The sequence below is a fragment of the Cyclopterus lumpus genome, chromosome 6 (assembly GCF_009769545.1).
Source record: "Cyclopterus lumpus isolate fCycLum1 chromosome 6, fCycLum1.pri, whole genome shotgun sequence".
Classification (NCBI taxonomy): Eukaryota; Metazoa; Chordata; class Actinopteri; order Perciformes; family Cyclopteridae; genus Cyclopterus; species Cyclopterus lumpus.
The window spans coordinates 1,504,888-1,576,152 of record NC_046971.1 but is presented as its reverse complement, the minus strand read 5'-3'; the positions used below and the strand labels follow the sequence as shown (position 1 = coordinate 1,576,152).

Genomic DNA, 71,265 nt, shown 5'->3' with positions numbered 1-71,265 from the left:
AGTGTTTCAACGTGTTTCAACGTGTTTCAAAGTGTTACAAAGTGTTTTAACGTGTTTCAAAGTGTTACAAAGTGTTTCAAAGTGTTAAAGTGTTTCAAAGTGTTCCAAAGTGTTTCAACGTGTTTCAAAGTGTTCCAAAGTGTTTTAACGTGTTTCAAAGTGTTACAAAGTGTTACAAAGTGTTACAAAGTGTTTTAACGTGTTACAAAGTGTTTTAACGTGTTACAAAGTGTTTCAAAGTGTTTCGAAGTGTTAAAGTGTTTTAACATGTTTCAAAGTGTTACAAAGTGTTTCAAAGTGTTAAAGTGTTTCAAAGTGTTACAAAGTGTTCCAAAGTGTTTCAACGTGTTTCCAAGTGTTCCAAAGTGTTTTAACGTGTTTCAAAGTGTTACAAAGTGTTTTAACATGTTACAAAGTGTTCCAAAGTGTTTCAAAGTGTTTTAACGTGTTTTAACGTGTTACAAAGTGTTTTAACGTGTTTCAAAGTGTTCGAAAGTGTTTCAAAGTGTTCCAAAGTGTTTCAACGTGTTTCAACGTGTTTCAAAGTGTTACAAAGTGTTACAAAGTGTTTTAACGTGTTACAAAGTGTTTTAACGTGTTACAAAGTGTTTCAAAGTGTTTCGAAGTGTTAAAGTGTTTTAACATGTTTCAAAGTGTTACAAAGTGTTTCAAAGTGTTAAAGTGTTTCAAAGTGTTACAAAGTGTTCCAAAGTGTTTCAACGTGTTTCCAAGTGTTCCAAAGTGTTTTAACGTGTTTCAAAGTGTTACAAAGTGTTTTAACATGTTACAAAGTGTTCCAAAGTGTTTCAAAGTGTTACAAAGTGTTTTAACGTGTTTTAACGTGTTACAAAGTGTTTTAACGTGTTTCAAAGTGTTCGAAAGTGTTTCAAAGTGTTCCAAAGTGTTTCAACGTGTTTCAACGTGTTTCAAAGTGTTACAAAGTGTTACAAAGTGTTACAAAGTGTTTTAACGTGTTACAAAGTGTTACAAAGTGTTTCAAAGTGTTAAAGTGTTTCAAAGTGTTACAAAGTGTTCCAAAGTGTTTTAACGTGTTTCAAAGTGTTCCAAAGTGTTTTAACGTGTTTCAAAGTGTTACAAAGTGTTACAAAGTGTTTTAACGTGTTACAAAGTGTTTCAAAGTGTTTCGAAGTGTTTCAAAGTGTTTCAAAGTGTTTCAAAGTGTTACAAAGTGTTTCAACGTGTTTCAAAGTGTTACAAAGTGTTTTAACGTGTTCCAAAGTGTTACAACGTGTTTCAAAGTGTTCCAAAGTGTTTCAACGTGTTTCAAAGTGTTCCAAAGTGTTTTAACGTGTTTCAAAGTGTTCCAAAGTGTTTTAACGTGTTTCAAAGTGTTACAAAGTGTTACAAAGTGTTACAAAGTGTTTTAACGTGTTACAAAGTGTTTCAAAGTGTTTCGAAGTGTTAAAGTGTTTTAACGTGTTTTAACGTGTTACAAAGTGTTTTAACGTGTTTCAAAGTGTTACAAAGTGTTACAAAGTGTTTCAAAGTGTTAAATTGTTACAAAGTGTTACAAAGTGTTACAAAGTGTTTCAACGTGTTAAAGTGTTTCATTTTAAGTGTAATTAAAACATTTAACATTTAAAATGACAAACAAATGAATAATAATACATTTAAAAAGTGTTTAAATGAATAACAGATCATTTGAAAGACTCCATGTCTGTACTTGTACTTCAGGACTCGGCCTACCTGGATCCCGGGGAAGGGCGTGACCTCTGACCCCGTGGCGAGGAGGATGTTCTTGCTGTTGATGATCTGCTCGCTGCCGTCCGCGGCAACGGCCGTCACCTGATTCTTACCGCTCACCCGCCCGTGCCCGCTGATGTGGGTCACCTGAGGGGGAGGGGCCAGAGGGTCAGACAGACAGGCAAACAGAAACACAGACAGGCAGACTGAGAGAGACAGGCAGACAGACAGACAGAAACACAGACAGGCAGACAGACCTTGTTCTGCTTGAAGAGGTGAGCGATTCCTCCCGTCAGAGCCTTCACCGCTCCGCTCTTCTGAGCCATCATCTTCTCCAAGTTCAACGAGAGGCCTGAAACTGAGAGAGAACAACAACAACAACATATTAGCTCACAAACAACAACAGAGTTACGGATGAGCCGCTTCATCTCAAACCTATTTAAAAATACAGAAATATTACGTAATAATTAGCAAAAAAAGAGAAAAGATGGTGCAGATATTCCATCAATATTTTAATACTCAGTTAATTGTTTTAGATAATTCATACGACTCAAGCGAGAGGATCATCTGCTCCTATTATAGAATGCGCTGAGTAATTAAAGTTCATTAAAAGTTCAATAAATGGTCATTTAAAGGTTCATTAAAATAAACGTAAAGGTCATTTAAAAAGGTCATTTGAAGGCGGTCTTCTTACTTTCGATGCCTCTGCTTTCGAAGTCCTTGCCGTGCGCCATGTGGTAGAAGTAGGAGTTGTTGAGCAGCGCCTGCAGACACAAAACATCCATCAAATGTTGCTTTTATGATTTTTTTTGCATCATATTCCTGAAGGATTTCACGGCGTCTCTTGTTCAGATTCTGCCGTTCAGTTGTTTAACTAACGGCTCCGGTCACCTTGGAGGGGATGCAGCCCACGTTCAGGCAGGTGCCCCCCAGCGTGGCGTTCTTCTCCACGCACACCACCTGTCAGAGGAAAGGTGTTTAACATTTAAGGATGTCAAACGGTTTTATTATAAGACCAATAAACTACAATAAGTTCAACTTCTGCTGCTTTGTATTCTCATTAGAAGAAACTTCCAGGAATAAACACTCAATGAATTATTCATTCATGTTAACGGGGTTGAAATAACTTTTAGCACTATTCAGAATTTGTAAAGCAATAAATGAAATTATAAACATCAATGTTTTATAATAATATGCATTGTCTTTTCCTTCTTTTTAAAGGATGAACTACAGAAAAGAGATTCTATTGTTAACCTCTTCTTTCCACACAGCTCATGATTATTCATCATAAAGTCTCATTGTGTAAACATTCAGTTAACTCTATAAATATTAAATAAAAGATATTTGGTAAAATAATAATTGTAAAAAGCCGTAACACGACCATTAACTGTAGCTAATTTGTTCAAATGTTGGTTTTAGAGATTTTTATATCTAGTTTTAGTGATAAAAGTTTTTTAAAATAAGAAATATGAAAATGTAAACAAACAAATTAAAAGCCCGTTAAAATAAATCTGTTATTAAATGAGCAGGCGGGTCGTTTCCCTCCACAGCTGCAAAGACATGAAGGGATCTTAATATCGCTTAAATGAGTATTTATCCCTTTAACATCTCTGGTTTATTCTCGCTTTAAAATCAATAACTTAAATAATAATAATAATAATAATAATAATAATAACTACATTGAAGCCGAGCTGCGCCGCTTTGATGGCAGCGACGTAGCCGCCGGGGCCGGAGCCGACGACGGTGACGTCGGCATCGACTACGGAGAGAAGAACAGAATTCACTCATAACCACAACTTCAACAGGGCTTTTATTGTGAAGGAAACAGGAAACAGTCACAGGTAAGTAGGCAGGCAGACAGGTAGGTAAGTAGACAGACAGGTAGGCAGGTAGACAGGTAGTTAAGTAGAAAGACAGGTAGGTAGGCAGGCAGACAGGTAAGCAAGCAGGCAGACAGGTAGTTAAGTAGAAAGACAGGTAGGCAGGCAGGCAGACAGGTAGGTAAGTAGAAAGACAGGTAGGCAGGCAGGCAGACAGGTAGGTAAGTAGAAAGACAGGTAGGCAGGCAGGCAGACAGGTAGTTAAGTAGACAGACAGGTAGGCAGGCAGACAGGTAGGTAAGTAGACAGACAGGTAGGCAGGTAGACAGGTAGGTAAGTAGAAAGACAGGTAGACAGGCAGGCAGACAGGTAGTTAAGTAGACAGACAGGTAGGCAGGCAGACAGGTAGGTAAACAGACAGACAGGTAGGCAGGCAGACAGGTAGTTAAGTAGACAGACAGGTAGGCAGGCAGACAGGTAGGTAAACAGACAGGTAGTCTACGGGACGATTCTTTTCGTTCGTCGGATGTAAAGATAATAAATGTTTCTGAAAACATTACAGCTTCAAGTTCTGGACTTTGTTTGATATGAATAATTTGGTATGAAACGTATTTGGAAGACAAACAGAAATAAAAGCAACACTTGAATAATGTTTTTGCTTTAAGCATAAATACCATTTCAGTCCTTTATGGAGACTCTGAATCCCTTTAATTTCAGCACGATGATGATTATTAATTATAAACTGTGTTTCTTGAGCTTCTGTTGTATTCTGACTACGACTAAAAGACTTCTGAGTGAAAACTTACTGGCTGCTCTGTCGGCGAAGCTTCTGACGGACAGCGCCGAGGGAAGATGGTGGCTCCGCTGGGGGGGGGGGGGGGGGGGGGGGCAGGGGCAGGGGCAGAGGTTAGACAGGAATGACCTCAAAGCAACCAACACATGACCAAACCACAAGTAATCAAGTTACTCAACAACACGCGGCTCGTTTCCTTGTTCAGACGTTATGAAGGTTATACTCTGATTTAGAGTTATTAATGCTGCAAGGGGAATGTTTTGCTATAGGAGCATATATATTATATATATATATATACACATAAAATGCATAATATATTTTTAAAAAATAGAAGAAAAATCCACAATATATACAAAATATAACATTAATATGTACTAACAAAGCAATGATGTAAACAAACACCAAACAGTGTAACGTTGTTATAGTTGAGTGATTTATTATATAGTCTTATTTAAGAGACGTGTATTTATCCAGAGATGATAAACTAATTGTAAAAACTAATATTAATATTATCAATAACAACAATGTAAACAAATGGTTACAGTTAAAAGATCATAAAAACAAACGATGATTTCCGGGTGGAGGGAAGTCACGTGACGGAAACAGGGACATGACGCACCTTCACGTAGTGTTGTACAATACGTTTATTTTAAGGTTCGGGGTTCAATGCTTTGCTCAAGGGCACGTCAACAGCCCGGAAGTGGAGCCCCGCAGAGCATCGCTGTGTGAACGTTGGTTAACATTCACGCCATTTAAAACATTTAAAATAAGTCATTTCACAAATGTAATGACGTCACACCACCAGAAGACGTATTTAACGACGTGCACGACACCGGCTGAATGTCCCGTGTCTCCGGTGGAGTCCCGGCGGGGCTACGTCGTCCCCGCACCGGGCCAGAGCGGCTAGCTGACCCGGGCTAAGTGAGCCAGGAGGACCGCCGCCCGCCGGGGCCGCGAGCCCCCCTCAAACACCGGGACAACGACAGCCTACGGGCCGCTGCGGGACTCCACGTCCCGGTTGGACCGGGTGCATGAAAGCCGTTCCTACCGTGGCCAGAGACCGGTAAACCTGCGTCCAGCTCTGCATGGTGTCTGTGTGTCGCCGCACCGGATCCGTAACCTACAGCAGGCCGATCAGCCAAGGACTAGCGTCATTGCGCCTGCGCAGTACCGGAGCATTACAACAACAAAAAACGCGCCCGTGTCGGTCGCCTGTATATGACGTCACTCTTCTGGTTGGGGGGACTACTAGTAAAACTATAATGTTTGTCCCCCGTGAGACATCCAGAAGTATTCAGATACTTCTGTCAAAGTACTAATAAACACTTTGAAAATACTCACGTTAAAGTATTGATCACATGTTTCCTTTTATATCTGTTTCTGGATTAATATTCCTGCTGCACTAATGTGTCTGTTGCACGTTTTAAAATCCTTCATGTCGTGTTTAGTTTGATCTACATTAATGCATCATATTCCATAAGGTCATCATGTTCATGTCATATTCTATAAGGTCATCATGTTTATATCATATTCCATAAGGTCATCATGTTTATATCATATTCCATAAGGTCATCATATTTATATCATATTCCATAAGGTCATCATGTTCATGTCATATTCTATAAGGTCATCATGTTTATATCATATTCCATAAGGTCATCATGTTTATATCATATTCCATAAGGTCATCATGTTTATATCATATTCTATAAGGTCATCATGTTTATATCATATTCCATAAGGTCATCATATTTATATCATATTCCATAAGGTCATCATGTTTATATCATATTCCATAAGGTCATCATGTTTATATCATATTCCATAAGGTCATCATGTTTATATCATATTCCATAAGGTCATCATGTTTATATCATATTCCATAAGGTCATCATGTTTATGTCATATTCCATAAGGTCATCATGTTTATATCATATTCTATAAGGTCATCATGTTTATATCATATTCTATAAGGTCATCATGTTTATATCATATTCTATAAGGTCATCATGTTTATATCATATTCCATAAGGTCATCATGTTTATATCATATTCCATAAGGTCATCATGTTTATATCATATTCCATCATGTTTATATCATATTCCATAAGGTCATCATGTTTATATCATATTCTATAAGGTCATCATGTTTATATCATATTCCATAAGGTCATCATGTTTATATCATATTCCATAAGGTCATCATGTTTATATCATATTCCATAAGGTCATCATGTTTATATCATATTCTATAAGGTCATCATGTTTATATCATATTCCATAAGGTCATCATGTTTATGTCATATTCCATAAGGTCATCATATTTATATCATATTCCATAAGGTCATCATGTTTATGTCATATTCTATAAGGTCATCATATTTATATCATATTCTATAAGGTCATCATGTTTATGTCATATTCTATAAGGTCATCATGTTTATGTCATATTCTATAAGGTCATCATATTTATATCATATTCTATAAGGTCATCATATTTATATCATATTCTATAAGGTCATCATGTTTATATCATATTCTATAAGGTCATCATGTTTATATCATATTCTATAAGGTCATCATATTTATATCATATTCTATAAGGTCATCATATTTATATCATATTCCATAAGGTCATCATGTTTATGTCATATTCCATAAGGTCATCATGTTTATGTCATATTCTATAAGGTCATCATGTTTATATCATATTCTATAAGGTCATCATGTTTATGTCATATTCCATAAGGTCATCATGTTTATATCATATTCCATAAGGTCATCATGTTTATATCATATTCCATAAGGTCATCATGTTTATATCATATTCCATAAGGTCATCATGTTTATGTCATATTCCATAAGGTCATCATGTTTATGTCATATTCCATAAGGTCATCATGTTTATGTCATATTCTATAAGGTCATCATGTTTATATCATATTCCATAAGGTCATCATGTTTATATCATATTCCATAAGGTCATCATGTTTATATCATATTCTATAAGGTCATCATGTTTATATCATATTCCATAAGGTCATCATGTTTATATCATATTCTATAAGGTCATCATGTTTATGTCATATTCTATAAGGTCATCATGTTTATATCATATTCCATAAGGTCATCATGTTTATATCATATTCTATAAGGTCATCATGTTTATATCATATTCCATAAGGTCATCATGTTTATATCATATTCTATAAGGTCATCATGTTTATATCATATTCCATAAGGTCATCATGTTTATATCATATTCTATAAGGTCATCATGTTTATATCATATTCTATAAGGTCATCATGTTTATATCATATTCCATAAGGTCATCATGTTTATATCATATTCCATAAGGTCATCATGTTTATATCATATTCTATAAGGTCATCATGTTTATGTCATATTCTATAAGGTCATCATGTTTATATCATATTCCATAAGGTCATCATGTTTATATCATATTCTATAAGGTCATCATGTTTATATCATATTCTATAAGGTCATCATGTTTATATCATATTCCATAAGGTCATCATGTTTATATCATATTCCATAAGGTCATCATGTTTATATCATATTCTATAAGGTCATCATGTTTATATCATATTCCATAAGGTCATCATGTTTATATCATATTCTATAAGGTCATCATGTTTATGTCATATTCTATAAGGTCATCATATTTATATCATATTCTATAAGGTCATCATGTTTATATCATATTCCATAAGGTCATCATGTTTATGTCATATTCTATAAGGTCATCATATTTATATCATATTCCATAAGGTCATCATATTTATATCATATTCTATAAGGTCATCATGTTTATATCATATTCCATAAGGTCATCATGTTTATATCATATTCTATAAGGTCATCATGTTTATATCATATTCCATAAGGTCATCATGTTTATGTCATATTCTATAAGGTCATCATGTTTATGTCATATTCCATAAGGTCATCATGTTTATATCATATTCCATAAGGTCATCATGTTTATATCATATTCTATAAGGTCATCATGTTTATATCATATTCCATAAGGTCATCATGTTTATGTCATATTCCATAAGGTCATCATGTTTATATCATATTCTATAAGGTCATCATGTTTATATCATATTCCATAAGGTCATCATGTTTATATCATATTCTATAAGGTCATCATGTTTATGTCATATTCCATAAGGTCATCATGTTTATATCATATTCTATAAGGTCATCATGTTTATGTCATATTCCATAAGGTCATCATGTTTATGTCATATTCCATAAGGTCATCATGTTTATGTCATATTCCATAAGGTCATCATGTTTATGTCATATTCCATAAGGTCATCATGTTTATATCATATTCCATAAGGTCATCATGTTTATATCATATTCCATAAGGTCATCATGTTTATATCATATTCCATAAGGTCATCATGTTTATATCATATTCCATAAGGTCATCATGTTTATATCATATTCCATAAGGTCATCATGTTTATATCATATTCTATAAGGTCATCATGTTTATATCATATTCCATAAGGTCATCATGTTTATATCATATTCCATAAGGTCATCATGTTTATATCATATTCTATAAGGTCATCATGTTTATGTCATATTCCATAAGGTCATCATGTTTATATCATATTCTATAAGGTCATCATGTTTATGTCATATTCCATAAGGTCATCATGTTTATGTCATATTCCATAAGGTCATCATGTTTATGTCATATTCCATAAGGTCATCATGTTTATATCATATTCCATAAGGTCATCATGTTTATGTCATATTCTATAAGGTCATCATGTTTATATCATATTCCATAAGGTCATCATGTTTATATCATATTCTATAAGGTCATCATGTTTATGTCATATTCCATAAGGTCATCATGTTTATGTCATATTCCATAAGGTCATCATGTTTATGTCAGAGGGGGGTAGAGGGGGGGGCAGCTGGTTGTGAATTGGGATGATTTTGTCGTTGAAAGGAGTTGCATTTGCTGGTGGTGAAGGAGGTGGAGATGGTGTCTATGGGCTTGGGGGGTCTGTTGATGGTGGACAAAGGGTTTGGGGTAGTTGGAGGCTGGAGGAGTCGTGAGAGGAGCGAGGGGTGTTGAGGGCATCTCCATAGTGTTGTTGGTGGAGTTTGAAGGCATCAAGGTGAACAGTGAGTCCACTTCTATTGGCCAGACGTTCCAGTGAGAAGCTGGTCAGTGTACCGGGGGCAGAGTGGGTGAAGGAGACGCCGACCTCAAGACAGGAGGAGAGGGCATCATTATACTAATTTACCAAGGCCAAGAAACCATGAATAAAAAGGAAAAGACACGTTGATCAGAATCAGAAAAAAACCCAACTATGTGATAACTGCATAATAACTCTACATGTGTCCTGGTCTTCTCACACGATGGAGCAGAACAACAGCTTTGTTTATCTGATGCTCTCCAGCATGTTATTGTTATTGTTATTGTCCGAGTTTTTTACCCGTTTTGTAGTTGTGACAGAATGTCTTTATCTCTATGACATCATCTCTTTTGTTAAAACAGATGGATGGAAGTCAGGTTCTGGTTTTACTTCAATGTTGACCAACGATTGACTCAGTACATGTTGTCTCTGTGGAACAGTGTACTCAGCAGAGACTCTGTTGTTGTTGTTGTTGTTGTTGTTGTTGTTGTTGTTGTTGTTAACTAAATATAACTAAATAGCATCTTACACTACCAACTATCTAAGATGTGATGTTCTACTGGAGCTCGTCAGCTCAAGATGATTTTAATCATTTGCATTAGAAACACAATCAATATTTATTTTAACTTGATATTAATCAACAACAAAGCACCTTCATCAGACAACGTGAACACTTTATTTTGCTTCTGTTCATTTAGAAAGAAAATCAAATTACTTTTATCTTAATCATAAACAGGTCTTTAGTCATTTGTGCCAGGATGCAAACCTTCTTATAAACAATGATCAATAATAATCAATTTCTGTTGAAAGTCCAGTGGTTGTTCTACTCAGTGTGATTGACAGGAGAGATGATCAGAGGAGCAGAGTTTGTACCACCATCATTAAGACCTGGACTAAAGAATGGGAAGAGTTTCTCAGTGAAGCAGCAGCCAGTAAAGGAGTAGATAAGAGCTGCAGCATCAACGTCATAAAAGGAGACCAGACCCTCCTCATAATCCACCAACACCCCCACCTTCTGAGGCTGAGACTTCAGAGAGAGACGGACTGAAGGGTCAGCACAAGCTGAGTACTCATTCTCATTCCTCAAGCATATCATCCAGAAACCTTTCTGAGGAGACGCTGTGATTCTTCCCTTCCTGTTGATGGACTCTCTCATCACTCCTAAATCCCACTCAGTCTTTCCTTCAACCTGAACCTCGTAGTAAAATCTTCCTGAAGAGAAACTCTGCTTTGCTAAGCCAATAACACAAGAATCAAATCTCTGTGGATTGTCTGGAAGATTCTTCTTTACATCACCATGTGTAACTTGTTTTCCATCATCAGACAGGATGAGGTTGGGATGTGCTGAATCAGGATCAAGTGTCAGATCCACTGCAGACTGCTGGATCCTCTTCAGCTCGACCTCAAACAGCTTCTTCATCTGTTTACTGAGCGTCTCCTCCAGCTGGTTCACAGCTCTCATCACAGTCCCCTCATATGAAGGTGGACTGACTCTGACTCCAGCCCAGTTCTTGGTGGGTGGAGCAGCCTTCAGGGTCCTGAGGCTCTGGAGGAGGTGGAGGTGGTCTTCAGAGGGTGACAGCTGCTCCACCTCAGTGCTTCTCTTCTTCAGCTCACAGATTTCCTGTTCCAGCTCTTTGATGAAGCCTTCAGCCTGTTTCTCTGTCTTTCTCTGCTTCTCTTTGATCGTGTCGATGAGCTCGGCCTGGCTTCTCTCAACAGACTCCTTCAGAGCGGTGAAGACCTGAACACCACCTGCTATCTCTCTGTCTGCATCTTCCTCACTGAGCTCCACCGAGAGTTTGATCTCCTGAATCTTCAGTTGTCTCTTCTGGATCATCTGCTGGGTTTCAGCCTCAGTCTTCTCCATCTCGGCCTTCTTTCCTTCATATTCTTCTTCCAGAGAAACAACATCATGGTTCTTGTGGTCTGAATAAGTGCAGAGCATGCAGACACACGTCTGGTCGGTCTTACAGAACAGCTCCAGCAGTTTATTGTGCTTCGTACACATCCTGCCTTCCAGGTTCTCCACGGGGTCGATCAGCTGATGTCTCTTCAGACCTGGTCTTGTCAGATGAGGCTCCAGGTGAGTCTCACAGTAGGACTCCAGACACACCTGGCAGGACTTCAGGGCCTTCAGTTTGGTTCCAGTGCAGACGTCACAGGGAACTTCTCCTGGTTTGGCAGCTTGTTGCTCTGAGCTGCTGCTGCTGGCTTTCTGTTGAGCTGACTGTCTGAACTGAGCAGCCATCTCAGAGATGAAGGTGTTGACCTGCAGCTCAGGTCTGGTGTAGAAAGACTTCTTACAGTTGGGACAGTGATAGGGGACATTGATGTTCCAGTGTTGAGTGATGCAGGCTTTACAGAAGTTGTGTCCACATGGTATGGCGACTGGATCAGTGAACACATCCAGACAGATGGAGCACAGAAACTGATCCTCAGTCAGCTGACAGCTGGCAGCAGACATGTCTACAGTCTGAGGACAACAAGAGTGAGAAAAATGAAACTTTTATTATGTATTAACTAACAGCAAAACTATTAATACCGCACAGTAAAGGTCCTGCATTCAAATGAAGTAAAGACTGAAAGAGAAGCATCATCAGCACAATGTACCTACATTTACTTTAGGTACAGATTTGAATTCTAATCAGATGTTGGATAGTTAAATTAAATATTAATGCATTATAATTTAATTGTTATATTTTTATATAATATATCTATAATAAACCTGATCGATAGAGGCACACGGACTATAGCCATCTCGCCCAGACCAGGGAAACCGGGGCACCAACCGGATCCAGAGCCAGGATGGAAGCTCACCGGCGAGCGTCTGGTGGCCGGGTCTTCGCCCACAGGGCGTGGTCGGGCTCAGCCCAAAAAAACAACTGAGTCCCCAGTACTGACCTGTACTGGGGACTCAGTTGTGTGGTAGTAAGCGCACTTTGAGGAACTCTTAATCCGGGCCAACATGTACCCTGGAGAAGAGGCAGAGCCTGACGAGCAGTGCAGATTTCGTCCTGGCTGTGAACTTAGAGAAGGCTTTCAACCAAGTCCCTCTGGGGTTTATTTGGGGGGTGCTGCAGGAGTATGGGGTGCCAGACTCGTTGCAACGGGCTATCCGGTCTTTGTACGCCTGCAGTAGGAGCTGTGTTAGTATTTTCGACATTAAGTCAGACACATTCCCGGTGGGTGTTGGCCTCCGCCAGGTCCGTTATTTATCACCCGTACTGTTCGTGACTTTTACGGACAGGATATCTAGGCACAGTGGAGTACGTCATGTTTGGAGTCTCTAGGTTGGCTCTCTGCTGTTTGCAGACAATGTGGTCCTGTTGGCCTCCTCGGACCGTGACCTCTAGCATTCACTGGGGCCGTTTCCAGCTGAGTGTGAAGTGGCGGAGCTGAGAGTCAGCACCTCCAAATCTGAGGGCATGGTGCTCTGCCGGAAACCGGTGGCTTGATTCCTCCAGATCGGGACAGAGTGCCTCCACCAAGCGAAGGAGTTCAAGTATCTCAGGGTCTTGTTCACAAATGAGGGTAAGAAGGAGTGGAAGATCTACAGGTGGATCGGTGCGGCTCCAGCACTAAAAACAGGCGCTGCACCGGACCAACTTGGGGAAGAGGGAGCTGAGACGGAAGGCTAAACTCTCAATTTACTGGTCGGTCTACGTTCCGACCCTCACCGATGGTCACGAACTCTGGGTCATGACCAAAAGAACGAGGTTGCAGATACAAGCAGCCAAAATGTGTTTCCTCCGTTGGGTGGCTGGGCTCAGCCTTAGAGATAGGATAAGAAGATGAGTTTCCTCTGCTGGGTGGCCGGGCTCAGCCTTAGAGATAGGGTAAGGAGATGAGTTTCCTCTGCTGGGTGGCCGGGCTCAGCCTTAGAGATAGGGTAAGGAGATGAGTTTCCTCTGCTGGGTGGCCGGGCTCAGCCTTAGAGATAGGGTAAGGAGATGAGTTCCCTCTGTAGGGTGGCCGGGCTCAGCCTTAGAGATAGGGTAAGGAGATGAGTGTCCTCCATAGGGTGGCCGGGCTCAGCCTTACAGTAGGGTAAGGAGCTTTTGACATCAGGAGGGAACTTGGGGTTGAGCTCCTACTCCGTTGAGTCGGCTGAGGTGGTTTGGGCATCTAATCCGGCTCCCCGTAAGTGCACCCTGTTTAGATGCCTCCCACTGGAGGTTTTCTCGGCACGTCCAACTGGGAGGAGACCCCGGGGAAGACCCAGAACATGCTGGAGGGGTTATATCTCCCAGCTGGCCTCAAATCTGAATCTGCCGTGTAACCAGTACTACGCATTCCTCTCAAGTAGAAGTACACAGTAAGTAGTATACAGGTGATAGTGTACATGAGGAAGAGGTGGTGCAGAGAGATGATGATCTTAAGGAGCTTGTAGTACCATATTGCTCCACTAGAGAGCTGCGCTCACTAAATGCGGGGCTACTTGTGGTTCCTAGAGTCCTAAAAAGTAGGATGGGAGCCAGAGCCTTCAGTTATCAAGCTCCTTTTTTATGGAACCAGCTTCCACTTTCAGTCCTGGAGGCAGACACAGTCACCTCATTCAAGAATAGACTTAAGACTTTCCTCTTTAATAGTGCTTATAGTTAGGGCTGAATCAGGTTTGCCCTGGTCCAGCCCCTTGATGTGCTGCTATAGTTTTGATGAAACAGACAAAATAAACTTGCAGAAGACAAGATGGAAGCCTCTGTTTGGGGGTCTCGTTTATAAACTGTTGCATCAGCACTAAACGTTCGTCACTTCCCACGCAGGAGTTCTGATCAATAAAAACAAACTTAATGGGAGAATGTGAACAACTGAGGATCTGACCCAAGGTGGGGAATGGAAGTCCGATTGTAGGAATTAAATGTGATGTAATGACGCCTTAATTTCACTTCATATCACACGTGACTTTTAAATCCTCCTCATCATAAACCTTCAAAGGAGTGTTTTATTTGTGCTGATGAGTCACAACTATCATTGTATGTACAGTTGGTGGTTGAGTGGGCGTGTAGAGGCTGGGACACCAGGCTCATCCGGTTTTACAAGTCAAATCTGATTCTTTTCATATTGCCCGTGGGCCGATATGGTGGATATATCGAGTGCACCTTCCTGTCCGAGATCTGAGGTTTTGTGTTAACACCTGAACCGCCCACAAAGACAAACAGCAGTAACTACCGAGACTGTGAAGTTGAGAAAAAAGGGTTTGAAGTTCAAGGATATTCACCAAATATCATAAAGATAATAAAAGCTTGTTGATATATGCGTCACATTTCTGCCTTCACGGGTAAAACAAGTCATCAGATACAATCAGGTATTGTACATTGAAGCTACAGTGGTTAGCTTGATCTGCTGGTACTTTCTGACTACATTTGAGTGCATTTAGTAGCACAGTGGACTCACCGGTGTTGGTCAGAGACTTTGTTGTGTTGTTGTTGTTGTTGTTGTTGTTGATTCAGGTGAATGTTTCTCACACAGAAACAGAGAGAGTGTCTGACTGCAGCTCTGCTCTCTCAGACTAACTTCACTTTCGTTTCAGGTGAAGTGACTCTGAGGCCCCTCCTCTTTCAGAGAGGCCCCTCCTCTTTCAGAGAGGCCCCTCCTCCTTTCAGAGCTCCTTGCAGCTGTTAAATATGGAGCTCATTTAAATTATTAAATGCTGCAGAAATCCACAGACGGATCAATAAAGTTTGATCTCAAATTATGATTCACTTTTATTTTATGAATTTCTTTGTTTTTTATCGGATTTTTCCATTATTTCTGATTTTATTTCTAAATATTGTTTGTTTGGTTTTGGGGTTTTCTTTCTTTTCTTTTCTTATGTTAGTATTATATTTCTTGACATATCTGTTTTTAATCAAAATCAAATTAAGTTAAGTCATCAAATAAAGATGAAAAACGAACAACACGTCCTCTAAAACCTGTGTTGTGTTGTGTTGTGTTGTGTTGTGTTGTGGTGTTGTGTTGTGTTGTGTTGTGTTGTGTTGTGTTGTGTTGTGTTGTGTTGTGTTGTGTTGTGTTGTGTTGTGTTGTGTGGTGTGGTGTTGTGTTGTGTTGTGTTGTGTTGTGTGGTGTGGTGTTGTGTTGTGTTGTGTTGTGTTGTACTGTGTTGTGTTGTGTTGTACTGTGTTGTGTTGTGTTGTACTGTGTTGTGTTGTACTGTGTTGTGTTGTGTTGTACTGTGTTGTGTTGTGTTGTACTTTGTTGTGTTGTGTTGTACTGTGTTGTGTTGTACTGTGTTGTGTTGTGTTGTGTTGTGTTGTGTGGTGTTGTGTTGTGTTGTGTTGTGTTGTGTGGTGTTGTGTTGTGTGGTGTTGTACTTTGTTGTGTTGTGTTGTACTGTGTTGTGTTGTACTGTGTTGTGTTGTGTTGTACTGTGTTGTGTTGTGTTGTACTGTGTTGTGTTGTACTGTGTTGTGTTGTGTTGTACTGTGTTGTGTTGTGTTGTGTTGTGTTGTGTTGTGTTGTACTGTGTTGTACTGTGTTGTGTTGTGTTGTGTGGTGTTGTGTTGTGTTGTACTGTGTTGTGTTGTGTTGTGTTGTGTGGTGTTGTGTTGTACTGTGTTGTGTTGTGTTGTACTGTATTGTGTTGTACTGTGTTGTGTTGTGTTGTGTTGTGTTGTGTGGTGTTGTGTTGTGTTGTACTGTGTTGTGTTGTGTTGTGTTGTGTTGTACTGTGTTGTGTTGTGTTGTACTGTGTTGTGTTGTGTTGTACTGTGTTGTGTTGTGTTGTACTGTGTTGTGTTGTGTTGTACTGTGTTGTACTGTGTTGTGTTGTGTTGTACTGTGTTGTGTTGTGTTGTACTGTGTTGTGTTGTGTTGTGTGGTGTTGTGTTGTGTTGTACTGTGTTGTGTTGTGTTGCACTGTGTTGTGTTGTACTGTGTTGTGTTGTGTTGTACTGTGTTGTGTTGTGTTGTACTGTGTTGTGTTGTGTTGTACTGTGTTGTGTTGTGTTGTACTGTGTTGTGTTGTGTTGTACTGTGTTGTACTGTGTTGTGTTGTGTGGTGTTGTGTTGTGTTGTACTGTGTTGTGTTGTACTGTGTTGTGTTGTGTTGTACTGTGTTGTGTTGTGTTGTACTGTGTTGTGTTGTGTGGTGTTGTGTTGTGTTGTACTGTGTTGTGTTGTGTTGTACTGTGTTGTGTTGTGTTGTGTGGTGTTGTGTTGTGTTGTACTGTGTTGTGTTGTACTGTGTTGTGTTGTGTTGTGTTGTGTGGTGTTGTGTTGTGTTGTACTGTGTTGTGTTGTGTTGTACTGTGTTGTGTTGTGTTGTGTGGTGTTGTGTTGTACTGTGTTGTGTTGTGTTGTGTTGTGTTGTACTGTGTTGTGTTGTGTTGTGTTGTGTTGTGTTGTACTGTGTTGTGTTGTGTTGTACTGTGTTGTGTTGTGTTGTACTGTGTTGTGTTGTGTTGTACTGTGTTGTGTTGTGTTGTACTGTGTTGTGTTGTGTTGTGTTGTGTTGTGTTGTACTGTGTTGTGTTGTGTTGTGTTGTGTTGTGTTGTACTGTGTTGTGTTGTGTTGTGTTGTACTGTGTTGTGTTGTGTTGTGTGGTGTTGTGTTGTGTTGTACTGTGTTGTGTTGTGTTGTGTTGTGTTGTGTTGTACTGTGTTGTGTTGTGTTGCACTGTGTTGTGTTGTGTTGTGTGGTGTTGTGTTGTGTTGTGTTGTACTGTGTTGTGTTGTGTTGTACTGTGTTGTGTTGTGTTGTACTGTGTTGTGTTGTGTTGTACTGTGTTGTGTTGTGTTGTACTGTGTTGTGTTGTGTTGTGTGGTGTTGTGTTGTGTTGTACTGTGTTGTGTTGTGTTGCACTGTGTTGTGTTGTGTTGTGTGGTGTTGTGTTGTGTTGTACTGTGTTGTGTTGTGTTGTACTGTGTTGTGTTGTGTTGTACTGTGTTGTGTTGTGTTGTGTTGTGTTGTGTTGTACTGTGTTGTGTTGTGTTGCACTGTGTTGTGTTGTGTTGTGTGGTGTTGTGTTGTGTTGTACTGTGTTGTGTTGTGTTGTACTGTGTTGTGTTGTGTTGTACTGTGTTGTGTTGTACTGTGTTGTGTTGTGTTGTGTTGTGTGGTGTTGTGTTGTGTTGCACTGTGTTGTGTTGTGTTGTGTTGTGTTGTGTTGTGTTGTACTGTGTTGTGCTGTGTTGTGTTGCACTGTGTTGTGTTGTGCTGTGTTGTGTTGTACTGTGTTGTGTTGTGTTGTGTTGTGTTGTGTTGTGTTGTGTTGTACTGTGTTGTGCTGTGTTGTGTTGCACTGTGTTGTGTTGTACTGTGTAGTGTTGTGTTGTACTGTGTTGTGTTGTGTTGTACTGTGTAGTGTTGTGTTGTACTGTGTAGTGTTGTGTTGTGTTGTACTGTGTTGTACTGTGTTGTGTTGTGTTGTGTTGTACTGTGTAGTGTTGTGTTGTGTTGTGTTGTGTTGTACTGTGTTGTGTTGTGTTGTGTTGTGTTGTGTTGTACTGTGTTGTACTGTGTTGTGTTGTGTTGTGTTGTGTTGTGTTGTACTGTGTTGTACTGTGTTGTACTGTGTTGTACTGTGTTGTGTTGTGTTGTGTTGTGTTGTGTTGTACTGTGTTGTACTGTGTTGTGTTGTGTTGTGTTGTGTTGTACTGTGTTGTGTTGTGTTGTGTTGTGTTGTACTGTGTTGTACTGTGTTGTGTTGTTGTACTGTGTTGTGTTGTGTTGTGTTGTGTTGTACTGTGTAGTGTTGTGTTGTGTTGTGTTGTACTGTGTAGTGTTGTGTTGTGTTGTGTTGTACTGTGTAGTGTTGTGTTGTGTTGTGTTGTACTGTGTAGTGTTGTGTTGTGTTGTGTTGTACTGTGTTGTGTTGTACTGATGATATTAGATACAAACCATTGATGTCATGGTTATGTGTATTTTTAGAGTGTGTCATTTTTAGTTATATAGTCTTTTTAAGTTAAGAGCAGCGGTGCGGTTCGTCCCGGTGTCCCTGAACGCATCGCGCAGAGTCCAGGGTATTTAACATTCTACCCTGGACAGCGGCAGGTTGTTGCGCAAGCGCAGCCCATTCATTCTGCATGAATGCGGAGCGAGGAGAGGACAGGAGCACTGGGAGCACTGGGAGCACTGGGAGCACTGGGAGCACTGGGAGCACTGGGAGCACTGGGAGCACTGGGAGCACTGGGACTGGGTGGACGGACCGGACCGGACCCGGCAGGCGGACATGGATGGACAGAACGGCAGCAACGGCATCAGCTGCCGGACGCACGGCCCCGTGACGGACCGCAAGAAGAAGGAGAAGGAGAAGAAGGAGGAGAAGAAGGAGGAGAAGAAGAAGGAGAAGAAGGAGGAGAAGAAGGAGGAGGACATCCCCGACAGGGTGACGCTGAAGAAGGAGATCGGGCTGCTGAGCGCGTGCACCATCATCATAGGTGAGGCAGGATAAACAACAACAACACAACAGAGCTGAATAACAAGTGTCTCTGGGGGGGGGGGGGGGGGGGGGGGGGGGGTCCATGTCTGTTTGCATGTTCTCATCTAACGGGGTCGTCAAGGTTACGGAGCTCAAGTCTCGTGAAGTCCAGAAGCTTCTGGTGGTCAAGCAGAAGAACATCGACCAGTGGAGCAGAAGGGCTCTAAACACACACACACATACACACACACATACACACACACATACACACACACATACACACACACACACACATACACGCACACACATACACACATACACACACATACACACACACACATACACACACACACACACATACACACACACACACACACATACACACACACATACACATATACATACACACGTACACACACAAACACACACACACATGTACACACACACACACAAACACACACACACACACGTACACACACACACATACACACACACACACATATACACACACACACATGTACACACACACACACACATACATACACACAAACACACACACACACATACACACACACAAACACACACACACACACACACGTACACACATACACACACACAAACATACACACAAACACACACACACACACATACACACGTACACACACACACATACACTCACACACACACAAACACAACACACACACATGCAGACACACACACACAAACACACACAAACACAAACACATACACACACACACACGCAAACACACACACACACACAAACACACACACACACACACATTTGATCACTTTAAGTTACCAGAGAGAAGAGTTCTTTTTAAAGATCCTCATCGGAGCCACCGGGTCGGATTCTGGAGAAACCAGATGACATCATGCAGGTTCACCAGAACCAACACTACCACTTTAGTCCACAGGGGGCACCAGAACCAACACTACCACTTTAGTCCACAGGGGGCACCAGAACCAACACTACCACTTTAGTCCACAGGGGGCACCAGAACCAACACTACCACTTTAGTCCACAGGGGGCACCAGAACCAACACTACCACTTTAGTCCACAAGGGGCACCAGAACCAACACTTAAGTCCACAGGGGGCACCAGAACCAACACTACCACTTTAGTCCACAGGGGGCACCAGAACCAACACTTAAGTCCACAGGGGGCACCAGAACCAACACTACCACTTTAGTCCACAGGGGGCGCCAGAACCAACACTACCACTTTAGTCCACAGGGGGCGCCAGAACCAACACTACCACTTTAGTCCACAGGGGGCGCCAGAACCAACACTACCACTTTAGTCCACAGGGGGCGCCAGAACCAACACTACCACTTTAGTCCACAGGGGGCGCCAGAACCAACACTACCACTTTAGTCCACAGGGGGCACCAGAACCAACACTACCACTTTAGTCCACAGGGGGCACCAGAACCAACACTACCACTTTAGTCCACAGGGGGCATCAGAACCAACACTACCACTTTAGTCCACAGGGGGCACCAGAACCAACACTACCACTTTAGTCCACAGGGGGCACCAGAACCAACACTACCACTTTAGTCCAGAGGGGGCGACAGAACCAACACTACCACTTTAGACCACAGGGGGCACCAGAACCAACACTACCACTTTAGTCCACAGGGGGCACCAGAACCAACACTACCACTTTAGTCCACAGGGGGCGCCAGAACCAACACTACCACTTTAGTCCACAGGGGGCACCAGAACCAACACTACCACTTTAGACCACAGGGGGCACCAGAACCAACACTACCACTTTAGACCACAGGGGGCACCAGAACCAACACTACCACTTTAGTCCACATGGGGCACCAGAACCAACACTACCACTTTAGTCCACAGGGGGCGCCAGAACCAACACTACCACTTTAGTCCACAGGGGGCGCCAGAACCAACACTACCACTTGAGTCCACAGGGGGCGCCCTTTAATTTTGAATATTTTTCTTTTGGAATAGTTTCTCTCCTCCACGTCGGTGGTCCTGACTAAACGAGGATGGAGAACTTGTTCATTTTGAAGCCGTCTGATGGATTTGTTGTTTTTATGGACACTAAATTTAACTTTTCAGTTGGATGTTTGGAAACTGTTTAGTTTGATTCTAAGTTCTGATTAGAGGTAATCTATTGTCTATAAGTGGGTCTATTGCGTAAATGTCCAACCCTTCAGTCATCAAGCTGTGAGGGCTGAACTGTGTGCATGGTTATGTGTAAGGGTAATGTCCACATTGACACCCAGTTTGTAATAATGCAAATATATAAATACTGCACTACTTTCACAAGCGGGCCACCGTATCGCGGTCCCGGCTCCGGCGATAGACACTTGAAAAGGTCTTTTTCTAGACCTCCGTCTGCACAACCCCTCAATCTGTGGGTGTCCCAGGATGCAGAAGGTGAGCGGGTCACTTCCCACCTCCGCAGCCCCCCGACTGGATAATTTATGTCTGGTTATGTAACGGCCGTCTGTGCCACTTGGCTGCTTTCTGCCGCGCGACTGGTAGCGCGGCCGCCTGAATGCGGCGGGTCTGCTGGTACTCCACGCTGCATACTGAGGCTCCAGCTGAGTGATGGCCTCCACCTCCTTCTCTAACTCACTCCGTTATAGAGCGCTTTGTGTTTTAATGCCCGCTGCATAGACTCAGAGGGGGACCAAGGTCTCCCAGAGGGCCACTGGTTGGAGGGGTGCGTCCCATGAGGAAGTCCTTCATGTGGGCTGCATTCATGAATGCTGGTCCTTTATTATTTATGATGCTGAAGAATATGCAGAGCGGAGGCGAAGTCTTTGTTTTGCAAGTCACTTTCGTGTCAGTATGGTGACGCCGTCTCTGGTGTCGACCTGTCAATCACCTGATAGCCCCGCCCCTAAAGAATACCCTGCTTTATGGTCTGTTTGACCATAATTTACTAAATGAACATCATTCTGTATTGAAGAAGACTTGAAACTAGAGATTGAGACCAAAAACTAATGTTTACAATGTTTACTGAGGGAATAAATCAAGAGAAGTAGAGTCATTTATATAGACTTCTATACAACCAGAGGAGTCGCCCCCTGGTGGTCAGGAGAGAGAATGCAGCTTTAACACATGAAGCATAGACTTCTATACAACCAGAGGAGTCGCCCCCTGGTGGTCAGGAGAGAGAATGCAGCTTTAACACATGAAGCATAGACTTCTATACAACCAGAGGAGTCGCCCCCTGGTGGTCAGTAGAGAGAATGCAGCTTTAACACATGAAGCATAGACTTCTATACAACCAGAGGAGTCGCCCCCTGGTGGTCAGTAGAGAGAATGCAGCTTTAACACATGAAGCATAGACTTCTAAACAACCAGAGGAGTCGCCCCCTGGTGGTCAGGAGAGAGAATGCAGCTTTAACACATGAAGCATAGACTTCTATACAACCAGAGGAGTCGCCCCCTGGTGGTCAGTAGAGAGAATGCAGCTTTAACACATGAAGCATAGACTTCTAAACAACCAGAGGAGTCGCCCCCTGGTGGTCAGGAGAGAGAATGCAGCTTTAACACATGAAGCATAGACTTCTATACAACCAGAGGAGTCGCCCCCTGGTGGTCAGGAGAGAGAATGCAGCTTTAACACATGAAGCATAGACTTCTATACAACCAGAGGAGTCGCCCCCTGGTGGTCAGGAGAGAGAATGCAGCTTTAACACATGAAGCATAGACTTCTATACAACCCTCAAGTTGTTATGCAATTTTTATGTATTCCTTTTAATGAAGCAACACAATCAGCTGTATCATTGTAATAAAAAGGAAAAAAGAACATTTATATTTTTTCTTTTTTAACAAAACAATCTCACCTCCAAGTTTATTTACTATCAGCTCTGACGTTAGCACACATTAGCTTTTTTAGCTCAAACTTCTCAACAACAATAAATTTAAATCACAGCCCAAATCCTTACAACTTTAACGAATGTGTCATCACCGGTTAGATTGTCAAATCAATCTGTGAGGAGCAACGTTAGCATTAGCGACGGTTGCGTCCAGTTAGCTAACGTTTGTAGTTCATCGAACATCGTATAATGGAGATGTGCATCCGAGGGGATTTATTAGTGGGTGAAAGAATAAGAAAATCCTACGACATTAACTACCCATTTAGGAGACTTCGTGCTGTGTGTTTCATTCCTTTCACACAAAAGATTCATCAATTGACATTTCTGAGTCTCACTGCTTCAAAAACATTAAAACATTGGTTCAAGTCAAGATCTTTTTCTTTCTTTTGTTAAATCTAAAGTCATCAGATTTGTGACTTGAGTCTGATTTGAATCCAAGTCATGTGACTCGAGTCCACACCTGTGAAAGGACCCATTACCTGGTCTTAAACGTGCATCACAAGTCTTCTTCCTCCTCTCCTCAGGGAACATCATCGGCTCCGGGATCTTCATCTCTCCGAAGGGGGTCCTGGAGCACTCGGGTTCGGTGGGCCTGGCCTTGGTGGTTTGGGTACTGGGGGGCTGCATCGCGGCCTTGGGCTCCCTCTGCTACGCCGAACTGGGAGTCACCATCCCCAAGTCTGGGGGAGACTACTCCTACGTCACCGAGATATTCGGTGGTCTGATGGGGTGAGTGGAGAGCTTCTGTGGAGAGGGGCGGAGTCTACGTTGGGCGGATTCTATGTTGGGTGGAGTCTACGTTGGGCGGAGTCTACGTTGGGCGGAGTCTACGTCGGGCGGAGTCTACGTTGGGCGGATTCTATGTTGGGTGGGGTCTACGTTGGGTGGAGTCTATGTCGGGCGGAGTCTATGCGGAGTCTATGTTGGGTGGAGTCTACGTTGGGCGGAGTCTACGTTGGGCGGAGTCTATGTTGGGTGGAGTCTACGTTGGGCGGAGTCTATGTTGGGCGGAGTCTACGTTGGGCGGAGTCTACGTTGGGTGGAGTCTACGTTGGGCGGAGTCTACGTTGGGTGGAGTCTACGTTGGCCGGATTCTATGTTGGGTGGGGTCTACGTTGGGTGGAGTCTACGTCGGGCAGAGTCTACGTTGGGTGGAGTCTACGTCGGGCGGAATCTACGTTGGGCGGATTCTACGTTGGGCGGAGTCTACGTTGGGTGGAGTCTACGTTGGGCGGGAGTCTACGTTGGGTGGAGTCTACGTTGGGCGGATTCTATGTTGGGTGGGGTCTACGTTGGGTGGAGTCTACGTCGGGCGGAGTCTACGTTGGGTGGAGTCTACGTCGGGCGGAGTCTACGTTGGGCGGAGTCTACGTTGGGTGGAGTCTACGTTGGGCGGATTCTATGTTGGGTGGGGTCTACGTTGGGTGGAGTCTACGTCGGGCTGAGTCTACGTTGGGCGGAGTCTACGTCGGGCGGAGTCTACGTCGGGCGGAGTCTACGTTGGGCGGAGTCTACGTTGGGTGGAGTCTACGTCGGGCTGAGTCTACGTTGGGCGGAGTCTACGTCGGGCGGAGTCTACGTCGGGCGGAGTCTACGTTGGGCGGATTCTACGTTGGGTAGAGTCTACGCTCGCCGCGTGACGGTTGCTGACGCTCGCTTAGTGAGCACGCTTTGTGGGTCGGTTCGGGTCTGCACAGAGGACCCAGACCCCCTGTGGTCCATCCGGACTCCAGGACTGATTTTGGTGGTGAAAGGACGCCATAACTCCAGAATTATGAATTCCAGTGCTAATTATCAAAGTTTTCTCACAAGTATTTTTAAAATCAGGTTATTAAAGGTCCTTTTGTAATATGCCAGGTTATTAAAGGTCCTTTTGTAATATGCCAGGTTATTAAAGGTCCTTTTGTAATATGCCAGGTTATTAAAGGTCCTTTTGTAATATGCCAGGTTATTAAAGGTCCTTTTGTAATATGCCAGGTTATTAAAGGTCCTTTTGTAATATGCCAGTTTATTAAAGGTCCTTTTGTAATATGCCAGGTTATTAAAGGTCCTTTTGTAATATGCCAGGTTATTAAAGGTCCTTTTGTAATATGCCAGTTTATTAAAGGTCCTTTTGTAATATGCCAGGTTATTAAAGGTCCTTTTGTAATATGCCAGGTTATTAAAGGTCCTTTTGTAATATGCCAGTTTATTAAAGGTCCTTTTGTAATATGCCAGGTTATTAAAGGTCCTTTTGTAATATGCCAGTTTATTAAAGGTCCTTTTGTAATATGCCAGTTTATTAAAGGTCCTTTTGTAATATGCCAGGTTATTAAAGGTCCTTTTGTAATATGCCAGGTTATTAAAGGTCCTTTTGTAATATGCCAGGTTATTAAAGGTCCTTTTGTAATATGCCAGGTTATTAAAGGTCCTTTTGTAATATGCCAGGTTATTAAAGGTCCTTTTGTAATATGCCAGTTTATTAAAGGTCCTTTTGTAATATGCCAGGTTATTAAAGGTCCTTTTGTAATATGCCAGGTTATTAAAGGTCCTTTTGTAATATGCCAGGTTATTAAAGGTCCTTTTGTAATATGCCAGGTTATTAAAGGTCCTTTTGTAATATGCCAGGTTATTAAAGGTCCTTTTGTAATATGCCAGGTTATTAAATGTCCTTTTGTAATATGCCAGGTTATTAAAGGTCCTTTTGTAATATGCCAGTTTATTAAAGGTCCTTTTGTAATATGCCAGGTTATTAAAGGTCCTTTTGTAATATGCCAGGTTATTAAAGGTCCTTTTGTAATATGCCAGGTTCCTCCTGCTGTGGAGCGCCGTCCTCATCATGTACCCGACCACGCTGGCCGTCATCGCCCTCACGTTCTCCAGCTACATCCTGCAGCCCGTGTTCCCCGACTGCGTTCCTCCTTACGTGGCCACGCGGATGCTGTCCGCCACGTGTCTGCGTGAGTTTACCGTCTGTACCGCTGCTTATTGTATTAATAACAATATATGTTTAGCAACGTCTGCAGAAAAGGGCTTTCTACTTACTAACACATGATAAACACGTGATAAACACAATAATGGATCAATGATAATATATATATTATATTATATTAATATTGTTGTATAAGTTGAGTAAGATTTTAAATGCAGGACTTTAACAGTCACATAGAGCACATATTAGGGGCATTGTAGGTGAAAATTAATACGTAATAAAGAGCATCAGCAGGGGGGCATATTAATATTAATTTAGGGAATCTCAAGATTTAAGGAGAAAATACAAAATAAAATGAAAATGTTATATTATTTTAATGCACAGTAAATTTAAAAAAAGATGATGTTATTGTACAATAATGTGATCTTATGTTTGGATTTAAATATTTTCGTCAATTAAATATATCTTCAATGAAGAGCTACAAATGGCAGATTATTCTGCTGTCAGAATTCTTTAAATAAAGAGAATATAATAATGTTCAAGGGACATTTAAGGGTAAATACTTAGGAATATTGGAGGTAGATCCTTCTGTTGACATTCAGTTTAATTCATGAAATAAATCTGCAGCGTGTAAAAGCAGCAGAATCTGAGTGTCAGCCAGTATTGATATTACATGTATGATATTGTACTATATAAGTTTGAGGTAGAAACAGCGTCATCATTATATATTATATACATTTCCTCAATGAGTCTAAAGGAGCTTAATCAGCTTAATATTAAACATTTACAGAAGACATTAGAAGAAGATCTGATACATGAATTTATATAATTTTCTTTTCCTTTACAAAGTGAAGCAACGTGGTTCCTCAATGAAACATCTTGATCTCATGAATCTTTTTACGTCCCCATTTCAAACTCCAATCTGTTAGTTTTGAGCCACGACACAGAGCAGCTCCACGACTCGGTTGGACCGAGTTGGTGTGTGTGCATCATTCATGAAGGACGATCGTCTGGTGGACCCTCATCTTTCCTCTCTTATGCTTCTCAATCCGGCTCATCAATAAACTACAGGTCCGGTCCTTTGTGGTCACGTCTCTTATGTAACAGCTGGTTGAAAGCTTTTTAAAAAGCTTTTGTTTTTATGGCTGAGGTAGTGGGAGCAGAGCGGGCTAGAAGACGGGATGTTTATCATCTGCAGTCTGGAAAACCAAAGAAAACCTGAAAGACCTGCTGAGTCTAGTGAGAGTCGCTGCGTTGTGATTGGACCAGAAAGCCAAAGCTCCATGTGTTAAAGCTGCATTCTCTCTCCTGACCACCAGGGGGCGACTCCTCTGGTTGTATAGAAGTCTATGCTCCATGTGTTAAAGCTGCATTCTCTCTCCTGACCACCAGGGGGCGACTCCTCTGGTTGTATAGAAATCTATGCTCCATGTGTTAAAGCTGCATTCTCTCTCCTGACCACCAGGGGGCGACTCCTCTGGTTGTATAGAAGTCTATGCTCCATGTGTTAAAGCTGCATTCTCTCTCCTGACCACCAGGGGGCGACTCCTCTGGTTGTATAGAAGTCTATGCTCCATGTGTTAAAGCTGCATTCTCTCTCCTGACCACCAGGGGGCGACTCCTCTGGTTGTATAGAAGTCTATGCTTCATGTGTTAAAGCTGCATTCTCTCTCCTGACCACCAGGGGGCGACTCCTCTGGTTGTATAGAAGTCTATGCTTCATGTGTTAAAGCTGCATTCTCTCTAGTGACCACCAGGGGGCGACTCCTCTGGTTGTATAGAAGTCTATGCTTCATGTGTTAAAGCTGCATTCTCTCTCCTGACCACCAGGGGGCGACTCCTCTGGTTGTATAGAAGTCTATGCTCCATGTGTTAAAGCTGCATTCTCTCTCCTGACCACCAGGGGGCGACTCCTCTGGTTGTATAGAAGTCCATGCTCCATGTGTTAAAGCTGCATTCTCTCTCCTGACCACCAGGGGGCGACTCCTCTGGTTGTATAGAAGTCTATGCTTCATGTGATAAAGCTGCATTCTCTCTCCTGACCACCAGGGGGCGACTCCTCTGGTTGTATAGAAGTCTATGCTTCATGTGATAAAGCTGCATTCTCTCTCCTGACCACCAGGGGGCGACTCCTCTGGTTGTATAGAAGTCTATGCTTCATGTGTTAAAGCTGCATTCTCTCTCCTGACCACCAGGGGGCGACTCCTCTGGTTGTATAGAAGTCTATGCTTCATGTGTTAAAACTGCATTCTCTCTCCTGACCACCAGGGGGCGACTCCTCTGGTTGTATAGAAGTCTATGCTTCATGTGTTAAAGCTGCATTCTCTCTCCTGACCACCAGGGGGCGACTCCTCTGGTTGTATAGAAGTCTATGCTTCATGTGTTAAAGCTGCATTCTCTCTCCTGACCACCAGGGGGCGACTCCTCTGGTTGTATAGAAGTCAGATAGTATAGTAGTCGTATTTGAACAATTAGCGCGCGGCTCAAAGGTGAGGAGCTCCACCTCGTGTTGGTAACATTTGAGTAAGAAGGAGGAACAACCACACGGTGACCTGGGGATGTGAGAGCTGCTGCTTCACTCCTCAAACATTAAAATGTTCCCATAAAAAATTGATTGTGTAGAAATAGGATGCCGCATAAGGACAGAGTCATGCAGGGTGTCCGTGTGCAGCCGACTCCTGATTGGTCGGCGTGTTGCGTTGAGCTCCCCCTGCTGGAGCCTCTCGATGAGTGAACAGCCGTCAGCGTGTGATTCCTCTCCTCGGACGCCATCATTCACTTGTTTGTGTTTTTGGAGCTGGATGCTGAAACGTGAGCTCTGCCCACCCTCCTCGGAAGAAGAGGGGGGGCGGGCGGGGGGGGGGGGGGGGGGGGGGGGGGGGGGGGGGGGGCTTTGCCAGGTTTTGTTTGCTCTCCGCATCGGAAGTGGTCCGTTTTGTGGCGCCGACAGCTCGTCTTTGTGAGGCCACCATGAGGGAGAGCGGGGCAAAGCCGGTGACAATGATGGACGAGGTGAAACAATCGTGCCCTCCCTCGCTCGCTCGCCCCGTTTCCCACATTCCTGCCTCCCATGGCAACCGGCTGCTGCCGCCCACCGCCGGCGCCCCCAATGCGGTGACTCTACGGCCACCAAGACATTTAAAGGAGCACATTTCAAAGTCACTTTCTTTTCTCATCAGTCTGATGAAACACCCCCGGATGATGATGTCATACTGTGGTGATGTCATCAGGGTTATCTCAGAGACAGAAATGCTAATAAATCAATACCAAACTCAAAAGCTGGCCTTAAATGAAAAGATGCTGCTGAGTTGCATGATGGGAAATGTAGGATCCAGTGTTTTTGGAGCTTGACCAGTAGATTATGAGGGCCTGGTTATGCTGGAATTCCTTGGGAATTAATGTGAAATATATAATGATAGAAACAATCCTTTCATCGTTGTAAGCGGACATCAATATCCACGTTCAGGGCTAATAAATTGCAAATTTGAAACAAATTCAGAGAAAATCAACAATAGAAAATGCAAATGAACGCTTCAGTTTGTACGTCAGAATTTATTCTGCAAAGTTGTTTGCAGAATAAATTAAGTGTATCAGCTCCTTCAGCAAAGACTAACACAACTCAAACGTGTGTAAAAACATCCTTAATGTTTAAAGCTGCATTCTCTCTCCTGACCACCAGGGGGCGACTCCTCTGGTTGTATAGAAGTCTATGCTTCATGTGTTAAAGCTGCATTCTCTCTCCTGACCACTAGGGGGCGACTCCTCTGGTTGTATAGAAGTCTATGCTTCATGTGTTAAAGCTGCATTCTCTCTCCTGACCACCAGGGGGCGACTCCTCTGGTTGTATAGAAGTCTATGCTTCATGTGTTAGCTGCATTCTCTCTCCTGACCACCAGGGGGCGACTCCTCTGGTTGTATAGAAGTCTATGCTTCATGTGTTAGCTGCATTCTCTGTCCTGACCACCAGGGGGCGCCTCCTCTGGTTGTATAGAAGTCTATGCTTCATGTGTTAAAGCTGCATTCTCTCTCCTGACCACCAGGGGGCGACTCCTCTGGTTGTATAGAAGTCTATGCTTCATGTGTTAGCTGCATTCTCTGTCCTGACCACCAGGGGGCGACTCCTCTGGTTGTATAGAAGTCTATGCTTCATGTGTTAAAGCTGCATTCTCTCTCCTGACCACCAGGGGGCGACTCCTCTGGTTGTATAGAAGTCTATGCTTCATGTGTTAGCTGCATTCTCTCTCCTGACCACCAGGGGGCGACTCCTCTGGTTGTATAGAAGTCTATGCTTCATGTGTTAGCTGCATTCTCTGTCCTGACCACCAGGGGGCGACTCCTCTGGTTGTATAGAAGTCTATGCTTCATGTGTTAAAGCTGCATTCTCTCTCCTGACCACCAGGGGGCGACTCCTCTGGTTGTATAGAAGTCTATGCTTCATGTGTTAGCTGCATTCTCTCTCCTGACCACCAGGGGGCGACTCCTCTGGTTGTATAGAAGTCTATGCTTCATGTGTTAAAGCTGCATTCTCTCTCCTGACCACCAGGGGGCGACTCCTCTGGTTGTATAGAAGTCTATGCTTCATGTGTTAAAGCTGCATTCTCTGTCCTGACCACCAGGGGGCGACTCCTCTGGTTGTATAGAAGTCTATGCTTCATGTGTTAAAGCTGCATTCTCTCTCCTGACCACCAGGGGGCGACTCCTCTGGTTGTATAGAAGTCTATGCTTCATGTGTTAGCTGCATTCTCTCTCCTGACCACCAGGGGGCGACTCCTCTGGTTGTATAGAAGTCTATATAAATGACTCTGCTATGACATGCAGGCTGAATTAAGCTCCTGATTGGCTCATTACAGCCATGTGACAGACACCAGATCCTCTCTTGCTGTATTGTGTGTTTTGGGCTCAGTGCTGCTGACCTGGGTGAACTGCTCCAGCGTCCGCATGGCCACCAGGATCCAGGACGTCTTCACGGTGGGGAAGCTGATGGCTCTGGGCCTCATCATCGTTGTCGGCCTGGTCCAGATCTGCAACGGTAACCTCCTCCGCCTGCGACCCCGAAGCTCTGCTGCTGCCGCTGAAGAACAGAGACACCAACTCAGATGTCTGATTTGTCTCTCAGGGAACTACGAGGCGCTGACCCCCCAGGTGGCCTTCGCCATGGACCGCACGCCGTCGGTGGGTCAGATCGCTCTGGCCTTCCTGCAGGCGTCCTTCGCCTTCAGCGGCTGGAACTTCCTCAACTACGTCACGGAGGAAGTGGTTGAACCCAGACGGTGAATATGAACATCTTCCAGCTTCTGACTCGTTTGCTGGAGACATTTTGGGGGCTTTTGTCTAAATCAAGTCTTAAAAGGAATAGTTTGAATAATTTGACGTTGTTTTTCTAGCAAAAAAGATCTCATATCTTTTCATTACATATTAAGGTGCCAGCAGCTGGTTAGCTTAGCTTAGCACAAAGACTGAACACAAAGGGAAACAGCTAGCCTGGCTCTGTTTGTTGTTTCTGTGATATGAACTATTCCATATCTCTGGTCTTTACATCTTCATGTGAGTCATGTTTGTGTTCTTATCATTTTCTCTTCTTTCCTTCTACGGTTTCTCATTTGCATTTTCTCCCCAGTTTACTTTATGAAAGTCAAAAGAGATCCAGATGTTTTCATGGCATGTTTTTCCTAAATAGATTTATTAGTAAACAATGACCCTAGTTATTGAAGAGATTAGTGTTGGTTATTATATATATAAATATATATTTCCAAAATGCACAACATGTGCATATATATATTGATATCTTCCACCCACGCGGTGTTCTGACTGCGTGTGAACCCAACTTTCCTGCATGTCTCTGCTGGTGTTGACTCGTCTGCATGGCGTGTGGCCGCGTCAGGAATCTACCTCGTGCCATCTACATCTCCATCCCATTGGTGACCTTTGTGTACACGCTCACCAACATCGCCTACTTCTCCTCCATGTCGCCCGAGGAGCTGCTGTCCTCCAACGCCGTGGCTGTAGTGAGTAACGTCCCGATCAGGACCACTTCTGGATCAGAACCAGTGGAATGCAGCTCAGCACATCTCAGAAGGCATTTCTATAAGAATATCGGATAAAAGGCAACAGATATGGATTGAAGCAGAACATTTTGTTAGATTCAAAACATGTTGTGCATTTTGGAAATTATAACATCTATTTTTCTAATTATTTAAGACTTTTGGACTGAATCACATTACAAGTAGTATAACAAACCTGCTTTAAACACAGCGAACAGACGAAGAAGCTGCGCAGCGTTAAAACACTGATTTGTCATTCGAGTGACGCTTCAAACTATTCATAAACGTTCCGTCGGTCCCGTCGGTGACTGTCTGTGCTTCTGCATTCCAGACGTTCGGAGAGAAGCTGCTGGGGATGTTCTCCGTCATCATGCCCATCTCCGTGGCTCTGTCCACCTTCGGGGGGATCAACGGCTACCTGTTCACCTCGTCCAGGTGAGACCGGCTGCTCCGCCCACTCCGCCGCGCCCCTGCTTCGCCTCAATGTGGCCGCTGACCGCGCTTCTGCCCTCAGGTTGTGTTTCTCTGGAGCCCGAGAGGGTCACCTGCCCAGCCTGCTGGCCATGATCCATTACAAGAAGTGCACGCCCATCCCGGCCCTGCTGGTCTGCGTACGTACACGTCACTTTGATGCCTGTGACATCCCATAATGTACAGTGTTTATTTTAATGCTGTCTCTCTATTTGACTGTGAGCAGGATATTTGAAAAACGGATGAAAGGAAATTTGGATTATAGATTTGCTAAGGGAAAAGAAATAGCTGTGAAGTGGTTATTCCTGTTTCTGAGCCACAATTAAAGATGTCTGAGGAGGACTCGCTCCACGTCTTCTTGACTGAATGAGAATCAGGATCATTTCTCATTGGCTGCAGGTCCTCGCCCCCGCCCCCTGGTGGTTGTCATCGCCTGCTGACTCCTCCCTCACCACTGTTAACCCCTTGTGACCCCCAGCCGCTACTCTGCTTTCATTGTTTTAGACCACGAGGACTCTGAACACATCTGAGATACTTGAGTTGATGTCTCTGTTATATGGATGAATATGGATTAATATGGATGAATATGGATGAATATGGATAAATATGGATGAATATGGATGAATATGGATGAATATGGATGAATATGGATGAATATGGATTAATATGGATGAATATGGATGAATATGGATGAATATGGATGAATATGGATTAATGATAAATATGGATTAATATGGATGAATATGGATTAATATGGATGAATATGGATTAATATGGATGAATATGGATGAATATGGATGAATATGGATTAATGATAAATATGGATGAATATGGATCAATATGGATTAATATGGATGAATATGGATGAATATGGATTAATGATAAATATGGATTAATATGGATGAATATGGATTAATATGGATGAATATGGATGAATATGGATTAATATGGATTAATATGGATGAATATGGATGAATATGGATGAATATGGATGAATATGGATGAATATGGATTAATGATAAATATGGATTAATATGGATGAATATGGATTAATATGGATGAATATGGATTAATATGGATGAATATGGATGAATATGGATGAATATGGATGAATATGGATTAATGATAAATATGGATTAATATGGATGAATATGGATTAATATGGATGAATATGGATTAATATGGATGAATATGGATGAATATGGATGAATATGGATTAATGATAAATATGGATGAATATGGATCAATATGGATTAATATGGATGAATATGGATGAATATGGATTAATGATAAATATGGATTAATATGGATGAATATGGATTAATATGGATGAATATGGATGAATATGGATTAATATGGAAGAATATGGATTAATGATGAATATGGATTAATATGGATGAATATGGATTAATGATAAATATGGATTAATATGGATGAATATGGATTAATATGGATGAATATGGATGAATATGGATTAATATGGAAGAATATGGATTAATGATAAATATGGATTAATATGGATGAATATGGATGAATATGGATGAATATGGATTAATATGGATGAATATGGATGAATATGGATGAATATGGATAAATATGGATGAATATGGATGAATATGGATGAATATGGATGAATATGGATGAATATGGATTAATATGGATGAATATGGATGAATATGGATGAATATGGATGAATATGGATTAATGATAAATATGGATTAATATGGATGAATATGGATTAATATGGATGAATATGGATTAATATGGATGAATATGGATGAATATGGATGAATATGGATGAATATGGATTAATGATAAATATGGATTAATATGGATGAATATGGATTAATATGGATGAATATGGATTAATATGGATGAATATGGATGAATATGGATGAATATGGATTAATGATAAATATGGATGAATATGGATCAATATGGATTAATATGGATGAATATGGATGAATATGGATTAATGATAAATATGGATTAATATGGATGAATATGGATTAATATGGATGAATATGGATGAATATGGATTAATATGGAAGAATATGGATTAATGATGAATATGGATTAATATGGATGAATATGGATTAATGATAAATATGGATTAATATGGATGAATATGGATTAATATGGATGAATATGGATGAATATGGATTAATATGGAAGAATATGGATTAATGATAAATATGGATTAATATGGATGAATATGGATTAATATGGATGAATATGGATGAATATGGATTAATATGGAAGAATATGGATTAATGATAAATATGGCTTAATATGGATGAATATGGATTAATATGGATGAATATGGATGAATATGGATGAATGGATGAATATGGATGAATATGGATGAATATGGATGAATATGGATGAATGATAAATATGGATTAATATGGAAGAATATGGATTAATGATAAATATGGATTAATATGGATGAATATGGATGAATATGGATGAATATGGATTAATATGGATGAATATGGATTAATATGGAAGAATATGGATTAATGATAAATATGGCTTAATATGGATGAATATGGATTAATATGGATGAATATGGATGAATATGGATGAATGGATGAATATGGATGAATATGGATCAATATGGATTAATGATAAATATGGATTAATATGGAAGAATATGGATTAATGATAAATATGGCTTAATATGGATGAATATGGATTAATATGGATGAATATGGATGAATATGGATGAATATGGATGAATGGATGAATATGGATGAATATGGATGAATATGGATGAATGGATGAATATGGATGAATATGGATGAATATGGATTAATATGGATGAATATGGATGAATGGATGAATATGGAGACAAAGCATTCATCCATATCAAGGGTTTGTTCAACGGTTCAACCAGATGAACTCATATTCAGAGCAGATTATTTCATTTTGCATCACTTCTGATATTAATTCTGATCAATTATTATTATTATCAATTATGCAACGAGGTCAACTTATTTATTACTCAGGTTGGAATGAACTCAACCGGAAAAACTAAATGATGAACGCCTGAGGGCTGGAAAACTGGTTACTCTGCCTTTCCTGAGACAACACACACACACACACACACACACACACACACACACACACACACACACCACTACGAAAGGACTTCTACAGGAGGGAGGACTGGGAGTACTGGGATACTACCACTTCAACCAGCTGCTGGATCCACAAAGTGACCAGAAGATTCTGAAGAACAAAGACTCACATGACGTAACTTCAGGGAGCTTCACTCAGAGACTCAAAGGCTTCCGGACTAGAGGAGGATCTCGGCCGTGAAGACCCCGTCATCCTGTCCTGGAGCCACAGCTTCTGGAGAGTCTGTCTGCAGAGCTGCTGGACACCGAAGGACCTCCAGGACTGTCCAGTGTGTCAGAGGTTTTTAAATGAATACCTACGTCCTAACTTTGCTTAACAGAACCTGAGTGAGAGTTCCTTACAGCAGAGAGATCAGACGGCTTCAGAGAATCAGACCCATCGCTGGAGAAGGAGCTTCAGGACGCTCTGGAGCCCTTAAAGGAGAAGATAACGGTCTTTAAACAAGTTAAAGTGAGGTTTGATCAAGCAGCAGAACACGTGAAGGTCCAGGCCCGAAGCACAGAAAGGCAGATTCAGGATCAGTTTAAGATGCTCCACCAGTTTCTAGAGGAGGAAGAGGAGGCCAGGATGGCTGCACTGTGGGAGGAAGAGGAGCAGAAGAGTCAGGTGATGAAGGAGAAGATGGAGGCTCTGAGCAGAGAGCAGCTCTTTCAGACACAGTCAGAGCCACAGAGGACGAGCTGAGAGCTGAAGACGCCTCATTCCTCAACAACTACAAGGCTGCAGTGGAAAGAGTCCACCAGCGCCCCCTGCTGGAGGATCCACAGCTGCTCTCTGGAGCTCTGATAGACCAGGCCAAACACCTGGGAAACCTGACCTTCAACATCTGGAGCAAGATGAAGGACCTGGTCTCCTACTGTCCTGTGGTTCTGGACCCAAATACTGCTGGTTCAAGACTCCTCCTGTCTGAAGACCTGACCAGCGTGAGACCAGTAGACAAACAGCAGCTTCCGGATCACCCCGAGAGGATCGAAGGCTACTATTACTTCTCTGTTCTTTGACTCTGGGACTCACAGCTGGGACACCAGGTAGGAGACAGTGAAGGCAGAGTCCAGAGGTGACTGTGCCTTCACGGTCTCCTACCTGGACTACCTTCACGGTCTACTACCTGGACTACCTTCACTGTCTCCTGCCTGGACTACCTTCACGGTCTACTATCTGGACTACCTTCACGGTCTACTACCTGGACTACCTTCACGGTCTACTACCTGGACTACCTTCACTGTCTCCTGCCTGGACTACCTTCACGGTCTACTACCTGGACTACCTTCACTGTCTCCTACCTGGACTACCTTCACTGTCTCCTACCTGGACTACCTTCACGGTCTACTACCTGGACTACCTTCACGGTTTACTATCTGGACTACCTTCACGGTCTACTACCTGGAATACCTTCACGGTCTACTACCTGGACTACCTTCACTGTCTCCTGCCTGGACTACCTTCACGGTCTACTATCTGGACTACCTTCACGGTCTACTACCTGGAATACCTTCACGGTCTACTACCTGGACTACCTTCACTGTCTCCTGCCTGGACTACCTTCACTGTCTCCTACCTGGACTACCTTCACGGTCTACTATCTGGACTACCTTCACGGTCTACTACCTGGAATACCTTCACGGTCTACTACCTGGACTACCTTCACTGTCTCCTGCCTGGACTACCTTCACGGTCTACTACCTGGACTACCTTCACTGTCTCCTGCCTGGACTACCTTCACTGTCTCCTACCTGGACTACCTTCACGGTCTACTATCTGGACTACCTTCACGGTCTACTACCTGGACTACCTTCACGGTCTACTACCTGGAATACCTTCACGGTCTACTACCTGGACTACCTTCACTGTCTCCTGCCTGGACTACCTTCACGGTCTACTACCTGGACTACCTTCACTGTCTACTACCTGGACTACCTTCACGGTCTACTACCTGGACTACCTTCACGGTCTACTACCTGGACTACCTTCACGGTCTACTACCTGGACTACCTTCACGGTCTACTACCTGGACTACCTTCACGGTCTACTACCTGGACTACCTTCACTGTCTACTGCCTGGACTACCTTCACGGTCTACTACCTGGACTACCTTCACGGTCTACTACCTGGACTACCTTCACTGTCTCCTACCTGGACTACCTTCACGGTCTACTACCTGGACTACCTTCACTGTCTCCTACCTGGACTACCTTCACGGTCTACTACCTGGACTACCTTCACTGTCTCCTACCTGGACTACCTTCACGGTCTACTATTCTTTTATGATAAACACATTCTCCCCATCGGGTCCAGAAACTGATCTCGTGGTCCAGGAGAAGCTCCAGAGGATCCGAGTGGATCTGGACTGGAACCGAGGAACGCTGTCGTTCTCTGATCCGGAAACCAACACACACACACACACACACACACACACACACTTTCACACACACACGTTCCCTGAGAGGATGTTTCCTTACATCAACACCGTGGGCCTCCTGCTGAGGGTGTGGCCAGCGAAGCTCTCTGTAGAGCAACGTGATGCCGAAGACGAGGATGAGGAGGATGATGATGATGATGACGAGGATGACGATGACAACAATGACGACGAAGATGACAGCGACGACGATGCGATGATGATGACGATGATGATGATGATGATGATGATGATGATGATGAACATCCCTCCACACTTCCAGATGTGCTGTATTTTTGATCTTAGAACCTTCTAACATCTGAGGAGGCCTTTGTAATCTCCATCCCTTTGTGTCTTCAGTGCGCCGCCACCATTGTGATCCTTTGTATCGGAGAGACTCACAACCTGATCAACTACGTGTCCTTCATCAACTACCTGTCGTACGGCGTCACCATCGCCGGCCTGCTGTACCACCGCTGGAAGAAGCCCGACCTGTTCCGGCCCATCAAGGTACCAACACTTCTTTAGAGTGGTGGTGGAAGTACTTTGGGACTAAGTACTGGGCTTCTTCACTAGTTTGAGGTACTTTACTTCAAAGTACTGGGCTTCGTCACTAGTTTGAGGTACTTTACTTCAAAGTACTGGGCTTCTTCACTAGTTTGAGGTACTTTACTTCAAAGTACTGGGCTTCTTCACTAGTTTGAGGTACTTTACTTCAAAGTACTGGGCTTCGTCACTAGTTTGAGGTACTTTACTTCAAAGTACTGGGCTTTTTCACTAGTTTGAGGTACTTTACTTCAAAGTACTGGGCTTCGTCACTAGTTTGAGGTACTTTACTTCAAAGTACTGGGCTTCTTCACTAGTTTGAGGTACTTTACTTCAAAGTACTGGGCTTCTTCACTAGTTTGAGGTACTTTACTTCAAAGTACTGGGCTTCATCACTCGTTTGAGGTACTTTACTTCAAAGTACTGGGCTTCTTCACTAGTTTGAGGTACTTTACTTCAAAGTACTTGGCTTCATCACTCGTTTGAGGTACTTTACTTCAAAGTACTGGGCTTCATCACTCGTTTGAGGTACTTTACTTCAAAGTACTGGGCTTCTTCACTCGTTTGAGGTACTTTGCTTCAAAGTACTGGGCTTCTTCACTAGTTTGAGGTACTTTACTTCAAAGTACTGGGCTTCTTCACTAGTTTGAGGTACTTTACTTCAAAGTACTGGGCTTCGTCACTCGTTTGAGGTACTTTACTTCAAAGTACTGGGCTTCTTCACTAGTTTGAGGTACTTTACTTCAAGGTACTTTACTTCAAAGTACTGGGCTTCTTCACTAGTTTGAGGTACTTTACTTCAAAGTACTGGGCTTCATCACTCGTTTGAGGTACTTTACTTCAAAGTACTGGGCTTCGTCACTAGTTTGAGGTACTTTACTTCAAAGTACTGGGCTTCCTCACTAGTTTGAGGTACTTTACTTCAAAGTACTGGGCTTCATCACTCGTTTGAGGTACTTTACTTCAAAGTACTGGGCTTCTTCACTAGTTTGAGGTACTTTACTTCAAAGTACTGGGCTTCTTCACTAGTTTGAGGTACTTTACTTCAAAGTACTGGGCTTCATCACTCGTTTGAGGTACTTTACTTCAAAGTACTGGGCTTCTTCACTAGTTTGAGGTACTTTACTTCAAAGTACTGGGCTTCATCACTCGTTTGAGGTACTTTACTTCAAAGTACTGGGCTTCGTCACTAGTTTGAGGTACTTTACTTCAAAGTACTGGGCTTCTTCACTAGTTTGAGGTACTTTACTTCAAAGTACTGGGCTTCTTCACTAGTTTGAGGTACTTTACTTCAAGGTACTTTACTTCAAAGTACTGGGCTTCTTCACTAGTTTGAGGTACTTTACTTCAAAGTACTGGGCTTCATCACTAGTTTGAGGTACTTTACTTGAGAGTAAAGAGAGGGAGAACCAAACAATGAATCAATTAATAATCATTAATCAATAGTTCAATGTCAGCTCCAGCTAAACCAATTATTAATAATACTCTAATGATGGAATATATAATAGTAGAACAGTCACAGTTTGAATACTTTAACTATATTTATTATACTGAAATACTTTAATAAATGAACATTTTCAATGCAGGACTTTTTCTTTAAGCATTTTTACAGTGTGATATTAATGTTTCTGAAATAAAAGATATGAGTACTTCCTCCACCTTTTTACCTCATTACATATATATATATATATATATATTGTAGTGTCACGGGCTGTCGCTAGGACAGGCTAGCCTGGGGCGGTGCAAAAAGAGAGCTGGACACAGGCACATCCGAGGGTATTTAACAAAAAGTAAAGGTTTATTTCCCATCCCACCAGCAAGGTAACGTCCAAACAACAAAGTATCAAAAAAGGTCCAGTTAGACAACACAAAACATCCCGGAGGAGAAAGTGGTTAATTAACCAAACAAAACTCAACACTGGCGAATCCAAGCTACGAGGTCCTCTTCTTTGTCGTCCTCTTCCAGGTGCTCGTGGGTTCACCTTCCGCTTGTGTTCCCTCTCCTTCCCAGGTGCTCTCTCTTAAGTCTTCCAGCCCTGCCTCAATCAGGTGCCTTAAGCAGCTGCAGCTGGGTGAGCGGTGAGGCAGGCTGGGAGATGTAGTTCTTGCACTGGCGGCCATTTTGTAGCGCCCCTCCACTACCTGTCCCCTTGTGATGCCACAATATATATAAATATATATATAATCCATAATGCACGAATGATTGCACACTGTACCCCCCATGTTCTTCAGGTGAACCTGCTGGTTCCTGTTTGCTACCTGATGTTCTGGGCGCTGCTGCTGGGGTTCAGTCTTTACTCAGAGCCGCTGGTTTGTGGCGTCGGGTTAGTCATCATGCTCACCGGCGTACCCGTCTACTTCCTGGGCGTCCATTGGAAAGAAAAACCAAAGTGCATCTACAACTTCATTGGTGAGTTTCCAAAAGGAGGTTTGTGCCCCTGTCTGTTGGAGCTGATAGATATTATATATGTATATATATGAATCTATACTTTAACGCCTAACGCTTGTTTCCCTGCAGAGAGGGCGACGTACGTGGGCCAGAGGTTGTGCTTCGTGGTCTTTCCTCAGATCGACCCCATCGAGATCGACGATCCTTCAGAATGGACTGACCGGTCATGAGGAAGGAGCAGCTTGTCTCTGAATACATGAAGATCCTTTTTGTTTTTATTCCTGTGTGAGCTCAGACACTTCTTCCTGGTTTGGGAGCTTCCTGACTGACCTTTGACCCCTCTGAGACTCTGGTTCCCCCTGGAAACGCCTATTACGTTCTCCTCTTTTCTACTAAATCGTCAAGTTACAACAACCTAATGCCAACGGGGTCGCACTGTTGAAAATGACTGTTCCTCCATTTTGGATCCCATTTGTTCCCTTTTTTCTGTAGCGTGAGAGAACTCCTCCTTCTGAATGTTGCTGCCTTCAGGCCTTTTCACACCAGGTCCCAAACCAATCTGTGACCAGCATCCTGACAGATGAAGACACTTAATTGTTTCAGAAACCAGAAGTACAACTCTTTCTGCATGTAGTGTCACGTTGTTCCCACTAATATGCACTTTGTTTTGATGTTTCTACCAATGGTGCTTCCTGTTCTACTAGAAGAGGCTAAGTCAGCGGTTTACATGGATAATGCCGTCCAAGCAGAGCAAAGGGAAAACCAGAACTTTGGGTTCTAGAAATAAGGAAACTTCTTTTTATCACATTGGCAGACATTGAATTGGTTTCCATGGATTTAAGTGCAGACGTTCATGTTCCCCTGATGATGAACCCTAATGACTTTGGTGAGCCTCAGAGATTTACATTTGTGGTTTGGAATGAAATTTCTCAACAACTATTGGATGGATTGTGATGAAAAGATCGTTCATGTTCCCCTCAGGACGAATTGTAATAACTTTAATAAGCCTCAGATTTTGTTATCTAGCGCCACCATCAGGTCAACGTGTTAATGTGTCCGATATTTTGGTTCATGAGCAAATACCTGCAGAACCGGCATGACTGTAGACTCTTATTTCATTATATTTCTTTATACTTCCTCATACGATCACCGTTTCCCAGCAGAGGAGCTAACCAATCCAATCGTTACTTTTTTATGTACTAATTCATCTCAGAATATGGACATAAACAGAACACGTTTCACTTTTTCAGAAGCAGCAGTAGAAGTTACTCTCAGGGAGTGATTGCCTTGAACATCGTCCATACATGATAACATGTGATACGTTAGACTTCAGCCCTCTGGTCAGATGGAGGTTCTCCTCTAGAGCAGGTTTACTGAGTCATCTGGATACATCCATCTGGATCCATCTGGATCCATTTGGATACATCTGGATACATTTATCTGGATCCATCTGGATCCATTTGGATACATCTAGATACATCTGGATACATCTAGATACATCTGGATACATCTGGATACATCTGGAACACGTGCTTATCGCTATACAACTCCTGGTGCAAGTATCAGCTGTTCGGATACTGCATTTGTTTTTAGACTTATCTTATATATATATATATATATATATATATATATATATATATATATATATATATATATATCTTATATCTTATATTGTTCTTATGATGTGAACATTAATTACATTTTAACTTCAAACACACATGAACAGTGTAGAATAGAAATGCACCAACAAAACAAAGTGTTTGAAGACAGCAGCGGTGGAGAAACGTATATTTACTACAGTGTAGAAATACTGTGTGACAAGTGAACGTCCTGCATTCAAAATGTTACTTCCTGGAGCCGTGCCATTCGTAACCTCCCATTGGCATGGATTGGATAAACAATTAAATATGCAAAAGAGATTCATTCATACATACATACACAGGCAGAGAATCCTCCCTTTATAGATAGAGGATGCTGCTACACCTCCACCTATTGGTCAAATGGCACTAGAGTTGTCATGTTCACTCAGACATTATATCTACACATGGTCACCAATTATTGGAGGAAAAGCACAAAGCGTTCAGGAGATATGATCTTTCTTGTAATGAGCTAATTTTGATAGCCAGCTATAAAAAAGCTGTATGGAACATCAAAAATCCCCCAAATCTAACTTGTTATGGCTTGTTCCAGAGATGTTCTGTACCAGGATGGTGACATGTGTCCATGTGTACAGTAGGAGCATCAAACAACTGATGTAAACGCAACTCAGACATCAATCTCGATGCAACTGGGCGTGTTCATGTCTGAGACTTATGGTTCAAAAGTTACGGGCTAAATCGTAGAGTTTGTTGTTGTAGCGCCACCATCTGGCCAAAATGCACCAATTCCAACGCTGTAGGTCCTCGGGTCAACAACAAGACACCCGCCAAGTGTGAAGCAGATCGGATGAACGCCTGTTGAGATACGTGAAGGAAACACAGACAGAGAGTATTTACTTCATAGTAAGAAGTACAAAAGTATAAGCATCAACATATTCCTATGAAAACTGGCCCATTTCAGAATAATATATATATCCTATTATTAGATTATATTTCTTGATGCATTAAAGGGAACATCACTTGTTGATTCCATTTTGATTATATATATATATATATATATATATATATATATATATATGAGTGAAGTGGAAGTATAAAGTACAAGTAGCTTAACATTGTACGAGTGTAAATGTATTTCTTTTATTGTTATTTTTATGGACATTTGAGACTTTGTGTGAAAAGGCCTTTACTGGCAGAAAATGTACATTCCAAACGTGTTTATTAACAGATTCACTCTTTTAGATTTTTAATATATATTTTGCGAGTGCCTTTTCTTTCTTTTGTGTCTTGGATATTGGAGAAGCACTTTGGTCTTTTCTTTTCCTCTTTTTGTAAAACCAGATGGCGCCGGACTCATTTTGCACAAATCACCGTCGTGTTTATTAATCTGTTGTTAACTAAAGTATTTGTGCTCGTTCCACAGCTCGCTCTGATTGGTTGGAATCCACCTTTAAAATGTTGTTGTGGCAGCGTTTGTTGTGTTTATCAAGCCACGCTAATGAAATGTGTGACTAGGACAGAATGAGCCTTTTGTATTAATATGATCCATGTAGCTCCACTTCTTCTTGGTTTAGTATTAATAACTTTACCCATGTTGACTATAAACGGTACTCTGTGCTCACTTGTCAATTTATTTGGTTTTTACCAAACCACATTTCTGTTTTTGGGGTTATCAGCGATGTAATTACAGTTATCATCTACGTTAGCCAGTTAATATTATTAATATAATTTTTGGATTTACAACCAATGAAACAGGTGTAGGGACGGCGTATACTGTATGTTTCTGGTAGTGACAGGAACCTGTCAATCACCTTGTAGCCCCACCCCTAAAGCATCTCCTGCTTTATGGTCTGTTTGACTATAAATGACCATAATTTACTAAATGAACATCATTCTGTATTGAAGAAGACTTGAGACTAGAGATTGAGACCATAAACTCATGTTTACAATGTTTACTATTATTATTCATCTGCTTCTGCGTCAGTGTAGCTGACTGAGAACATTTCTGTTGAATGTTAAATCTTTTCAGTAATGAAGTCACAGCAGATGCTTCACACATTCTTAATTAAAAAACTGGGTTTCAACAAAGAAAAAGTTTCAAGCGACTCAAAAATGTGTTTTAATGTAACCGTTTTGTTCCCAGCTGTCGGACCGCCTTCCAAACATCGCTGAAGCTTGTTGCATGTTGTGTTTAACACGCCGTCGGTGGAGCAGCTAGAATGGTAGCGTAGCATAGCATAGTGTAGTATAGTATAGTGTAGTATAGTATAGTGTAGCGTAGCATAGCATAGTGTAGCATAGCATAGCATAGCGTAGTATATTATAGTATAGTGTAGTGTAGCATAGCACCGCCTTCCAAACATCGATGAAGCTTGTTGCATGTTGTGTTTAACACGCCGTCGGTGGAGCAGCTAGAACGGTAGCGTAGCATAGCATAGTGTAGAATAGCATAGTGTAGCATAGAATAGTGTAGCATAGCATAGCATAGTGTAGTATAGTATAGCATAGCATAGTGTAGTATAGTATAGTGTAGCATAGCATAGTGTAGTATAGTATAGTGTAGCATAGCATAGCATAGTGTAGCATAGCATAGTGTAGTATAGTATAGCATAGTGTAGTATAGCATAGTGTAGCATAGCATAGTGTAGTATAGCATAGTGTAGCATAGCATAGCATAGTGTAGTATAGTATAGTGTAGCATAGCATAGCGTAGTATAGTATAGTGTAGTGTAGCATAGCATAGCGTAGTATAGTATAGTGTAGCATAGCATAGCGTAGTATAGTATAGCATAGTGTAGTATAGCATAGTGTAGCATAGCATAGTGTAGTATAGCATAGTGTAGCATAGCATAGCATAGTGTAGTATAGTATAGTGTAGCATAGCATAGCGTAGTATAGTATAGTGTAGTGTAGCATAGCATAGCGTAGTATAGTATAGTGTAGCATAGCATAGCGTCGTATAGTATAGTGTAGCATAGCATAGCATAGCATAGTGTAGTATAGTATAGTGTAGCATAGCATAGCGTCGTATAGTATAGTATAGTGTAGCATAGCATAGCGTAGTATAGTATAGTGTAGTGTAGCATAGCATAGCGTAGTATAGTATAGTATAGTATAGTGTAGCATAGCATAGCGTCGTATAGTATAGTGTAGCATAGCATAGCATAGCATAGCATAGTGTAGTATAGTATAGTGTAGCATAGCATAGCGTCGTATAGTATAGTATAGTGTAGCATAGCCTAGCGTACTACTATCTCATAATTATGACTTTCTATTTCCTATTTATGACTTTTTATCTTATAATTATGACTTTCTATCTCCTATTTATGACTTTTTATCTTATAATTATGACTTTCTATCGCATAATTATAATAATAATAATTATGACCATGTGGATATTTATATTATCACAGAATAAATGGTCTTCCACTCTTCCTCGTGTTTTTATTACGCACGTCGCGGATCTACAGCGTCATGGTGACGTCAGAGTCCAAACAGGAAGTCCGGACAGCACGCTTCTTTCTTCTTCCCCCCACGTTCCGGCTGCTGCCGTCAGGATCACACACACCTCGATGCCGGTGAGTCCATTGAACGCATCGTCCAGATAAACGTGGATATGAACAGAAGCTTGTTAACACGAGTCCATTGAACGCATCGTCCAGATAAACGTGGATATGAACAGAAGCTTGTTATTACTTATTAACAGTAGCCACGTTCACACACCTCTCAGTTTAAAGGTCTCGTGCTCGGGGGGGTTGATAACGGACCTGGCAACCTGTAAATATGATCAGAGTATTGATCGGCATAACTTCTATGTCAATAACATGAATTAAGGATTAATTAATCCAGCAACTGCTCGATATGAAAGTTAATGTCACATTCGCTGCGTTGTGATTTAGCCTTATTGAATATTAGTGAACAATTCACGTGTGACGTCATTGTTCTGCAGCGGTCAGCTGTTCGATGTGCTGCACTGTGGCCGGAACCGAACCCGCAGCAGAGGAAGTGGATTTCTGATCGCAGTTCGGCGTGAACCGGAAGTGCGTCTCCTCCGTGCGTGATGGCCTCAGGCGGGCTGAGCTTCAGGAACATCACCGCCCTGGCCCCCATGGTCCGGGTGGGCACTCTGCCCATGAGGCTGCTGGCTCTGGACTACGGAGCCGATGTGGTTTACTGTGAGGTGAGGATGCTCTGAGGGGGTCTGCGGTCTATGGGGGGGTCTGATGGCTCTGGACTACGGAGCCGATGTGGTTTACTGTAAGGTGAGGATGCTCTGGGGGGGTCTGATGGCTCTGGGGGGGTCTGCTGGCTCTGGACTACGGAGCCGATGTGGTTTACTGTGAGGTGAGGATGCTCTGGGGGGGTCTGATGGCTCTGGGGGGGTCTGATGGCTCTGGAAGGACCCACAAAGATCCCACAGCTGACCCCAAACCTTCATGAAACAAAGAGTTAGTGCCTCTTAAATAATGAGTTACTAAGTTATTATTCTTAGATAGAAACTAACTAATTATTTAGATACTGAGTCATAATATTTGTCATTATATTTACATACTAAGTCATCATATTTAGATACTATGTCATTGTTTTTAGATCGAAACTAAGTCATATTCATATTCTTTAAGAATAATAACAAAGTAAATCTAAGTCATAATTCTGAAATACTAATTTATTTTGAAAGGGTTTCTCATATTTCTGATAAACTAACTCATTATTTTGAGACGGTTTGTCATCATACTGACTCTTTAGTGTCAGAAGTTTCAGATTTAATAATCTTTTAATTCTTTCTGTTTCAGGAGTTGATCGACATCAAAATGGCCAAATGTCAGAGAGTCGTGAACGGTGAGTACATTAAAAATGTTACTCAAATTAATTCATTTATATGCACCCCTTCATACAAAGTGCTACAATAAATAACCTTTTACAAGAATAAAAGTTATAATAACATGTCACTAATAAAAGTGTATTGAATTAAATATGTTAAAAACAATGATTACATCTTTAAATTAAGGTTATAAGATGACAACAAATTAAAGAGTTAGGGACCGTTTTCTAAGTATTAGCATTAAAATATAATTAAAGTACCAAAAGTAAATGTACTCTCTGCTAGTTATGCAGAATGCCCCCTTCTGTAGAATAATACACATTGTATTATTGTATTATAATTATTAATAATAATAATATTATTGATGTATTAATGTTGCAGCTGGTAAAAGTGGAGCTCATTTTAATGACTTCATAAACTGCTGGTAGTTATCTATATTTATACATCATCAATTATTAGTTGATTGTATTATTATTATTAGTATTATTATACTCAATCTGCAAAGTAACTAAAGCTGTAAAAAAAACTGCCGCTATTATCAGATTTTCATCTTTCCAACGGTCATTGAACACATCATGTGACGAACGCTTCCGCCAGAAAACACAATCAAAATCAAGAATTAAAATTGTATATTTTCTGCTACATGTTGAAAAAATGTCACCCCAAAATAAATTAAACAAATCCTGTGAAAAAAAATAAAATCCTGCCCGACGAGGAAGCCACGATCGACTAGCCTGAGACCGACCGTAGACCTTTTTGTAATGTATTTTTATTCCACGTATGTTTTTCCTGTTCTTTTGAATGCTTTCTGGCCGCAGAGATTACAATGTGATTAAAACTGTGCGTGTCCCAGAGGTTCTGGACACGGTGGACTTCGTGGCCCCGGACGAGCGCGTGATGTTCAGGACCTGCGAGCGGGAGAAGGACCGCGTCGTGTTCCAGATGGTGAGGCGGAGGAACCTCCAGGGGGGGTGGGGCGTCGGTGTGGACTCAGACGTGACTCTACTTCTTCTTCTAGGGAACCGCAGACCCGGACCGAGCGCTGATCGTGGCCAAGCTTGTGTGAGTTCTTTAAGCTGTGTTTTTAGTTCAGGGTCAAAGCTCCAGATCCAACGAGTTGGAAACGTGCCAACGATGAAGAGATGCAACCGTCTTTCTAACGATGAAGAGATGCAACCGTCTTTCTAACGATGAAGAGATGCAACCGTCTTTCTAACGATGAAGAGATGCAACCGTCTTTCTAACGATGAAGAGATACAACCGTCTTTCTAACGATGAAGAGATACAACCGTCTTTCTAACGATGAAGAGATACAACCGTCTTTCTAACGATGAAGAGATACAACCGTCTTTCTAACGATGAAGAGATGCAACCGTCTTTCTAACGATGAAGAGATGCAACCGTCTTTCTAACGATGAAGAGATACAACCGTCTTTCTAACGATGAAGAGATACAACCGTCTTTCTAACGATGAAGAGATGCAACCGTCTTTCTAACGATGAAGAGATGCAACCGTCTTTCTAACGATGAAGAGATGCAACCGTCTTTCTAACGATAAAGAGATGCAACCGTCTTTCTAACGATGAAGAGATACAACCGTCTTTCTAACGATGAAGAGATGCAACCGTCTTTCTAACGATAAAGAGATGCAACCGTCTTTCTAACGATGAAGAGATGCAACCGTCTTTCTAACGATGAAGAGATGCAACCGTCTTTCTAACGATGAAGAGATACAACCGTCTTTCTAACGATGAAGAGATGCAACCGTCTTTCTAACGATGAAGAGATACAACCGTCTTTCTAACGATGAAGAGATGCAACCGTCTTTCTAACGATGAAGAGATACAACCGTCTTTCTAACGATGAAGAGATGCAACCGTCTTTCTAACGATGAAGAGATACAACCGTCTTTCTAACGATGAAGAGATGCAACCGTCTTTCTAACGATGAAGAGATGCAACCGTCTTTCTAACGATGAAGAGATGCAACCGTCTTTCTAACGATGAAGAGATACAACCGTCTTTCTAACGATGAAGAGATACAACCGTCTTTCTAACGATGAAGAGATACAACCGTCTTTCTAACGATGAAGAGATGCAACCGTCTTTCTAACGATGAAGAGATATTTAACACACTAAACACATACATCTTTAACATCTTTAACACACTAAAACATACATATTTAACATCTTTAACACACTAAAAACATACATCTTTAACATCTTTAACACACTAAAACATACATCTTTAACATCTTTAACACACTAAAAACATACATATTTAACATCTTTAACACACTAAAAACATACATCTTTAACATCTTTAACACACTAAAAACGACCAAAGTGGCGTTTTAAAAAGGCCGCTTTCTAAATGGAGGCGGGCTCACTCCACATGTTGCATCACTTTAAGCCAATCGGGGCAGAGCGGGCGTCACCGAATAATACCGGCTCCAGCACAGTTACTGCCCCGGTTTAGAGGTCGCCGTCGTGGGGCCGCGGGAGTCTCGGTTCTCTGTTCTCGGTTCTCTATGTAATGAATGATCTGTTTTCCCATGATGCATTGCTGAACCTGGCGTAGGGAGCAGGATGTGGCTGCTGTCGATGTGAACATGGGCTGTCCCAAAGAATACTCCACTAAGGTGAGTTTCCCCTCTGGCTGACCTTTGACCTCTGGCTGACCTTTGACCTCTGGCTGACCTTTGACCTCTTGCAGGGCGGGATGGGAGCTGCTCTTCTATCGGATCCTGACAAGATCGTGGCGGTGAGTGCGTCTGTTTTTTTAAATTTATATTTCACTCAACATTAATTTTTTTTTTTAAGTATTATCTTTCACATATATTAAGAATATTTTTTGATAATTTTTCGAAATGTTTCCTTTTTTATTTCTTAAACATTTCACTAATCATTTTCAGATTTTTGTTGGAATTTATATAAAAATGTCTCACTCACATATCTTTTTTATATATATTTATAAACATTTTCAACTAAACATTTTTCACATATTTAAAAAAAAAAATGATTTTTACATTTTATTTCTTATACATTTCACAAAAAATCTTTCACATATTTGTTGGATATTGTTCACACATTTTTCACATTTTTTTCTTTTTTTTAAATTACAAATATTAAATGTTTTCAGAGATTTCCACTCTTTTGTTTCCCATGAACAAAGTCTGACCTGATTGATTATTGATTATTGATTATTGGCTGCTTCCTCTGCAGATCCTCCAGAAGCTGGTCTCAGGAGTCTCCATCCCCGTCACGTGTAAAATACGAATCCTGCCGTCGGTAAGATGTCAACTCATCTTCATCTTCATCAGTTTGGGATTGTTTGGGGCTTCTGGTTCAGTGGATCAGATCAAGTTATGAATCAGCTGCTCGATGTTGTTCTTTCCTTCAATAATAACTGTTTTCGGTTTTATTGTGAAAATCTGAAAAAGGAAGTTGTTCCTGTTTAAATCTGAGCTTCCAGTTTCTTTGACCAATCATTTCTTCTTAATCAGCTGTAACTGGTCCTGTAACCGGTTTACTGTCCTGTAACTGGTCCTGTAACTGGTTTACTGTCCTGTAACTGGTCCTGTAACTGGTTTCCTGTCCTGTAACTGGTCTTGTAACTGGTTTACTGTCCTGTAACTGGTCTTGTAACTGGTTTACTGTCCTGTAACTGGTCCTGTAACTGGTTTCCTGTCCTGTAACTGGTCTTGTAACTGGTTTACTGTCCTGTAACTGGTTCCCTGTCCTCTAACTGGTCCTGTAACTGGTTCCCTGTCCTGTAACTGGTCCTGTAACTGGTTTACTGTCCTGTAACTGGTCTTGTAACTGGTTTACTGTCCTGTAACTGGTCCTGTAACTGGTTTACTGTCCTGTAACTGGTCTTGTAACTGGTTTACTGTCCTGTAACTGGTCTTGTAACTGGTTTACTGTCCTGTAACTGGTCCTGTAACTGGTTTCCTGTCCTGTAACTGGTCCTGTAACTGGTTTACTGTCCTGTAACTGGTTCCCTGTCCTCTAACTGGTCCTGTAACTGGTTCCCTGTCCTGTAACTGGTGTCCTGTAACTGGTTCCCTGTCCTCTAACTGGTCTTGTAACTGGTTCCCTGACCTGTAACTGGTTCCCTGTCCTCTAACTGGTCTTGTAACTGGTTCCCTGTCCTGTAACTGGTTCCCTGTCCTCTAACTGGTCTTGTAACTGGTTCCCTGTCCTGTAACTGGTGTCCTGTAACTGGTTCCCTGTCCTGTAACTGGTTCCCTGTCTTGTAACTGGTCTTGTAACTGGTTCCCTCTCCTGTAACTGGTCCTGTAACTGGTTCCCTGTCCTGTAACTGGTCTTGTAACTGGTTTACTGTCCTGTAACTGGTCCTGTAACTGGTTTCCTGTCCTGTAACTGGTCTTGTAACTGGTTTACTGTCATTGTAACTGGTCCTGTAACTGGTTCCCTGTCCTCTAACTGGTCTTGTAACTGGTTCCCTGTCCTGTAACTGGTGTCCTGTAACTGGTTGCCTTTCCTCTAACTGGTCTTGTAACGTGTTCCCTGTCCTGTAACTGGTTCCCTGTCCTGTAACTGGTTTCCTGTCCTGTAACTGGTTACCTGTCCTCTAACTGGTCCTGTAACTGGTTCCCTGTCCTGTAACTGGTTCCCTGTCCTGTAACTGGTTTCCTGTCCTGTAACTTGTCCTGTAACTGGTTCCCTGTCCTGTAACTGGTCTTGTAACTGGTTCCCTGTCCTCTAACTGGTCCTGTAACTGGTTCCCTGTCCTGTAACTGGTGTCCTGTAACTGGTTTCCTGTCCTGTAACTGGTCCTGTAACTGGTTCCCTGTAACTGGTTTCCTGTCCTGTAACTGGTTCCCTGTCCTCTAACTGGTCTTGTAACTGGTTCCCTGTCCTGTAACTGGTGTCCTGTAACTGGTTTCCTGTCCTGTAACTGGTTCCCTGTCCTCTAACTGGTCTTGTAACTGGTTCCCTGTCCTGTAACTGGTGTCCTGTAACTGGTTCCCTGTCTTGTAACTGGTCTTGTAACTGGTTCCCTCTCCTGTAACTGGTCTTGTAACTGGTTCCCTGTCCTGTAACTGGTTTCCTGTCCTGTAACTGGTTCCCTGTCCTGTAACTGGTCTTGTAACTGGTTTCCTGTCCTGTAACTGGTTTCCTGTCCTGTAACTGGTCCTGTAACTGGTCTTGTAACTGGTTCCCTGTCCTGTAACTGGTCTTGTAACTGGTTTCCTGTCCTGTAACTGGTTTCCTGTCCTGTAACTGGTTATGTGTCCTGTAACTGGTTTCCTGTCCTGTAACTGGTTCCCTGTCCTGTAACTGGTCCTGTAACTGGTTCCCTGTCCTGTAACTGGTTCCCTGTCCTGTAACTGGTTATGTGTCCTGTAACTGGTTCCCTCTCCTGTAACTGGTTCCCTCTCCTGTAACTGGTCCTGTAACTGGTTCCCTGTCCTGTAACTGTCCTGTAACTGGTTCCCTGTCCTGTAACTGGTTCCCTGTCCTGTAACTGTCCTGTAACTGGTTCCCTGTCCTGTAACTGGTCTTGTAACTGGTTCCCTGTCCTGTAACTGGTTTCCTGTCCTGTAACTGGTTCCCTCTCCTGTAACTGGTCCTGTAACTGGTTCCCTGTCCTGTAACTGTCCTGTAACTGGTTCCCTGTCCTGTAACTGGTTCCCTGTCCTGTAACTGGTTTCCTGTCCTGTAACTGGTTCCCTGTCCTGTAACTGGTTCCCTGTCCTGTAACTGGTTCCCTGTCCTGTAACTGGTCTTGTAACTGGTTCCCTCTCCTGTAACTGGTTCCCTGTCCTGCAACTGGTTTCCTGTCCTGTAACTGGTTCCCTCTCCTGTAACTGGTTCCCTGTCCTGTAACTGGTTTCCTGTCCTGTAACTGGTTTCCTGTCCTGTAACTGGTTCCCTGTCCTGTAACTGGTCTTGTAACTGGTTCCCTGTCCTGTAACTGGTCCTGTAACTGGTTTCCTGTCCTGTAACTGGTTCCCTGTCCTGTAACTGGTTCCCTGTCCTGTAACTGTCCTGTAACTGGTTCCCTGTCCTGTAACTGGTCCTGTAACTGGTTTCCTGTCCTGTAACTGGTTCCCTGTCCTGTAACTGGTTCCCTCTCCTGTAACTGGTCCTGTAACTGGTTCCCTGTCCTGTAACTGTCCTGTAACTGGTTCCCTGTCCTGTAACTGGTTCCCTGTCCTTTAACTGGTCCTGTAACTGGTTTCCTGTCCTGTAACTGGTTCCCTGTCCTGTAACTGGTTCCCTCTCCTGTAACTGGTCCTGTAACTGGTTCCTTGTCTTGTAACTGTCCTGTAACTGGTTCCCTGTCCTGTAACTGGTCCTGTAACTGGTCCTGTAACTGGTCCTGTAACTGGTTCCCTGTCCTGTAACTGGTTTCCTGTCCTGTAACTGGTTCCCTGTCCTGTAACTGGTTCCCTGTCCTGTAACTGGTTCCCTGTCCTGTAACTGGTTCCCTGTCCTGTAACTGGTCCTGTAACTGGTTTACTGTCCTGTAACTGGTTCCTTGTCCTGTAACTGGTTCCCTGTCCTGTAACTGGTCCTGTAACTGGTTTACTGTCCTGTAACTGGTTCCTTGTCCTGTAACTGGTTCCCTGTCCTGTAACTGGTCTTGTAACTGGTTTACTGTCCTGTAACTGGTCCTGTAACTGGTTTACTGTCCTGTAACTGGTCTTGTAACTGGTTTACTGTCCTGTAACTGGTCCTGTAACTGGTTTACTGTCCTGTAACTGGTCTTGTAACTGGTTTACTGTCCTGTAACTGGTCTTGTAACTGGTTTACTGTCCTGTAACTGGTCCTGTAACTGGTTTCCTGTCCTGTAACTGGTCCTGTAACTGGTTTACTGTCCTGTAACTGGTTCCCTGTCCTCTAACTGGTCCTGTAACTGGTTCCCTGTCCTGTAACTGGTCCTGTAACTGGTTCCCTGTCCTGTAACTGGTGTCCTGTAACTGGTTCCCTGTCCTCTAACTGGTCTTGTAACTGGTTCCCTGACCTGTAACTGGTTCCCTGTCCTCTAACTGGTCTTGTAACTGGTTCCCTGTCCTGTAACTGGTTCCCTGTCCTCTAACTGGTCTTGTAACTGGTTCCCTGTCCTGTAACTGGTGTCCTGTAACTGGTTCCCTGTCCTGTAACTGGTTCCCTGTCTTGTAACTGGTCTTGTAACTGGTTCCCTCTCCTGTAACTGGTCCTGTAACTGGTTCCCTGTCCTGTAACTGGTCTTGTAACTGGTTTACTGTCCTGTAACTGGTCCTGTAACTGGTTTCCTGTCCTGTAACTGGTCTTGTAACTGGTTTACTGTCCTGTAACTGGTCCTGTAACTGGTTCCCTGTCCTCTAACTGGTCTTGTAACTGGTTCCCTGTCCTGTAACTGGTGTCCTGTAACTGGTTGCCTTTCCTCTAACTGGTCTTGTAACGTGTTCCCTGTCCTGTAACTGGTTCCCTGTCCTGTAACTGGTTTCCTGTCCTGTAACTGGTTACCTGTCCTCTAACTGGTCCTGTAACTGGTTCCCTGTCCTGTAACTGGTTCCCTGTCCTGTAACTGGTTTCCTGTCCTGTAACTTGTCCTGTAACTGGTTCCCTGTCCTGTAACTGGTCTTGTAACTGGTTCCCTGTCCTCTAACTGGTCCTGTAACTGGTTCCCTGTCCTGTAACTGGTGTCCTGTAACTGGTTCTGTAACTGGTTCCCTGTAACTGGTTTCCTGTCCTGTAACTGGTTCCCTGTCCTCTAACTGGTCTTGTAACTGGTTCCCTGTCCTGTAACTGGTGTCCTGTAACTGGTTTCCTGTCCTGTAACTGGTTCCCTGTCCTCTAACTGGTCTTGTAACTGGTTCCCTGTCCTGTAACTGGTGTCCTGTAACTGGTTCCCTGTCTTGTAACTGGTCTTGTAACTGGTTCCCTCTCCTGTAACTGGTCTTGTAACTGGTTCCCTGTCCTGTAACTGGTTTCCTGTCCTGTAACTGGTTTCCTGTCCTGTAACTGGTTCCCTGTCCTGTAACTGGTCTTGTAACTGGTTTCCTGTCCTGTAACTGGTTTCCTGTCCTGTAACTGGTCCTGTAACTGGTCTTGTAACTGGTTCCCTGTCCTGTAACTGGTCTTGTAACTGGTTTCCTGTCCTGTAACTGGTTTCCTGTCCTGTAACTGGTTATGTGTCCTGTAACTGGTTTCCTGTCCTGTAACTGGTTCCCTGTCCTGTAACTGGTCCTGTAACTGGTTCCCTGTCCTGTAACTGGTTCCCTGTCCTGTAACTGGTTATGTGTCCTGTAACTGGTTCCCTCTCCTGTAACTGGTCCTGTAACTGGTTCCCTGTCCTGTAACTGTCCTGTAACTGGTTCCCTGTCCTGTAACTGGTTCCCTGTCCTGTAACTGTCCTGTAACTGGTTCCCTGTCCTGTAACTGGTCTTGTAACTGGTTCCCTGTCCTGTAACTGGTTTCCTGTCCTGTAACTGGTTCCCTCTCCTGTAACTGGTCCTGTAACTGGTTCCCTGTCCTGTAACTGTCCTGTAACTGGTTCCCTGTCCTGTAACTGGTTCCCTGTCCTGTAACTGGTTCCCTGTCCTGTAACTGGTTCCCTGTCCTGTAACTGGTTCCCTGTCCTGTAACTGGTCTTGTAACTGGTTCCCTCTCCTGTAACTGGTTCCCTGTCCTGCAACTGGTTTCCTGTCCTGTAACTGGTTCCCTCTCCTGTAACTGGTTCCCTGTCCTGTAACTGGTTTCCTGTCCTGTAACTGGTTTCCTGTCCTGTAACTGGTTCCCTGTCCTGTAACTGGTCTTGTAACTGGTTCCCTGTCCTGTAACTGGTCCTGTAACTGGTTTCCTGTCCTGTAACTGGTTCCCTGTCCTGTAACTGGTTCCCTGTCCTGTAACTGTCCTGTAACTGGTTCCCTGTCCTGTAACTGGTCCTGTAACTGGTTTCCTGTCCTGTAACTGGTTCCCTGTCCTGTAACTGGTTCCCTCTCCTGTAACTGGTCCTGTAACTGGTTCCCTGTCCTGTAACTGTCCTGTAACTGGTTCCCTGTCCTGTAACTGGTTCCCTGTCCTTTAACTGGTCCTGTAACTGGTTTCCTGTCCTGTAACTGGTTCCCTGTCCTGTAACTGGTTCCCTCTCCTGTAACTGGTCCTGTAACTGGTTCCTTGTCTTGTAACTGTCCTGTAACTGGTTCCCTGTCCTGTAACTGGTCCTGTAACTGGTCCTGTAACTGGTCCTGTAACTGGTTCCCTGTCCTGTAACTGGTTTCCTGTCCTGTAACTGGTTCCCTGTCCTGTAACTGGTTCCCTGTCCTGTAACTGGTTCCCTGTCCTGTAACTGGTTCCCTGTCCTGTAACTGGTCCTGTAACTGGTTTACTGTCCTGTAACTGGTTCCTTGTCCTGTAACTGGTTCCCTGTCCTGTAACTGGTTTACTGTCCTGTAACTGGTTCCTTGTCCTGTAACTGGTTCCCTGTCCTGTAACTGGTCCTGTAACTGGTTCCCTCTCCTGTAACTGGTCCTGTAACTGGTCCTGTAACTGTCCTGTAACTGGTCCTGTAACTGTCCTGTAACTGGTTCCCTGTCCTGTAACTGGTCCTGTAACTGGTTCCCTGTCCTGTAACTGGTCCTGTAACTGGTTTCCTGTCCTGTAACTGGTTCCCTGTCCTGTAACTGGTCCTGTAACTGGTTCCCTCTCCTGTAACTGGTCCTGTAACTGTCCTGTAACTGGTCCTGTAACTGGTTCCCTGTCCTGTAACTGGTTCCCTGTCCTGTAACTGGTCCTGTAACTGGTTCCCTGTCCTGTATCTGGTTTCCTGTCCTGTAACTGGTTCCCTGTCCTGTAACTGGTTTGTTCCCTGTCCTGTAACTGGTTCCCTGTCCTGTAACTGGTGTCCTGTAACTGGTTTCCTGTCCTGTAACTGGTTCCCTGTCCTGTAACTGGTTCCCTGTCCTGTAACTGGTTTGTTCCCTGTCCTGTAACTGGTTCCCTGTCCTGTAACTGGTGTCCTGTAACTGGTTCCCTGTCCTGTAACTGGTTCCCTGTCCTGTAACTGGTTCCCTGTCCTGTAACTGGTTCCCTGTCCTGTAACTGGTGTCCTGTAACTGGTTTGTTCCCTGTCCTGTAACTGGTTCCCTGTCCTGTAACTGGTGTCCTGTAACTGGTTCCCTGTCCTGTAACTGGTTCCCTGTCCTGTAACTGGTTTCCTGTCCTGTAACTGGTTCCCTGTCCTGTAACTGGTGTCCTGTAACTGGTTTCCTGTCCTGTAACTGGTTCCCTGTCCTGTAACTGGTTCCCTGTCCTGTAACTGGTTTGTTCCCTGTCCTGTAACTGGTTCCCTGTCCTGTAACTGGTGTCCTGTAACTGGTTTCCTGTCCTGTAACTGGTTCCCTGTCCTGTAACTGGTTTGTTCCCTGTCCTGTAACTGGTTCCCTGTCCTGTAACTGGTGTCCTGTAACTGGTTTCCTGTCCTGTAACTGGTTTCCTGTCCTGTAACTGGTTCCCTGTCCTGTAACTGGTTTGTTCCCTGTCCTGTAACTGGTTCCCTGTCCTGTAACTGGTGTCCTGTAACTGGTTTGTTCCCTGTCCTGTAACTGGTTCCCTGTCCTGTAACTGGTGTCCTGTAACTGGTTTGTTCCCTGTCCTGTAACTGGTTCCCTGTCCTGTAACTGGTTCCCTGTCCTGTAACTGGTGTCCTGTAACTGGTTTCCTGTCCTGTAACTGGTTCCCTGTCCTGTAACTGGTTCCAGTTGGAGGAGACGGTCAGTTTGGTCCGGAGGATTGAGAAGACGGGCGTCGCTGCCGTCGCGGTTCACGGAAGGTAAACAATGTGAAATATTACTTTAATATTTTAAACTTTGTTTATATTTGGTATTTTTTCATATCCACGTTTTGATATATATTTTAAATTATTAGTTTAACATCTTTATAATAATAATAATGTTATGTATTTGTGTAGCACTTTTAGAGGCACTCACGGACACTTTACATGGTAAAAAGAATATAAATATAAATGTGTATTTGTCCAGTGGCTTCGTACATACGTGATAGTTATTGATTGTATGACGATGTGTTCACTGACCGCTTGATGTGACGTTCAGGTTGAAGGAGGAGCGTCCTCGCCACCCGCTACACCTGGACCACATCCAGGCCGCCGCTCGGGCGGTTTCCATCCCCGTCATCGCCAAGTAAGAAAAAATACATTTATTTAAGCTACATTACGTTGAATGAGTGATGATGCTGCAGTATAAAGTACTACATGCAGTACCCTGATCTCTCCAGCGGGGGCTCTCTGGATCTGGTGAAGACGAACAGCGACATCGAGGCGTTCCGGAGGGCGAGCGGCGCCTCGTCGGTGATGTTGGCTCGAGCCGCCATGTGGAACGCATCGGTGTTCATGGAGGGGGGGCCACTTCCTCTGGAGGCCGTCATGGAGGACTACCTCAAACACGTGAGGCCGGACCCCCCACTGGGGGGGCGCTGATTATTCATAACATTTCATAAAACCTATAACACAATAACTCCTCTTAATGTGAGTGGTGAAGTTTCATGTGATATCTATGAGGTCATGTTTTGACCCTATAACACAATAACTGGTTTCCTAGGCGATCCGGTACAACAACCACGCCTTCAACACCAAGTACTGCCTGTGCCAGATGCTGAGGGACAAGGTGGAGTCTCCTCTGGGGAAGCAGCTGCAGGCGGCCCAGACCACCCAGGAGATCAGGTACGGTGTCCTGGTCTACTGTTGTCCTGGTCCACTGGTGTCCTGGTCTACTGTTGTCCTGGTCTACTGTTGTCCTGGTCTACTGTTGTCCTGGTCCACTGGTGTCCTGGTCTACTGGTGTCCTGGTCTACTGGTGTCCTGGTCTACTGTTGTCCTGGTCCACTGGTGTCCTGGTCCACTGGTGTCCTGGTCCACTGGTGTCCTGGTCTACTGTTGTCCTGGTCCACTGGTGTCCTGGTCTACTGTTGTCCTGGTCTACTGTTGTCCTGGTCTACTGTTGTCCTGGTCCACTGGTGTCCTGGTCCACTGGTGTCCTGGTCTACTGGTGTCCTGGTCTACTGTTGTCCTGGTCTACTGTTGTCCTGGTCTACTGTTGTCCTGGTCCACTGGTGTCCTGGTCTACTGGTGTCCTGGTCTACTGTTGTCCTGGTCCACTGGTGTCCTGGTCCACTGGTGTCCTGGTCCACTGGTGTCCTGGTCTACTGGTGTCCTGGTCCACTGGTGTCCTGGTCCACTGGTGTCCTGGTCCACTGGTGTCCTGGTCTACTGTTGTCCTGGTCCACTGGTGTCCTGGTCTACTGGTGTCCTGGTCTACTGGTGTCCTGGTCTACTGGTGTCCTGGTCTACTGTTGTCCTGGTCCACTGGTGTCCTGGTCTACTGGTGTCCTGGTCTACTGGTGTCCTGGTCTACTGGTGTCCTGGTCTACTGGTGTCCTGGTCTACTGGTGTTCTGGTCTACTGTTGTCCTGGTCCACTGGTGTCCTGGTGTCCTGGTCTACTGGTGTCCTGGTCTACTGGTGTCCTGGTCTACTGGTGTCCTGGTCTACTGGTGTTCTGGTCCACTGGTCCACTGGTCCACTGGTATACTGGTGTCCTGGTCCACTGGTCTACTGTTGTCCTGGTCCACTGGTGTCCTGGTCTACTGGTGTTCTGGTCCACTGGTGTCCTGGTCTACTGGTGTCCTGGTCTACTGTTGTCCTGGTCCACTGGTGTCCTGGTCCACTGGTGTCCTGGTCCACTGGTGTCCTGGTCTACTGGTGTCCTGGTCTACTGGTGTCCTGGTCCACTGGTGTCCTGGTCTACTGTTGTCCTGGTCCACTGGTGTCCTGGTCTACTGGTGTCCTGGTCTACTGGTGTCCTGGTCTACTGTTGTCCTGGTCCACTGTTGTCCTGGTCCACTGTTGTCCTGGTCCACTGGTGTCCTGGTCCACTGGTGTCCCGGTCCACTGGTGTCCCGGTCCACTGGTGTCCAGGTCTACTGTTGTCCTGGTCCACTGGTGTCCTGGTCTACTGGTGTCCTGGTCTACTGGTGTCCTGGTCTACTGGTGTTCTGGTCCACTGGTGTTCTGGTCCACTGGTGTCCTGGTCCACTGGTGTCCTGGTCCACTGGTGTCCTGGTCTACTGGTGTCCTGGTCTACTGGTGTCCTGGTCTACTGGTGTTCTGGTCCACTGGTCCACTGGTATACTGGTGTCCTGGTCCACTGGTCTACTGTTGTCCTGGTCCACTGGTGTCCTGGTCTACTGGTGTTCTGGTCCACTGGTGTCCTGGTCTACTGTTGTCCTGGTCTACTGGTGTCCTGGTCCACTGGTGTCCTGGTCCACTGGTGTCCTGGTCCACTGGTGTCCTGGTCTACTGGTGTCCTGGTCCACTGGTGTCCTGGTCTACTGGTGTCCTGGTCCACTGGTGTCCTGGTCCACTGGTGTCCTGGTCTACTGTTGTCCTGGTCTACTGGTGTCCTGGTCTACTGGTGTCCTGGTCTACTGTTGTCCTGGTCCACTGTTGTCCTGGTCCACTGGTGTCCTGGTCCACTGGTGTCCTGGTCCACTGGTGTCCAGGTCTACTGTTGTCCTGGTCCACTGGTGTCCTGGTCTACTGGTGTCCTGGTCTACTGGTGTTCTGGTCCACTGGTGTTCTGGTCCACTGGTGTCCTGGTCTACTGGTGTCCTGGTCTACTGGTGTCCTGGTCTACTGGTGTCCTGGTCTACTGTTGTCCTGGTCCACTGGTGTCCTGGTCTACTGGTGTCCTGGTCCACTGGTGTCCTGGTCCACTGGTGTCCTGGTCTACTGGTGTCCTGGTCTACTGGTGTCCTGGTCTACTGTTGTCCTGGTCCACTGGTGTCCTGGTCTACTGGTGTCCTGGTCCACTGGTGTCCTGGTCCACTGGTGTCCTGGTCTACTGGTGTTCTGGTCCACTGGTGTCCTGGTCTACTGTTGTCCTGGTCTACTGGTGTCCTGGTCTACTGGTGTTCTGGTCCACTGGTCTACTGGTGTCCTGGTCCACTGGTGTCCTGGTGTCCTGGTCTACTGGTGTCCTGGTCTACTGGTGTTCTGGTCTACTGGTGTCCTGGTCTACTGGTGTCCTGGTCTACTGGTGTCCTGGTCTACTGTTGTCCTGGTCCACTGGTGTCCTGGTCCACTGGTGTCCTGGTCCACTGGTGTCCTGGTCTACTGGTGTCCTGGTCTACTGGTGTCCTGGTCCACTGGTCCACTGGTCTACTGGTGTCCTGGTCTACTGGTCCACTGGTCCACTGGTCTACTGGTGTCCTGGTCCACTGGTCCAGAAGACTTGTATGTCCACGGGTGGCAGGTCGCTGACTCTCTCTGTCTGTGTCTGTGTGTGTGTCTGTGTGTGTGTGTGTGTGTGTGTGTGTGTGTCTGTGTGTGTGTGTGTGTGTCTGTCTGTGTGTGTCTGTGTGTGTGTCTGTGTGTGTCTGTCTGTGTCTGTGTGTGTGTGTGTGTTTGTGTGTGTCTGTGTGTGTGTGTTTGTGTGTGTGTGTCTGTGTCTGTATGTCTGTGTGTGTGTGTGTGTGTCTGTCTGTGTGTGTGTGTTTGTGTGTGTCTGTGTGTGTGTGTGTGTGTGTGTGTGTGTCTGTGTGTGTGTCTGTCTGTTTGTGTGTGTGTGTCTGTATGTCTGTGTGTGTGTGTGTGTGTCTGTGTGTGTCTGTGTGTCTGTGTCTGTGTGTGTGTCTGTCTGTGTCTGTATGTGTGTGTGTCTGTCTGTGTCTGTATGTGTGTGTGTCTGTCTGTGTCTGTATGTGTGTGTGTGTCTGTGTCTGTGTGTGTGTTTGTGTGTGTCTGTGTGTGTCTGTCTGTGTGTGTCTGTGTGTGTGTCTGTCTGTGTGTGTCTGTGTGTGTGTTTGTGTGTGTCTGTGTGTGTCTGTCTGTGTGTGTCTGTGTGTGTGTCTGTCTGTGTGTGTCTGTGTGTGTGTCTGTCTGTGTCTGTATGTGTGTGTGTGTGTCTGTGTGTGTCTGTGTCTGTGTGTGTGTCTGTGTGTGTGTCTGTGTGTGTGTGTCTGTATGTGTGTGTGTGTCTGTGTGTGTCTGTGTCTGTGTGTGTGTGTGTGTGTGTGTGTGTGTCTGTGTGTGTGTGTTTGTGTGTGTGTGTCTGTGTCTGTATGTCTGTGTGTGTGTGTGTGTCTGTCTGTCTGTGTGTGTGTGTTTGTGTGTGTCTGTGTGTGTGTGTGTGTGTGTGTGTGTGTGTCTGTGTGTGTCTGTGTGTGTGTCTGTCTGTTTGTGTGTGTGTGTCTGTATGTCTGTGTGTGTGTGTGTGTGTCTGTGTGTGTCTGTGTGTCTGTGTCTGTGTGTGTGTCTGTCTGTGTCTGTATGTGTGTGTGTCTGTCTGTGTCTGTATGTGTGTGTGTCTGTCTGTGTCTGTATGTGTGTGTGTGTCTGTGTCTGTGTGTGTGTTTGTGTGTGTCTGTGTGTGTCTGTCTGTGTGTGTCTGTGTGTGTGTCTGTCTGTGTGTGTCTGTGTGTGTGTTTGTGTATGTGTGTGTGTGTCTGTGTGTGTCTGTGTCTGTGTGTGTGTGTGTGTCTGTGTGTGTCTGTGTGTGTGTCTGTCTGTGTCTGTATGTGTGTGTGTGTGTCTGTGTGTGTCTGTGTGTGTGTCTGTGTGTGTGTCTGTGTGTGTGTGTCTGTATGTGTGTGTGTGTCTGTGTGTGTCTGTGTCTGTGTGTGTCTGTGTCTGTGTGTGTGTCTGTGTGTGTGTGTCTGTATGTGTGTGTGTGTGTGTGTGTGTCTCTGTGTCTGTGTGTGTGTGTGTGTGTGTGTGTGTGTGTGTGTGTGTGTGTGTGTGTGTGTGTGTCTGTGTGTTGCAGTGAGGCCTTCGGCCTGCAGGAGTTCTACCAGCAGATCCAGGACCAGCTGCAGGTCAAGAGGAACTCCCTGCAGAGCTGCAGCCAGCTGGAGGAGCCGCTGGTGGAGGGAGACGTCACCATGATGGCCGTCAGGTTTGAGCGGTGAGGGACTCATTATTATTATTATTATTATTAATATTTATATACCAGTTGTCTTTGAATTCTTCTCTGTGTATGTATATACACATGTGTGTGTGTGTGTGTATATATATATATTTATATTTATGTATTTATGTGTGTGTATATATTTAATGTGTATATATTTAATATGTATATATTTAATATGTATATATTTAATATGTATATGTGTATATATTTAATATGTATATATTTAATATGTATATGTGTATATATTTAATATGTATATATTTAATATGTATATGTGTATATATTTAATATGTATATATTTAATATGTATATATTTAATATGTATATGTGTATATATTTAATATGTATATATTTAATATGTATATGTGTATATATGTATATATTTAATATGTATATGTGTATATATTTAATATGTATGTGTATATATTTAATATGTATATATGTATATATTTAATATCTATATATGTATATATTTAATATGTATATATAATATGTATATATTTAATATGTATATATGTATATATTTAATATGTATATGTGTATATATTTAATATGTATATATGTATATATTTAATATGGATATATTTAATATGTATATATTTAATATGTATATGTGTATATATTTAATATGTATATATTTAATATGTATATATTTAATATGTATATGTGTATATATTTAATATGTATATATTTAATATGTATATATTTAATATGTATATGTGTATATATGTATATATTTAATATGTATATGTGTATATATGTATATATTTAATATGTATATGTGTATATATTTAATATGTATATATGTTTATATTTAATATGGATATATTTAATATGTATATATTTAATATGTATATGTGTATATATTTAATATGTATATATTTAATATGTATATGTGTATATATTTAATATGTATATATTTAATATGTATATATTTAATATGTATATATTTAATATGTATATGTGTATATATTTAATATGTGTATATATATATTCCAGGAGGGAGTATCCGCCTCACATCACTCCAAAGATGTTCCTCCTGGAGTGGAGCCGCAAGGAGAAGCTGGAGCAGCCGCTCTATGAGATGGTAAGAGGGCTCTGCTAGACCTGTAGACCAGATGGGGGGGGGTCACTGGGTCACTGGGTCACTGGGTCACTGGGTTACTGGGTGAGGGTTACTGGGTTACTGGGTCACTGGGTTACTGGGTCACTGGGTTACTGGGTTACTGGGTTACTGGGTGAGGGTTACTGGGTTACTGGGTCACTGGGTTACTGGGTCACTGGGTTACTGGGTCACTGGGTTACTGGGTCACTGGGTTACTGGGTTACTGGGTTACTGGGTTACTGGGTGAGGGTTACTGGGTTACTGGGTTACTGGGTTACTGGGTTACTGGGTGAGGGTTACTGGGTTACTGGGTTACTGGGTTACTGGGTTACTGGGTTACTGGGTTACTGGGTTACTCGGTGAGGGTTACTGGGTTACTGGGTGAGGGTTACTGGGTTACTGGGTGAGGGTTACTGGGTTACTGGGTTACTGGGTTACTGGGTTACTCGGTGAGGGTTACTGGGTTACTGGGTGAGGGTTACTGGGTTACTGGGTGAGGGTTACTGGGTTACTGGGTGAGGGTTACTGGGTTACTGGGTGAGGGTTACTGGGTTACTGGGTGAGGGTTACTGGGTTACTGGGTTACTCGGTGAGGGTTACTGGGTTACTGGGTGAGGGTTACTGGGTTACTGGGTGAGGGTTACTGGGTTACTGGGTGAGGGTTACTGGGTTACTGGGTGAGGGTTACTGGGTTACTGGGTGAGGGTTACTGGGTTACTCGGTGAGGGTTACTGGGTTACTGGGTGAGGGTTACTGGGTTACTGGGTGAGGGTTACTGGGTTACTGGGTGAGGGTTACTGGGTTACTGGGTGAGGGTTACTGGGTTACTGGGTTACTGGGTGAGAGTGATCGCCAAGTAGGAATCAACCCTTTTCGTATCAATAAACACTAATGAAATACTATTTTAAATATGAAAACGTATTATAAATAAATACGTACAATACGTCAGTTTAACAGTTTTGTGCAGAAATGTATAATGTATAATGTTTAAATCTGATATATTCAGCACATGATATATATATATATATATATATATATATATATATATATATATATATATAGTATTGTTATAGAACTGTGACTATGTGAAGACGACTAAAGAGAATATTTCTCAGATTAAAGTCACAATGTAGTAAAAGTTACGTTTCTGTTTTTATTGATTGACAAAGTCAATAAGTTTCTTTTTCTTCCTTTTTTTCAGGTTCAGCGTTCTGAAGATCGATCGTTTCAATCTACGGTTACAGTGGAGAGCAAGAAGTACAGGTCGACACTGTGGTGAGCACTCACCCTCACACGTGCACTCTCACCCTCACTCACTCTCACTCTCACTCACCCTCTCACTCACTCTCACCCACTCTCCCTCACTCTCACCCACTCATCCTCTCACTCTCTCTCTCCCTCACCCTCTCCCTCACTCTCACCCACTCACTCTCTCTCCCTCTCTCACCCTCTCACTCTCTCTCTCACCCTCACGTAGAGAAACACCTGTGTGTATTGAGGTTCATTGACGAAGGCGTTGGTGTATCTTCAGGGAGAAGTCTAAGAAGTTTGCCGAGCAGGCGGCCGCCGTGGTGTGCCTGAGGGTCTTGGGGGTCCCGGAGGGTCGCATCGGGGAGGAGGACTCCGGCCTGGTCTGCAAGAGGAAGCTGAACGGCACCGCCGAGGAAGAGGGGAGCAAGAAGCGCCACGTGTTCGAGACCCAACAGGAAGCGGACAGCGCGGCGAGCGGCGACTCGACGAAGAGTCAGAAACTTTGAGACGAGAACTGGAGGAACCGACGGAGGAACCGATGGAGGAACCGACGGAGGAACCGACGGAGGAACCGACGGAGGACCGACCGAGGACCGACCGAGGAACCGACCGAGGACCGACCGAGGAACCGACCGAGGAAGTTCTCCTCTTTTGGTTCTCTGATCAAAAAGCTTCTAGGTTCATTTTTGACATTTGTAATAATCCTCGAAATTCAGTTTAGATTAATTTGCTCTCAAAAAGAGGGCGGGGCTACAAGGTGATTGACAGGTTTCTGTGGTGTGATCATCCCACCTTACAGAGTGGAGCAATGACACACACACACACACACACACACACACACACTTTCTTCCGGGGCGGAGGGAGCAACGTCTTTATTGTTCATCTTTTTATTTTAATAGAACCCATGTTTGTTTTTGACCTGGTACCTGAAGAGGTTCAGGTGTACGTGGTCAGTAGGGGGAGGAGCTGAAGCTAAGGGGGCGGAGCCGAAGCTTCATATTCAGGATTCATCGTTTATTAATTTTAACCTCGGTGCCTTACGAAGCTTTTTAAATCCCAATGTTGGAAACTTAAAACCGTCGTTTTCTTCTTTTCTGCAGATGTTTCATGTTCATTTATTATTAAAACACACGAAAGAGACAAACTGTTGTATTTAGTGTTTGTTTATTTATTTACAGTAGTGGAATGTGACTGTTACTTTACATATTTATATTTATATATATATATATATATATATATATATAATTTTATTTAATTTCTCTATCTGTATATCTTTTGGTTATGAATAAAATAAGAGTTTATACAGCTGAAACAATTAGTTGTTGTTTTATGTAATGTGTAATAATGATGTTGATATATCAGTGATAATGTTGAGGGTTTCTGGGTAATTGTGGCGCCTTTTCAGTATTTTAAATTAATTGATTAATGTAGAATCAGATTAATTCATAATAAAATGTAGAATTAGTTAATAATTAAACATATTCAACCAGTTACAACAGCAACATCCTGCTTTGACATGAATGAGTGATGATGGAATATCTGTGGTATGAGTACTTTTACTAGAACAGAGTATTGTTACTGTGGTATTAGTACTTTTACTAGAACAGAGTATTGTTACTGTGGTATTAGTACTTGTACTAGAACAGAGTATTGTTACTGTGGTATTAGTACTTGTACTAGAACAGAGTATTGTTACTGTGGTACGAGTACTTGTACTAGAACAGAGTATTGTTACTGTGGTACGAGTACTTGTACTAGAACAGAGTATTGTTACTGTGGCATTAGTACTTGTACTAGAACAGAGTATTGTTACTGTGGTATTAGTACTTGTACTAGAACAGAGTATTGTTACTGTGGTATTAGTACTTGTACTATAACAGAGTATTGTTACTGTGGTATTAGTACTTGTACTAGAACAGAGTATTGTTACTGTGGTATTAGTACTTGTACTAGAACAGAGTATTGTTACTGTGGTATTAGTACTTTTACTAGAACAGAGTATTGTTACTGTGGTATTAGTACTTGTACTAGAACAGAGTATTGTTACTGTGGTATTAGTACTTGTACTAGAACAGAGTATTGTTACTGTGGTACGAGTACTTGTACTAGAACAGAGTATTGTTACTGTGGTACTTGTACTAGAACAGAGTATTGTTACTGTGGCATTAGTACTTGTACTAGAACAGAGTATTGTTACTGTGGTACGAGTACTTGTACTAGAACAGAGTATTGTTACTGTGGTACGAGTACTTGTACTAGAACAGAGTATTGTTACTGTGGCATTAGTACTTGTACTAGAACAGAGTATTGTTACTGTGGTATTAGTACTTGTACTAGAACAGAGTATTGTTACTGTGGTATTAGTACTTGTACTAGAACAGAGTATTGTTACTGTGGTATTAGTACTTGTACTAGAACAGAGTATTGTTACTGTGGCATTAGTACTTGTACTAGAACAGAGTATTGTTACTGTGGCATTAGTACTTGTACAGTAGAGGATATAAATACTTCACACTGGTCTTATGATTAAACGGACCTGAATTGAACCTGAGAGATGACGACGCCTAGCTACTGACGTCATCACCGGCCTTGCTAATGGTGGCTTCAGGGGAGCTGGGAAATAATGAGAATAACAAAGTATTTGAGCGGTCAGGAGAACTGCAACGTAGTGACACCGCGCGTGTTGCCACTAGAGTAATATTAAAATACAGTAGAGTTTATACTATGAATTAATTAATCATAAAATTCAGTATCTTGCTAAATTTACAACCGCTGTGATTTAAATGTATATAACTTAAGTAGGTCAAATGTATTTATATCGAACTTTTTACAGACGGAGGTCACAAGGTGCTTAATAGGAGTAGAAAATAGACTTATTGTGACCGAGGGGCCAACTTATTACAAGAGGACACTTATTTAAGAAGGCACAATAAAATACACAACAAAATACACAATAAAAGAAGACACAATAAAAGAAGGCACGATAAAATACACAATAAAAGAAGACACAATAAAATACACAATAAAAGAAGACACAATAAAAGAAGGCACGATAAAATACACAATAAAAGAAGACACAATAAAATACACAATAAAAGAAGACACTATAAAATACACAATAAAAGAAGGCACGATAAAATACACAATAAAAACAATGTAAACATAACAATTAGAGCATGATTGTTACCAATTAAGTAGAATGTAACGAGTTTAAATAATCTGCACCATTAGAAATGTTCTTTGTGTTGAAGAAAATAGATTAAATATATGAATACATAACAAGAAATAAAGGGCAAATGGCACATTTTCAAAATGCAAAATTAAATTATTGGATTTTAATTTAAAGATTTTAACTTTAACTTTAGTCCGTGAAGTGCTTCAGTAAATATCTGTTTAAAAAAATGAATAAGAAGCAAATGGCACATTTTTATAAACGTAAATTACAGTATTTAATCTTTTTTTTAAATGTTGAATACATTTTGCTTTCGTTTACATTATCATAATTTCTTTTTACAAATAATTTCTTTTTAAAAGAAAGAGTGTGAGTTTTACGAGGAGACCGTGAACGCAGCACAGGGATCAACCTGGTGGAACAGAAAACACCAGAAGCAACAAGTTGACGCAACAATGTTTCTTTTCGCGTTCCACGCGCGCAGTCACGTGGTCGCTTCATCGATCCAGTCGATGCGGGGGGGCAACTTTTAATCAGGGGGGAGGGGGCGGGGCGTGATTAGTCGACGTTGTTTGTTTGTTTGTTTGTTGGTTGAAGCGGACTTCCAGTCGGATGGACGTGCGTGAGACGGGTTCCCCGAGGAGACAGACAGGTTGAGGGTCCATGGAGGAGCTGGACTTCCGGCTCGTGTTCGAGGAGGACGCACGCGGCGCAGGTTCGTGCGCGTGTCACTTTCTCCTTTTCGGTCTCTTTTCGCTTTTATGTCGGCGGGACGCGTCCAGCTGGCGCGCGTCACGCCGGAAGCGGCCTTCAAAATAAAACACGGTACGCGAACAGATCCGGAAACGTAAACGCGTCACTCGTGTACTTTATTAAAGTACACTTTTAATTAAGTAGTTTTCTGATACTTTATACTTCTACTACGCTTTCTGCGACAAATGTTTTTTTATATATTTAAAAACTTTTTTTTACTCACAAATGTAACAAAACGTGGGAAGAGTTTATAAAACAATGTTTATGGAATGAAAACAAACATTAATTAATAATAACAAATGAGCTTTTCAGGTACAACAGTAAAATCCTACTTTTACATGAATGCATGTGTAATAATAATAATCTAATACATAGCATGTTTAATAGTCCATTTGACTGATGCATTACAGAGAAGTGGTTATCAATATAAAAGTTTTAAAAATAACTTAAACAAATCAAGTTGGACAGTAAAATAAATACAGTCAGACTGTATTTTAAATAAAACATTTTAAATAAATACAGACTTTATTTTGACTATTTTTTTTACTGTCCAACTTGATTTATATAAGTTATATTTATATTTCTTATATTTAATCTCTTATTCTAACTCACACTTTATATGTATGTATGTATGTATATATATATATATATATATATATATAATAATATTATTATTATTACACATGCATGAATGTAAAAGCAGGATTTTATAGTTGTACCCGGTTGAGCTAATTCTGAAAAATTAATTAATGATTATTTTCATTCTATAAACAAAGGTTTATAAACTCTGATAAATGTAAACATAGTTTATTAAGTGTACATTAGTAAAGTATAATTAAATAAATATAAGTACCAATAGAGAATACACAACTCTAGGTGTGATATGTAAACTTTAACATATACAGTAATATATAAATATTACTATGTGTAGTACTGGTAAGTGCATGTTCATTTATATCATTTAGAGTTAATAATTAAAGGATAAAGTAAAATAAGCAGAATATAGAACAATAAACAACATGTAAACGTTTTGATGGTCAAATGCTAACTGCTCTGTTTATATTATATATTATATTACTCATTTATGTTTATATATCTGTGTCTTTGTGCCTAGTAACAATAATATAAGCATATTTATTGTATTTATCTTAATTCTTTATATTGTATGTTCAGGAAAAAACTCTCGTTCGACCACAAGGACCTTATTTTGAAAATCGTAACCGGAAGTGGTGTTGTCTGACAGTGGATGTGACACTTCCAGCTGTCCGCTGTTAAATTTAGGAGATTTTTACAAGACACCAGTGAACTCTGTTATTGATCCGGCTACCATCGTTTGAATGTATTGATCACGTGACTCAAGTGATCAATACATTCAAACTCTATATTTATTTGTTATGAATTATTATCATTATTTGTATCTCTTTTAGATTTGTATCTCTTAGATTCATTGATTTGATTCATTGATTTTGTTTCATAAAATAATCCATTTATTGATTTTTGAAATCTTGTCAATTCACTTGATGGTTACTATTCGTCTTTTATTCACTTGTGATCGTATTTAATTTTTAATTCGTATGTTTTCAGTTTTCACGAATGAATCCTAAAAAAACTTTTTGAAGTGTTCGAAACCAAACAATGAGACAGCGTGTCGCCTGATTGGCTGATTTTACTTCCTGGTTTTCTAACTGCTCTGTGGCGCCCAGCTGGCGGAGGGCATGCCACACACACACACACACACACACACTCACACACACACACCCTCTAAACACACACACACACTGCCCCGCCCCACCCCTCCACATACACACACACACACACACACACACACCCTCTACACACACACACACACACACACACACCCTCTACACACACACACACTGCCCTACCCCTCCACACACACACACTCACACGCACACCCTCTACACACACACACACACACTGCCCCACCCCTCCACACACACACACACACGC

General features: G+C 42.6%; 5 protein-coding genes across 6 annotated transcripts in view; 3 read left to right on the top strand and 2 right to left on the bottom strand.

Annotated features, from left to right (window-relative positions):
• dldh (dihydrolipoamide dehydrogenase) overlaps positions 1-5,497 on the bottom strand; it is an 11,767-nt gene extending 6,270 nt beyond the window's left edge. The window contains exons 1-7 of the mRNA XM_034535656.1: positions 5,366-5,497; positions 4,331-4,388; positions 3,384-3,463; positions 2,596-2,664; positions 2,399-2,468; positions 1,962-2,062; positions 1,708-1,851 (exon numbers count right to left, since the gene is read on the bottom strand). Of these exons, the coding sequence (XP_034391547.1) occupies positions 1,708-1,851; positions 1,962-2,062; positions 2,399-2,468; positions 2,596-2,664; positions 3,384-3,463; positions 4,331-4,388; positions 5,366-5,404 (561 nt within the window). The 5' untranslated portion in view covers positions 5,405-5,497. The remainder of the gene's footprint in view (positions 1-1,707; positions 1,852-1,961; positions 2,063-2,398; positions 2,469-2,595; positions 2,665-3,383; positions 3,464-4,330; positions 4,389-5,365) is intronic.
• Positions 5,498-10,159: 4,662 nt separating this feature from the next.
• LOC117732625 (E3 ubiquitin-protein ligase TRIM39-like) lies at positions 10,160-15,056 on the bottom strand. The gene is made up of 2 exons (XM_034535676.1): positions 14,908-15,056; positions 10,160-11,986 (listed from the first exon to the last, which is right to left on the bottom strand). The coding sequence occupies exon 2, from the start codon at positions 11,975-11,977 to the stop codon at positions 10,334-10,336; it is 1,644 nt and encodes a 547-aa protein (XP_034391567.1). The 5' UTR covers positions 11,978-11,986; positions 14,908-15,056; the 3' UTR covers positions 10,160-10,333.
• Positions 15,057-18,520: 3,464 nt separating this feature from the next.
• On the top strand, positions 18,521-42,187 carry slc7a10b (solute carrier family 7 member 10b). The gene is made up of 11 exons (XM_034535955.1): positions 18,521-18,891; positions 23,282-23,486; positions 25,545-25,696; positions 30,572-30,697; positions 30,785-30,938; positions 31,550-31,673; positions 32,041-32,144; positions 32,224-32,320; positions 38,080-38,229; positions 40,498-40,675; positions 40,784-42,187. The coding sequence occupies exons 1-11, from the start codon at positions 18,684-18,686 to the stop codon at positions 40,882-40,884; spliced, it is 1,599 nt and encodes a 532-aa protein (XP_034391846.1). The 5' UTR covers positions 18,521-18,683; the 3' UTR covers positions 40,885-42,187.
• Positions 42,188-45,744: 3,557 nt separating this feature from the next.
• dus2 (dihydrouridine synthase 2) lies at positions 45,745-66,513 on the top strand. 2 transcript variants are annotated; one of them, XM_034535845.1, is made up of 16 exons: positions 45,745-45,830; positions 46,202-46,432; positions 47,046-47,091; positions 47,928-48,019; positions 48,093-48,136; positions 49,655-49,715; positions 49,790-49,837; positions 50,299-50,364; positions 57,792-57,862; positions 58,143-58,229; positions 58,324-58,492; positions 58,647-58,768; positions 62,867-63,007; positions 64,013-64,100; positions 65,320-65,393; positions 65,650-66,513. In XM_034535845.1, exons 2-16 carry the CDS (start codon positions 46,313-46,315, stop codon positions 65,873-65,875), a joined length of 1,455 nt encoding a protein of 484 aa, XP_034391736.1. In that variant the 5' UTR covers positions 45,745-45,830; positions 46,202-46,312; the 3' UTR covers positions 65,876-66,513. The 2 variants fall into 2 exon arrangements, with proteins under 2 accessions (XP_034391736.1, XP_034391737.1); XM_034535846.1 differs by having other exon boundaries at positions 65,596-65,709.
• Positions 66,514-68,930: 2,417 nt separating this feature from the next.
• LOC117732055 (nuclear factor of activated T-cells, cytoplasmic 3-like) overlaps positions 68,931-71,265 on the top strand; it is a 14,371-nt gene continuing 12,036 nt past the window's right edge. The window contains exon 1 of the mRNA XM_034534665.1: positions 68,931-69,256. Coding sequence (XP_034390556.1) covers positions 69,205-69,256 — 52 coding nt within the window. The 5' untranslated portion in view covers positions 68,931-69,204. The remainder of the gene's footprint in view (positions 69,257-71,265) is intronic.

Bases quoted from the DNA above. Each gene is read 5' to 3' on its own strand.
- dus2 (XM_034535845.1), top strand. From the start codon at position 46,313: ATGGCCTCAGGCGGGCTGAGCTTCAGGAACATCACCGCCCTGGCCCCC. The intron at 50,365-57,791 runs GTAAGATGTCAA...AACTGGTTCCAG, and splicing joins AAATACGAATCCTGCCGTCG to TTGGAGGAGACGGTCAGTTT. The intron at 58,493-58,646 runs GTGAGGCCGGAC...CTGGTTTCCTAG, and splicing joins TGGAGGACTACCTCAAACAC to GCGATCCGGTACAACAACCA.
- slc7a10b (XM_034535955.1), top strand. From the start codon at position 18,684: ATGGATGGACAGAACGGCAGCAACGGCATCAGCTGCCGGACGCACGGC. The intron at 31,674-32,040 runs GTGAGTAACGTC...TCTGCATTCCAG, and splicing joins CCTCCAACGCCGTGGCTGTA to ACGTTCGGAGAGAAGCTGCT. The intron at 40,676-40,783 runs GTGAGTTTCCAA...GTTTCCCTGCAG, and splicing joins GTGCATCTACAACTTCATTG to AGAGGGCGACGTACGTGGGC.
- LOC117732625 (XM_034535676.1), bottom strand. From the start codon at position 11,977: ATGTCTGCTGCCAGCTGTCAGCTGACTGAGGATCAGTTTCTGTGCTCC.